Source organism: Euphorbia lathyris, chromosome 10 (genome assembly GCF_963576675.1).
Source record: "Euphorbia lathyris chromosome 10, ddEupLath1.1, whole genome shotgun sequence".
Classification (NCBI taxonomy): domain Eukaryota; kingdom Viridiplantae; phylum Streptophyta; class Magnoliopsida; order Malpighiales; family Euphorbiaceae; genus Euphorbia; species Euphorbia lathyris.
In genome coordinates, this window is record NC_088919.1 from 45411305 (window position 1) to 45483393 (window position 72089).

The 72089-nt window shown below is 34.6% G+C and overlaps 4 protein-coding genes, 1 non-coding gene and 1 pseudogene across 6 annotated transcripts in view; 5 read left to right on the forward strand and 1 right to left on the reverse strand.

The window, feature by feature from the left end:
• The first annotated feature begins 4714 nt into the window (after positions 1-4714).
• Positions 4715-12957, forward strand: LOC136208877 (probable LRR receptor-like serine/threonine-protein kinase At1g67720). The gene is made up of 15 exons (XM_066000159.1): positions 4715-4978; positions 6950-7481; positions 7598-8103; positions 8713-8845; positions 8918-8989; positions 9093-9161; positions 9253-9324; positions 9545-9613; positions 9996-10147; positions 10257-10498; positions 11202-11328; positions 11400-11468; positions 11603-11789; positions 12078-12213; positions 12339-12957. The coding sequence occupies exons 1-15, from the start codon at positions 4906-4908 to the stop codon at positions 12669-12671; spliced, it is 2772 nt and encodes a 923-aa protein (XP_065856231.1). The 5' UTR covers positions 4715-4905; the 3' UTR covers positions 12672-12957.
• An 8415-nt stretch (positions 12958-21372) lies between these two features.
• On the forward strand, positions 21373-24370 carry LOC136209499 (nuclear transcription factor Y subunit B-10-like). The gene is made up of 7 exons (XM_066000971.1): positions 21373-21542; positions 21625-21860; positions 21940-22069; positions 22257-22262; positions 22356-22430; positions 22526-22576; positions 24090-24370. Exons 2-7 carry the CDS (start codon positions 21634-21636, stop codon positions 24126-24128), a joined length of 528 nt encoding a protein of 175 aa, XP_065857043.1. The 5' UTR covers positions 21373-21542; positions 21625-21633; the 3' UTR covers positions 24129-24370.
• A 16283-nt stretch (positions 24371-40653) lies between these two features.
• On the forward strand, positions 40654-49521 carry LOC136208031 (E3 ubiquitin-protein ligase UPL4). Of its 2 annotated transcripts, XR_010676999.1 has the most exons (19): positions 40654-40801; positions 41317-42010; positions 42144-42254; positions 42399-42512; positions 42605-42763; positions 42851-43012; positions 43992-44147; positions 44225-44346; positions 44432-45581; positions 45699-45797; positions 45991-47220; positions 47297-47521; positions 47603-47707; positions 48328-48408; positions 48502-48570; positions 48652-48780; positions 48885-48968; positions 49068-49253; positions 49347-49521. XR_010676999.1 is itself a non-coding variant. In XM_065998881.1 (18 exons), exons 2-18 carry the CDS (start codon positions 41375-41377, stop codon positions 49131-49133), a joined length of 4698 nt encoding a protein of 1565 aa, XP_065854953.1. In that variant the 5' UTR covers positions 40654-40801; positions 41317-41374; the 3' UTR covers positions 49134-49521. The 2 variants fall into 2 exon arrangements, 1 of the variants encoding a protein (XP_065854953.1); XM_065998881.1 differs by having other exon boundaries at positions 49068-49521.
• A 13711-nt stretch (positions 49522-63232) lies between these two features.
• Positions 63233-67867, reverse strand: LOC136208107 (uncharacterized; annotated as a pseudogene).
• LOC136210185 (small nucleolar RNA R71) lies at positions 67395-67501 on the forward strand. The gene has a single exon (XR_010677895.1). It is a non-coding gene; the product is annotated as a small nucleolar RNA R71 (small nucleolar RNA).
• Positions 67868-71687: 3820 nt separating the features above from the next.
• Positions 71688-72089, forward strand: part of LOC136209320 (pentatricopeptide repeat-containing protein At3g09650, chloroplastic) — a 2588-nt gene continuing 2186 nt past the window's right edge. The window contains exon 1 of the mRNA XM_066000759.1: positions 71688-72089. This exon is cut by the window's right edge and continues 2186 nt beyond it. Within this exon, the coding sequence (XP_065856831.1) occupies positions 71817-72089 (273 nt within the window). The 5' untranslated portion in view covers positions 71688-71816.

Here is a 72089-nt window from a genome sequence, read left to right on the forward strand (position 1 = left end):
GGGCGACCCAAATGTACATGCCACAATGAGGGGCTAAAACAACAAAAGTATATAGTGTAGGTGGAGGTTGGGGGTCGGGAGATGGTGGTGGTGATAGGATATAGCTCGCCCTAACTCTCACACCTCATAAGCGACTAGGACCCCTGCGACCAGTAGAATTATAACGAGGTGGAGAAGAAGGAGGAAAATAAAAGGAGCCAACAACCGTGTCTGGGATGGGAGCAACCATCATAGTGGAATTAGAGGAAGTTACAACATTTTTAGCGAGTCCGACTTCCTCCAGAGTGAGGATAGAATGGGCCTAAGGGAACTATGGAAGGGGGTTGCTTTGGTGAAGAAGAGTACCGACACCATTGTACGATTTAATGAGACCGGAAACCATTTGTAACACCAAATGTTCATTAAAAACATGAGCCCCAACATCTTTGAGTTGATCAGAAATTTCTTTGAGGCATTGCCCATATATGGAGGAAGTAGGAAAATCCTCCATGAGAATGTGAGAGAACTCTTGCTCAAGGGCAATGGCACCAGAATTCTTATTATCTTGGAAGACATCACATAGTCTATTCTAAGCTTTCATTGCCTTACCATCTAGTTCAATTATAGTTTTCAACAGATCTGTGGAGATAGTTGCATAAATCCATCCAAGAACAACAACATCGAGAGTCGACCATAGGTATTTTCTTTGTTGGAGGCAGGCGCATGCGCCTTCTATACGGTCAGTGGGATAATATAAGGAAGAACTTTGTGAGAACGAGCGTGAATTTTAAACAACTCCGTCCAAGTAGAATATTGAATATTCTTGAGTAAGGATAATGGGGATTTGATCTTAATATTAGACACAGTAAGAGCATGATGAAATTTGTGTTCAGCCATGGCGACAGGTAGACGGACGAAGAAGAGAGAGAGACAGTGAAGGGCGGAGGTAGGTGGATACGAGGGAGGTAGAATCGATAAGAATCTTATACAATGAAATAAGATAATTTGTTGTCTATCTTCTTGGCCAAATTAGGCTTATATATTGAACGCAATATAGTAATCTTAAGCTATACTTAAGGTAATAGAGTAATTTTAGCCTATACTTAAGGTAACAAATTAATGTTGAATATAAAAGAGTAATATTAGGCTATACTTAAGGTAACAAAGTAATTAATTACAATATTACCTAAATAATATCTACCCTAAACAAATAATATTTACATATATATTCTAACAAGTTTCAAGATAAAAAGATCATGGGAAGAATTTTTACTGTGGGCCGAAATCAGTATGAATTTCTCGACTCAAATGATGTCACGTCAATAATTGGCTGATGCTACATTATTTAAGTGGATTATAGAAATTTTCGACTATGGGTAAATTAAAGTTAAACCAGAATGACTTTTTTTTATTAAAAATTTAAGATTTATGATATTTATGTTTAGAGTCCATTTGTTTTACCTACTGTTTATTGTTGCTGTTTGCTGTTACAGTTTGCTGTTTGCCATAGGAAAAAATTGCTTTTCCAAAAAGCATGTATTCTTTGCTTTTGTAAAATGCTACTTTTCAGGTGTGTAAAAGGTAAACATGAGATCACTAACCAAACACTTAAATCTCTCACTTTTAAAGTGAAAAGGCAAATCGGAACATGAAAATGAGCAACCAAACACCCCTTAGTTTTAATAGTTAATAATACGCACTAATTGCCTGTGTTTATGCAGTAATTATTCGAATAAAGAATGGTCTGAGTTTCAAATTCAGAAATCTGCATAATAATATTAAGAACAAAAATGCAATTAAGAATTAGAGAAACATGGGTTTCCAAGAATGTCTGTAATGTTATTTATTGAAAAACATATATACTAAATTGTGCTTATATTTGTATAATTTTTTTAATTATTACCCACAAAGTCAAATCTGCAATAATGGAATGAGGGTCAAACTTCTTCAGCAACAAAACATAATAAAGGAGTGTTTGGCTTAAAGGGGAAAAGTTAAAAAATAATTTTATCTAAAACAAATTAAAAGAAAATGCACATCACAATCATTTTATTAATGTGAACAATCAGACTAAAATGTCAAATTATTTCTATTTTCTTCATATTAATTATGCACTCAAAGTGCTTAAATGTTTTCATCAATGTGAATTATTAATATCAAGATTAACTTTTTTATTTGTTTTTTTTTATAAATATAAATATTGGTTCTATTAAAAAATACGGTAAACTATACCCATATATTGAACTTTACTCATTTTCACAGTATGGTTATTAAATTTCAAAACGTCATAAAACTCACTCAATTTTATACTTGCTAATATTATGGCACTAAACTTCAATTAATTATGTTAGATCTAAACATACTTATATTCACGTATCTTGAGAATATGATTATTCAATTAAGGTTGAAAGCTTAATACATTAGTGCAATATCATTTGTTGATATTTGCTGTTAATCTATTATGCATATCAGATATAGAAGTAGTTCACTAATGCGTGTGTTGTTATTTTATTATACGGTATAGTATACACATATATCCTATGATAAAAGGAGTAAGTATGAAGTTGTTTTTTAAGCAAAATGAGAGCTAGCTCAATAAATGTAAGTCGTCTTGCATAAATGATGAAATTGGCTCCATTTGAAGCGGAAAATGAATATATGCGTATACTATAGTGTATAGGCATACAAAAGAGTTATATGGTATCATGATCGCAAGTTAACATTAACTTGAGATATCATGTCTTTAAAGTCGGAAGTAGTCTCTATATGTTATAGACTGAAGTTAGATGTTTTAGTACATCTGAAATTAAAACTTCTGTATGGTGTTATTAAGATTGACATGCTCTTCTTTCAAAATGAGAGGAAATAACGTTATAGAACATGATCTTGTATCATGTGTGCTTTGTGACCACAAGATGGAAAAACATTATATATAATGAATCTCAACTTTTCCTAGTGCGAGACTCACATCATAAAACTATGGTTTCTTGAATTTATTTTATCCTCAGGACCCTTAACTTGTTCTAGAATTATGATATGATTTTTCTTATCTTGAAATTCTGAAGGATATAAGATAATTCAGACCATAAAAGAACTCTAGCATTTAAGCAAATTAGATCATGATGGGAGGAACATAATAAGAGGAAAAGATTTCCATTTGATCACATATAAGTGTTTCTATATTTCACCGTCATGACATTTATGTATATGTGTATACTTGTGAAAATAATTGTAATGAGATCAATGTATTACATATGGTTCTGAGATGAAATCTATGATGGGCATATAACCTGTAACGATCCATGTCCAATCAAAAGGCTACATATCTCTAACGAATGTATAGTTATAGATTTGATACATGTCCATCGAGCAGCTGTATATCTCCAACGAGTGTACAACGTTAGAGCTCTCGAGTATATGTTGCTCACACGAACTATTTGCAAGTATGAATGAGAATGAGAAGATATAAGGAATATGTTTCGCTACGTGCAAGTGAGCAAAGTTGGAAATATTTAATATTGGTCAAGTATAATCCGTCCGTAAAGGAAATTGATCAAATATATGTTAAATGGATAATTAGGGTTAAGGCAAACTTGATGGCTATAGATAGATAGCTACACCTAGGGGTGAAAACGAGTCGAACTGAGACCGGACAGGGGGTAGACTCGGCTCGAGCTCAAAGCTCGTCGAGCCTGGAATTTTGGAGCTTGACTCGAGCTCGATATAGGTTCGGCTCAAGTTCGAAGCTCGTCGAGCGGCTCGTTTTTTAAACAGTTTTGAATACACTTAATTATATCTGACTAACATTTTATTATCTAAAATCAGCATTCTAATGAAAGAATACCAAATTTAAAATAAAAAAAAACAAATATAACATATAATTTACAATAAATTTAAACAAAGTAATAAGACTACGTAAATATAGAATCTAATAAATTCAAATTTGACATATAGTTTACAACCATATAGTTTTAAATTGAGTTTTGGACTAAATATTTATGTATAATTTAAAGTTACTAGTTAAAAAAATAAAAAAAAATTACAAAATTAAAATGTATTTAAATTAAAAAATAAAAATCAATAATATATATATAATATTAATTTTTCCGTGAGCAGAACCGTGTTGCAGATCACTTGGCGGCGGCAGGCTATGAGGGGGTGTTAGGTGTTTCTACCCTTACCGTTCCCCTATCGCTCTTTCTCCTCTTCTTTTAGAGGATAGGATTGGAGTTAGCTTTCCCAGGCTAATCCCGGTGTAGTTGCTTGTTTTGCTTTGCTTTCCTTTCCTTTTCTACCAAAAAAAAATATAATATTAATAAAAAAAACTCTCAAGCCTGCTCACAAGTTTTCGAACCGAACCCAATAAAACTTAGACTCAGACTTATTAATGCTCGAATCGAGTCCAATTAGTCTAAATTTTGACCGAACCGAACTCGAACAGTTTGTGATCGTTTGTACCCGTAGCTACACTTATGACCTAACCAAACCATTTTAATTTTTTTTTTCCGAAATGAGATTAATAATAATAATTGAAGGGAAGATGGCATAAATTGTGATGTGATTTTCTCTAAAAGGAAAGGCTGAACAAGTGGGGCCCAAATCAGCTACTAATTGGAGAATCTCGTCCTTTGCTTTTCCAACGTTTGATCTCGTCGCCTCCCCCATAAAAAGCAAATCATCCTCTGGGTCCCACTTTTTCCACTTCCTTCCTTCTTCTTCTCTCCTAAGACTCCATTTTTTACTTAACTCTCCAATACCAATTCCTTCCCTTCTCAACCTCTCCACTCTAGTCTACTCGCAATTACTTCAATTACATACTTAATTTAGCGAAAAAACAATTAAAGTTTCTTCCTTTTCTTCTGGGTGTTTCAGATTCTAATTCTAAATTCCACTTCATTCACTACCTCCTACTTGGCATTTTCAAACATGGAGATTAGGCTTCTCCTGTTCTCTTGTCTTCTTTTTCTCCTGCTTGAATTCGTCTCTGCTCAGATGCCAGGTGACTATCTTTCTTATGATTGATACAATGCGCATTTGGTGTTTGTTTTAATTCCTCTATGAGCCTAATCAATCAATCACCACGCTGTCTTTCCTTTTCTTCTATATCTCAATCTCATTGTTCATTTTACTTGCTCTGACTGTGTCTTTCAGTGGCACCTCTTTTGAGGGTTTAATCCCAGATGGAGAAATAAAGTTATTTCTTTGCTATGTAATGGCGCAGTATGTTTGCTTTCAATGTATTTATACCATTTATATCTGATTTACCTTCCAAAAATTTAAACTAATGTGTTGCTTTGTATTAAGGAAAGGAAACAAGTGTGTATTTGAGTGATCTGAATCGTGGTTCTGTTCTGTTCAAGAGGCATACTCAGGGCGTGCCTTGAGGCGCGCTTAGGCCCAATTTTATAAGACAGACATTTTCTAAGGTTCCAAGTTAAAAAATGGTTGTTTCAATGTAAACCCTTCCCTGTCTATATCATTTACAGTTGAAGATAGTGCTTATGATACTAGAGTAGGAAAAAATATCATGAATTCCTATAGTTCAAGTGCTAGGCCTAGACCAAAGGAGAAGACTAAAGCAAGCACCATCTTCTAGTGTTCGAGAAATGAACTCCTACAGTTCTTAGAGATGAGGAGGAAGTAAAATTTAGCTTTGTAGATGAGTACCTAATGAAGAGGATGAGATTGAGAATCGTGAAGATGAATTTTGTGTTGAAAATGATGATAGGTGGCTATGTTGCACGGACACTTCTAGTTAGTAGCGTTTCGTGTCCGTGTTCGTATCCATTTTCGTTTGTAGGCTATTTTATGAAGGTTATGTTTTAGAAATAGGTGATGACTTTGATAAGTGATGAATATGGACTATGGAGACTCTGGTCTTGTTACAAAGTAGTTATTAGACTATTGGTTGAGAGCTTACCTATGCCTTGGGAGGTCATGGGTTCGAATCACATTCGGGTCTGGTGGGGATTTTTCTTTCTTCTTTAATGTAAGCGCATTGTGCACAAATTTTAAAAAAAAAATTAACTTATGATTTGGTTGAACTTTAGTTTTTAGATAGAGAATCTATTATTTATGATTATGGAAGAGTTAATAGTTACTTTGGAATTTATGATTAAGATTATGGATAATTGGATATGATTTGTTATTTAACTATTTGTTGTATTTTATAAATGTTTATATATTATTTTTCTTTAGTGCGCCCTGTTGCGTTCAGACGTGTGTCGAAGCCTTGTGCCTAGGCAGAGACCCGCTTTGCGCCTTTAATAACTATGATCGGTAGTTAATCTTAACAATAAAGGTGAAGAATAACGGATGAGCAAGTATTAATAAGGATGTTGTACTTCAGCTTTCTTAACAATTTTGTTGCTAGATGCCTAGATCACATTTCTTATTTGAAATTACGGCATGTTTAGTTCATCTGTTGTTGGTTATTTTTTGTTATTGCTGTGGTAGTTGGTAGTAGATGTTAATTGATTTTCCTTTCACGATAGCTATAACTAGTTGTTTCTCAATCCTAACTCTTTTTCTACGTTTTACTCCAAATAGTAGATAAGAATGTTTGTTTAGGATTGAGAAATAACTCCTTATAGCTCTTTCCGAATCAACTGAAATCTACTAACTACCAGCAACAATAAACAACAATAACGGAACCAAACACACCTTTTATATGTAATTGGAGCAAAAAAGAAGAAGAAAGAGTTGCAAAAAGGAGAACCAAATGGATACTACGTAGCCTCAGTGTTTACCTTCTTCTTACGGATATAGATGATTTTGGAGAAAAATATATTTTCTTTATATACATGATATAAGAAACAAAGTAGCTACTTCTCCTGTCAAATCTCCATCTACATGTGCGTTTCTGAGATGCGTTATTTGCAAAATTTCTCAAAGCTATTTGAAATTGAGATTGAAAATCCTAGATTCATCAAAATCAATGATTTAAACATGTCTAAACATTTTGAAACAGGTTTTGTGAGTTTGAACTGTGGAGCCAAAGAAAATTTCACTGATGAACTCGGACTCGTATGGACTACTGATGAAAATTTCATTTACGGAGAACCTGCAACCATATCAGTTGCAAACGAAACAAGGAAGCAATACAATACACTGAGACATTTCCCTGCCGATTCAAGGAAGTACTGCTATACTCTTGCTGTCATAAGTAGGACAAGGTATCTTTTAAGAGCAACATTCTTGTATGGTAATTTCGACAGCAACAATGTTTATCCAAAGTTTGATGTCTCTGTTGGGGCAACTCATTGGTCGACAATTGTTATTTCTGATGCAAACACCATAGAATCTGCAGAGTTGATTTTTCGTGCTTCAAGTCCGAGTGTGAGTGTGTGTTTATCCAATGCTACAACAGGGCAGCCATTCATATCTACGCTTGAACTTCGCCAATTCAATGGTTCAATGTATTATACAGATTACGAAAACCAGTACTATCTTAGTCTTTCCGCGAGAATCAATTTTGGTGCGGAGAGTGAAGATCCAGTTAGGTATGCACAAAAAATATCGGGAAGATGCAATTTGGTTTATCTTGTAGCTCGACATTTATCTGGTGCTATTTGATCAATCATTTTTAAATCTTATGTAAAGTCTTGCTATTATTCAGGTATCCTGATGACCCGTTCGATAGAATATGGGAATCTGATTCTCTGAAGAAAGCAAATTACCTTGTTGATGTTGCTGAGGGTACTGAAAGAGTTTCAACTGACATGCCTATTGATGTCAACACGCACGAAAGGCCTCCAGAGAAAGTGATGCAAACTGCTGTAGTTGGTACGAACGGATCATTAACGTATCGGTTGAACTTAGATGGTTTTCCAGGTTATGGTTGGGCTGCAACATACTTTGCAGAAATCGAAGATCTTCGTCCTTCTGAGTCCAGGAAATTCAGGCTTATTCTCCCTGGTCACTCTGATATGAGCATACCTATTGTTAATATCCAAGAAAATGCTCTAGGGAAATATCGGCTCTATCAACCAGGATATCCAAATGTATCCCTCCCTTTTGTATTGTCTTTTAGATTTGGGAAGACGTCTGATTCATCCATGGGGCCACTTTTGAATGCCTTGGAGGTTAACAAGTATCTAGAGAAAAGTGATGGTTCCATGGATGGTAAGTGGAATTATGGTTCTTTGAGTGCATATTTTTTGGCTGTGAATTTGAGCAATTTGTTTTACAGAACTTGTGAGCCAATTTTGACATCTTTCCATTACCCTTATGCCTGTGGTGCACTTTGTCATGCATTTCATGCTATGTTGCACAAAATTTTGATTTTAAAGCGTTTTACATTTTGGAAACTTGTTCTAAACGTTTCTGGTCATGTTTCCCTAATTTAAAAAAATTAGAAGCTCGTTTCTTAGAATTTAGAAACTTGTTTCCTAGGATGTAATGTGTTTTCAGATGTAAATCACTCTAATCACATGCTCATTATATCCTAATATTTTCTAGATCATCTTCTACAAGCTTGTAAAATGGAAATTTATTTTTTCCCTATATTATGCGACTTGTATTTAACTTTTTTAATGTATATATAAAAACATGAAACATACGTCCTAAATATACCCTTGTATTTTTATTATCTACATGTTTTTCCGTGTTCCGTTTCCTATATTTTCTAGAAATATCATGTCTCGGTATCCATTTCTGTTTCAGTTTGTGTCCATTTCCGTTTTCATGTGCTTAGCTTCAAATCTGAATAGACGGGATGTTAAATTTCTATAGGAGAAGCCATTGCTAGTGTCATTTCTCTCAATACATCAGCAGATTGGGCACAAGAAGGTGGTGATCCATGTTTGCCAGTTCCATGGTCATGGCTGGATTGCACCTCAGATGATCGGCCGAGAATAGCCAAAATGTAATTATTTAATCTTGGATTACTTAAGGTATGTTATTCTTATATGTTTTAATTACTTTTGTGCTTTGGCAGCTCCTTGTCCAGTAAGAATTTGACAGGGGATTTTCCTTCCGGCTTGCCTAAGTTGAATGGTTTAGTTGAATTGTGAGTTCAAATAGCATTCTTCACTTAGCATACTTACTAATCTTAGCTGTAGTAGGAGCACCGTCTTACTTTTCAAGATTTGGTTCTTGCCTTATCGTTACAGATGGCTTGATGGGAATAATCTAACTGGTCCAATACCCGATTTTAGCGGATGTGCAAATCTGGAGATCATGTAAATCAGATGACTTGTCCTTTTCATTTGGCAATTAATGTTGTTTTTATAACAAGCTGTAAAACTAACCAAGATCCCATGTCTTGTGTAGCCATCTTGAGAACAATCAGTTGACCGGTGAGCTGCCTTCCTCTTTAGCGAGCCTACCTAATTTAAGGGAACTGTAAGTCATCAGAACTTGAATATTTCTCATTATTAGTGCTATCGAGAATCTATGGATCATGATTCCAAATAAAAAATTACCCAGTATTGAGAAACAATGTTTGGAAGTGATGATATACTAAATTTTTTACAATCAAATGATTTGTATATGTGCTTGACACAGAGAGCACCATTAACTTGTTCCATTTTACGCAATCTAAGACCACATTGCATAATTGCAGGCATGTGCAAAACAACTTGTTATCTGGAAGCATACCATCGGACCTTCTCGATAAAAACATAGTTCTAAAGTGAGTATCAATTTTTGGCTAGTAGATATAAAATTCATGGAAATCATATTAATGTGCTCAGAGTTACAAAATTTGCATCATTATCTGGAATTGGGCTAATGCTGTTCTCCATTAATTTTTGTCGCACCTATAGTTACAATTTAATGAGGGCGAGCCTTGGCGCAACGGTAAACGTTGTTGTCGTGTGACTGAGAGGTCACGGGTTCGAGTCTTAGGAGCGGTCTCTTGCCAAAAAATTGGTAGGGGAAGGCTTGCCCCCAGTACACCCTTGTGGTGGGACCCCTCCCTGGACCCTCGCTTAAGCGGGGACGCGTAGTGCAGTGGGCCGCCCTTTTATAGTTACAATTTAATCTAAAATATATATATATTTTTTAAATCACAGTTACACTGGGAACCTTAATCTTCGTGAAGGCGATGGAGGGAAGCATGTTGGTATCGTTATTGGTGCATCAGTTGGAGCTGCTGTTCTGCTACTTGCTACAATAGCATCTTGGTTATTCATACGCAGAGGGAGGACGAGAAGTCCGGATCGAGGTGTGTATGTTTGTTTATATTGATTATGTTTTGCTAAAAGTTTGTCTCAATTTAATTGTTTAAGTTTTATTAGCAAATGCATGCTTAATTTTTTGTGATTTTCCTTCAGAACATCTCAGGGGATCCCTAACGGCTCAAAGGCTAGCGTCTACTTTGAATGATTCTCCTGCAGAAACTGCATGTTGCTTCTCATTCGCTGAGATTGAAGACGCTACAAGAAGCTTCGAGAAGAAAATTGGTTCCGGAGGTTTTGGAGTAGTATACTATGGGAAATTGAAAGATGGGAAAGAAATGGCAGTCAAAGTTTTAACCAGTAATTCCTACCAGGGAAAGAGAGAATTTTCAAATGAGGTAATTTTCCACATCGGACTTAATGATCTTTTCTTTCTGTTTGAACTCAAAGGAATCAGTTGCAATTTTAGGGGTGTTCGAAAACCAAACCGGACCAAAATAACCAATAGAACCGATGAAGTTCAGTTTTTCTGTCTGTACAGTTTGGTTTCGGTTCTAAATTTTGTATATTTCGGTTTATTTGACCGAATCCAATAGTTTGGCTATACTAACCGACTCTATATACAAGCATCTTATGTTAGCTAACCTATAATAATTTGAGCCCCTCCAATGCATACTCCTTTTCTATTATTATAGGCAAAAAACATATTTAAGCCCCTCATTTTTTTTCAATTTTTCTTGATTAAGCCTATGAACCTTACATTTTTAAGGATTAAGCCTTTGATCTTTAATTTTCACACACATTAAGCCCTTTACTAATGGTTTAGCTAATGGAGCCATTAGTGAGGAGCTCAATATGTGTGAAAATTAAAGATTTGGGGGGCTTAATCCTTAAAACTGCAAAGTTCAAGGGCTTAATCTAGAAAAATAAATGATTAAGGGCTTAATTCTTAAAACGGTGAAAAATTAAGGACTTAATCATGCGTTTGACCGAAAATTTATGAAGAGAAGTTTGGTCTTTGTTTTCTTAGTAATATATGCTGCAACAGGTGTACATATTCCTAACTGGTACTAAATCGTTCTGCGGCTATATTTGATATAGGTGACACTTCTTTCGAGGATACATCACAGAAACCTGGTACAATTTCTAGGATTTTGCCAAGAAGATGGGAGAAGTATGCTTATTTACGAGTACATGCACAACGGAACACTCAAAGAACATCTTTATGGTAATTTCAGATTGCTTCAAAACGAATCAGTAATAATTTGTGATAAGCACTAACAGAAAATCTCTGGTTAGGTCCATTAACACGAGGAAGAAGTATTAACTGGATTAAACGCCTTGAGATTGCTGAAGACGCTGCCAAAGGTTAGTAAGCTAATGTTTTTCCTTTGCTTGCTGTGTAGTAGTTGTTATTGTATGATGGAATTGTGTCCGATTGTTGTATTTCTAATGATCTTTGTTAATGAATTATCCGGGCGGTCCTCGTGCTTCCTATGCAGGGATTGAATATCTTCACACCGGCTGTATTCCTGCCATTATCCATAGAGATTTAAAGACGAGCAATATTCTTCTCGACAAACACATGAGAGCAAAGGTTTCAGATTTCGGCCTTTCGAAACTTGCAGTCGATGGTGCTTCACACGTCTCGAGTATAGTTCGGGGCACTGTAGGGTATCTGGATCCAGAGTAAGTTCATCTATTGTCCTTTTTTTTTTTTTTTTTTTTTTTTTTTCTGGGATCAAGATTAAGCTCTATGATTAACCACTATAGTTGATTGTCACCGTGTTTAAATAGCTTTTCATTAAGTTTTGTGATAACTCTGTTTATACCTTTTCGTTGTCGCTGCATATATTTTCCCGAAACTCTTAGTTTGTTTGTGAATGGAAGATTTCGGATAAAGGGTTGGCGTTACGTAATGAATGTTTTTCTATGAAATCAGAGCACATTGATGATTTTGCTTCTCATGATACACAGGTATTATATCTCTCAACAGTTAACAGACAAGAGCGATGTTTACAGTTTCGGGGTCATTCTTCTTGAGCTGATGTCCGGTCAAGAAGCCATATCGAACGAAAGCTTCGGAGTTAATTGCCGAAATATAGTACAATGGGTAAGATTCGGAGCCTGTGAACCCCTCATTATATCATCATTGAAAAGCCTATCATTGATAAGTTTGTGAGCCGAAAAAAAGTTACTTTTTTGTTGAATGCTTATGGAGAGTTAAATCTTGAACAGGCGAAGTTACACATCGAGAGCGGGGATATCCAAGGAATTATCGATCCTGTACTAAACAACGATTATGATATACAATCAATGTGGAAGATAGCAGAGAAAGCTTTGATGTGTGTCCAGCCTCACGGGCACATGAGACCGTCGATTTCTGAAGTACTCAAGGAGGTTCAAGATGCTCTCTTGATCGAAAAGGATTCGGTAGTGAGAGAAGGCAACTCAGATGAACTTTCTCGAAACTCTGCTCATTCGTCGCTCAACTTGGGTTCGTTTGAACTGGGGGGAAGTGACAATTACTTAGCCCTTGATGAGTCTGTTGCACGGCCAACGGCTAGATAGTTCGGGCTCTATAATCTGGGTTGTGTTGGTTAACAAGAAAGTTTTGGATTCTCCTAATTATTCTTTGTGTTAGTATCATACTGATCAGTGGAATTTGCTTTGTTTTAGGATGGAGAAGTGAAAGAAAATTTGTACATTTTGTGATGTTGCAACTTGCAAATTAATTATATATATTTGCTCCTTTTTTAGTGTAAGTTTCTGTTATGGTACAGTTGTATTATCAAACGGCACCAACTGCTCGTTTGGTTCTCCTTTTTATTGTTCGTTTTCTGTTTTCTTGATACTATTTTTATTTTATTTTATTTTTTAACTTTAAACAATAGATTTATCGTATTTTATTAAGAGTAACAAACAATTGTTTATAGCTTTCTAACTATCATCTAAAAAAAAGTTGAACCAAAAGATGCTAGGAGCCAGTTTAGTATCGTTGTGTTCAAAAATTTAGATTTTCTCGTAAAATGTGAAAGCTGCTTTTTCTAAGAGTTATAAATTGTACTTTCTTCTAAAAGCAACATTTTCAGTTTTTAAAGAAAACAATTCTCCATTTACCAAACAAACGTTGTTTTTAGTTTTCTCGGCTTTAAGGAAAATAATGTGCATTTGCTAAACATCTTTTAGCTTGAAAAACTGTTTTTTGAATCTCGAAAATTAATGTCAAAACCAAGTTGACCATAAATATGGTGGTTTTGAGGATCAAAACTATTAATGTAGTTGTTATAGATCCAAGTCTAAAATCTAAACCTCTTTAAGTATACCGTCATTTCACTCATAGCATTAAGAAATTGAAATATGATTGTTATTTATTTAACTTTATTTTGTATGTATAGCATGAATTTATTATTTTAGTGTTTTTTAGTCTTAAGCCGTACTGTGGATTTATTTTGGCGTGTTTTAGTTTTAGGCCTATAGTAACTTTAGTTAGCTTTTTGGCAGTTTTGTAGGCAGTTGTATTTTTTTTTATCTAATGAAGTTTGAAGGGACACTAATTAAGTTTTTTTTCACAAAAAATAGAGAGATATGAGGTTCTCTCTAATGATCCTCGTCTATTAGCAACATATACCCCAAAGGCATACAACCAAAGAAGAATAGACCCGATTTAGATTGGTGTCAAGTAAACAATTGACCCATAACTCAATCTCAGACTTCGAGCCATAACAACTTGGTATCAGAGCCTAACTTTATAGATGATCTTCATGAATTACACCAACAGTTGGAGGCTTTCATGGCTGTGTATCAAGAGGATAGGGTTAGGGCGCGTAGAGCAAGAGGCAATAGAGTAAGAATTGACTCCACAAATGCATGATTTAGCATGTGAAATTTCCTCTTCTCGTATAGAAACTCATGACCAAGGTAGAAGAGATCGGGAACTAGGGGTGGATAGGATTCCAGACCGAAATACAGTGGGTCCGCGAGATTCTCGAATCGAATGTCCGAAATTCGATGGCAGTTGTGACCCTCTTCCTTGGTTAAGTCGAGGTGATTATTTTTTTCGTCATCAACATATTCTGGAGGAAGAAAATATATGGTAGATGTTCATCTAGATGGAGATGCGCAACCGTGGTTTTTTAAATTGGATAAAGTTAAGCCTGATCTAACATGGGAGGAGTTTAGAACAGTTTGTCATTCACGATTTGTGCCGGTCTCACATGGCACAAACTTGGGAGAGTTATCTAAATTACGGCAAACTAGTTCAGTTGAACGCAAGTTTGAGGAGTTATCTACCCGTTGCACGAAGTTATCGCATGCATAGGAAATTGGAATTTTTCTCAGTGGATTATAAGTCTATATTGCAGTTGAGGTAGAATTGCATAATACCCTTACTTCAGTAATGAATATTGCTCGATTGTATGAATAGAGGAAATATTGGCAGTCTCGGGTTGAAGTGTCGGGTTCTGATTCTCGGTTGGAGAAATCTGTTGTTAAGCGTGGCTTTCCTAAATAACAATTCATCAGGAAACTTTTTAGGGTAGAGATAGAGGAGCATTGGGCTAAGAACTTGCGGTTTAATTTTGACGAACAATCCTCTACGGGACATAGTTGTAAAAAGGTATATTGGATTGAAGATGGCAATTTCTGACACGAAAACACGATTACAGAGCCAACCCGACTGACACGACACGATTGACACGAAAATCATTTTTGTAGCATTTATAACATATAAAACCATATGAAACATAAATATGAGATAATACGATTTTGACACGAAACGCGATAATTGCCAGGTGAATACAAGAGTATGATGATTTAGATATAGAGCAAACGCGGATTGAGAGTATTCATCCTAGGGTTTCCATCCATGCAATTATTGACAATCCTAATTATCAAACTATGCAATGTACGAGTTCTAATCCTTTGAGAAGGTCTTTCTCCAACTGATGCTTCTTGAGCAGGGGCGGAGACAGGGGTGGCCCGGGGCCCTCCGGCCGCCGGAACCACCATGGTCACGAGTAGTTTCGGCCCCCGAATATTAGTATATATAGACTATATGTAGCAATATTTCATTGTTTAAAGGTAGATGAGATGGTTAAAAACACTTGTTTCTTTTTAAAAGGTCCTAGGGTCAATTTCCCCCAACCTCAATTCATTTTAGAAAGTTTTTATTTATTTAAATTTTATTTTTCAATAATTATAAAACTATGTTACCATTATTTATTTATTTTCATAACACTTTTGAACTCATGTTTATTATGTCTTTTCCAATAAAAAAATTAAATATATCCCAAAATTCAAAATTTCAATATTTTGGACCTATTAGGTACTCTCTAAATCCAAATTTCTAATTTTTTTAGGCTTGTTAGGTCTCTCTAAATCCAAATTTCTACTTTTGTTAACATGTTAGGCCTTTATAAATCCAAATTTCTAATTTTTTTGCCTGTTAGGCCTCCTTAAATCCAAATTATTAAAACAATTTTTGGCCTGGTAGGCTATCTGAAATCAAAATTTTTAAATTTTTTACATGTTCAGTCCTCGCTAAATCCATTTTTTTTACATGTTAGGACTATTAAACGAAATCTAGCTTAATTTTGAGAAGTAGTACATTAATACTTAAAATTGGTTCTTGACCATTCAAATTATAACACGCATATACAAAAAAAATTAAGCAAGTTCAATTTAGCAAATTTTTTTTTTTTTTCTGAACGCACATGTAAAATCGATCCCCCAACAAAGTAATCCTGTATTCGCCACTAGGAACAATAGCCTTCATTTTCGCTTGCCGATAAGCTCCATATCCAGGAGGGGAGTAATGTTATAAACCCAAGCCTAAAACCTAAACCTCTTCAAGTATACAACTGTTTCACTCATAGTAGCAATAAAGTGAAATAATGTTGTTATTTATTTCTTTAATTTGTGTGTGTGGCGTGGATCTATTTCGGTGTGTTTTAATGTGTGGATTTATTTTGGTGCATTTTAGTTTTAAGCACTACTATGGATTTATTTTGGTATGTTTTAATTTTAAGCCGTAATGTAACTTTAGTTAGTTATTTGACAGTTTCTTTTGACATACAATTGTATTTTATTTCTTTTATCTAATGAAGTTTGAAACGATATCAATTAATTCCTTTTCATAAAAAATTACTGAGATCAAAGTTTTCTCTTAATGATCCTCATCTATTAGTAATATAGGTTTCAAAGACAGAAAACAAAAGAAAAATAGATCCAATTTAAATTGGAGTCTAGTAAACAATCGACCCGTGGCTCAATTTTAGACTCAGTTTGTTTGCTGAAAAATATATGGAAGAAAATATTTTCGTAATTTTTCAGTAATTGTTTGGTTAGAAAAATAAGTATAGTCAACAGAAAAGTATATGAAGAACGCGAGGAAAATATTCTCGTTTTCTGAATATTGTAGTCTAACACTAAAAAATATTTTATTTTCTAATAAAAAAAATTTCTTACCCAATATTTTTCGATAAACAGTAATGAAATGTCTATGTTTATAAATGGAGTAAGTTTTAGACTCCTGTTTATAAACGTTTAAACCACATGAACGTCTTTGCGAATGTGCAAAATCACAAGATTTATTTTTACATTTTGTCTAATTTTTTTAAAAAAAACCAAATATTTTATCGAGTTTAAAGGTAGTATGTCTCTAAACTTGTTATGAAATTACAAAAGAAACAATTCTTAGAATTCTTACTTTCTAAACTAATGGATATGTAACTTGTGCAAAACACATATTGAATTTTTTTTCCTTATAATATGAAATTGTCTTGTTTACTAATATTAAGCTTTTGGTTGTACCATTTATGATATTGGTTGTAGATTTGATTATCGACTACTTTATTCAAAGTTCAACTTATGCTATATTTACATTGGGCTCAAGCTTAACTAAACTAGGTTAACCAATTATATGTTTATATTAAAAAAGAAATCAAATTATGATTACGACTAGAAAAATACAACAAATTAGAAATAAATAAATAAAACTCAATGTATATTATCTTAAATAAAAAAATTAACGAAAATAAAAATAAAAAATCATATATATATATATATATATAATGAAATGATTAAAAGTTGGAGGTTCAATCAGGTTTTAATAATAATTCAAATGAGATTTTAAAAATCCTATAAAAATGATAGTATTTTTTAACAATAGTATAATTTTAATTTTAGTACCAGTTTATATTATTTTAATAAATTAAATTAATAAATTCAACATAATAAATTAAAAATATAATAAATATTAATACATAAGATTTAAAATATAAAAATATGAGTTAAAAAAATAAAAATATAACATTTTAACTAAATAATTATTATTAAGTTATAAATAAACTATAATAATGGTGAAAGTCTAAACCTAGTTGTTGAGAGTCTCCTAATGACCTAGAATTCATATGTTCGAATCACATGAGGTCTGATTTTTTTCTTTCTTATTTAATGTAAGCGTAATTCTGTAAAAAATGTATTAATTTATTAAAATTTTGAAATTTATTTCGTGTATATTTAAAGGTTAAAAACTAATTAATATTAAAAATAAACTAAAAATATATTTTATAATATTTATTAAAATAAAAGAAATATAAAATTAATATTGAATAACATTTTAAATAGTTAATTTATATTATAAAAAGTGTATATTTATATTAGTGATAACAAATTAATAAATAAAAGTTGGTCTTTGAGCTGGCTCTAGAGGGAGTTGGTCTAGGCGGCTGTCTAGGACCTCCAATTTAAAGGGCCCTCCAGAATATATTACCGTTAGGACATTCGATTTAAAGGATCTCCAATTCTAAATATAATTCAATTATAATAATTATTTAGATCTCAATGGTAATCAAATATAAAAAAACTAGATTATAGTTAACTAAAATGGAATAAAAAATATAATTCAATTCTAAAAATTTTGCTTAAAAAAATTGAAAATAAAATCGAAAAGAATAGCACAAATTGTCATTTTTCAATCACCATCTCTCAACAAGAATAGTACAACAGGAGCCTTCCAAAATTTATTCCACAGCTTTTCTCTTAACACCAAGACTAAAATATATTAAGAAAGCATGGTTTGTTCGATTTGCAAACACAATCCCCAAGTTAAAAACTTACAAGGATTATGGTTTGTGAAGTTTGCAGTTAAATGACCTCTGAATATTTTGGTAAAAACAAATACTTGTGGTTTAGTTAATTTGTAAAATCGGATCTTATATATAGGGTGATTTACAAATTTGAACTTTTTAATTTCTCTAAATCGCTCCATTTTGGATAAATAGACACGATAATAAATTTTGATGAAATATCTGAGTTTGCAATTGTTTTTGGAATTACATTTGCAATTGTGTTTTTTGTATTTTACTTTAACAAAAATACAACTCTTAAGTGTTTCGTTCTTTACAAATTGTCCTAAATGTTTGATCTGTTACGTAAAAAATTAAGTAAATTTTATTTGTTAAATTTAAGAGTATAAAAATTAGGGTCTAAGAACCTCTAAAATGCTAGAGCCGCTCGTGGTTGGTCTAGTGTTCAATTTGTAAGCTATACAAAAGTTTATTTTTTCCTAATTAGACTAAACCGTTCAACTAGGATTGGGTCAACTGGTTCACGGTTAATCCGATTTGTTGGAGGGATTCTAGACGTATTTCAAATGTAAAAAATTTATGACTTCAACCGGAATAATGACTAGTTATGGTTGAACCGCATTAATCCAGTTGGATCGGTCTGACTCTGACAACTATGTATATATAGAAAACTTTATTTTTTTTTCTAATTAAATGTTGGTAAATCAGATGTCCAATAGGAATTGGGTCAATATGTTCGCAGTTAATTACCAGTTCGAGTGGTTCTGATTGGTTTTCAAAGATATAAAATTATGGTTTCAACTGGACCGTAATAATGACAATCCGGTTGAACTGAATTAATCCAACTGGATCAGTCCGATTCTAACAATTATGTATATATAGAAAGGTTAGCATTAGATTATTTGGACTTATAAGACAAATTGAAATCAAATCCATTTTCATATAAAATGTAACCGAGTCAAATGTCCAGTATAAATATCCAAATTAAATCCATCAATGGTGGATTTAGCGAACATAAACAAATCTAGTTTTTTTTAAGAAACAATCTTTTTATTAACTCAAATCAGATTCGCTAAGAAACAGATGTGGATAGGTCCACTATCCGCGAATAGACACAAAACTAACAGTTCGAGCTAAAGCATGACCCGTCGAATTTGCTGAACGCTTAACAAAAGAAATAAGAACATTATTTAAATCCTTTTTAATGGCTACACACTCTGAAATAATATTATCCATATAAGAAAGATGATGAGAATGCTGCAGAATTGCCAGAACTACAGAGAAACAATCTGAGAGAATTGTGACATTACTGCGGTTCACATCTTTTAACCATGAAAGAGCTTCCCGAACTGTAATTGCTTCGGCTAAAACATGCTAAAAACAACCTCCAATCGCTATATAAAAAGCCTAAATGCACTAACCCTCATGATCCCATAACAGGAAGCCCACTAAACAGACCTCCATCCTAGGAAACACCCATGCATCCACATTACAATAGAAATGATTCTCTGGAGGACACTGCGAGTTGGAAAAGCATTCCTCGTGCTTGATAAACGCAATTTTAAGAGCAACTTAAAGGGTCCAAATACGAGACCAATTGACCAAAATTAGCATCAACCTCTATGAGCTTGATAAACGCTTTGTACCTACTACGAACCGTGTAAATCCCATTCTTATCAAGCATCTAGTACCACCCATCTACCTGACTCAAATTTCTATAGGGAATTGCAAAAATGAGCATCTGATCCATTTCATTAAAAACCTTTGTCACTAACTACTGATTCCAGACCCCATGAGCATCTAACAGATCCTGTAATTTTCTAGAAGGTAGCAACACATTAAACTGGGTCGTAGGATATGGATTAACCGAATATGGTAACCCAGGAATATTCCAAATATCACTATTCACTCCACATAATCTTACAACAATCCTTTATCGAAAAGATCACGACTAGCCAAAAAGCTTCTCCAAATATACGACGAGTTATATCCAAGTTTCGCCAACAGAAAATTAGAGGGGGGTACTTTACCTAGAGCACCTTATCAACCAACGAGTTCTTATTTTGGAGCAATCGCCAACCTTGCTTAGCTAGTAGTGTTAAATAGAAATTACGAATGTCACGAAGCCCATACCTCTTTGAGCCTTAAGAACACATAATTTATCCAAACTTTGCCAATAAATACCAGCTCCTGAGCCCCTTAACGATATCCACTAGAACGTGTTAAGCATTTTATGTACATCGTCACATGATTGTCGAGACATTAAGAAGACACTCATGATATATGTCAGAATCGATTGTAACACATATTTGATTAACACCTCATTTTCTGCTTTAGATAGAAACTTCTCCTTCCAATTCTTTATTCTATTCCATATCTGATCCTTAAGAAGCTAAAAGTATACATCTTGCTTTTACCCATCGACACCGGAGCTCCCAAATATCCATATCCGCCACTTTCTCTACCCCCAAAGTTGAGCTCACTATATCTCTGTCCGTGCTCACCCTATTTTTGCTAAAGAAAATGATGATTTCTGGAAATTAATACTCTAACATGAAGCTCGCTCATAAGTCTGCAGACAATGTTGAACAATATCAACCGAACTATTAGGTCAAAAAGACAAGTAACTATCATCATCGAAAAATATATGAGAATTTTTTTGGGCTAATCTTGCTACTTAACAGTCGTGGATTAAGCCAGCCATTTCCTTGACTTGTAACAACAACGAGAGACCTTCAACGCATACTAGAAATAAGAATGGAAAGAGTGGATCACTCTGACCTTTGGATAGTAGAATTGGACCGAACTTCCTATTTCATTGGATACCGTCGAGACACACATTGTCATCCATGAAATCTATTGAGAAGGAAACCCAACTACATAAACATGTTGAAGCATACTCAAAAAGTCTCATTCAACTCTATGATAGGCTTTCAAAAAGATAGATAAAACTATTGATGATGTTGAAATGGTTATTAGTTTTAGTACCTTATCTCTTTATGCTAGTGCTCGACACGAAATCAAATCACAAATGGAAAAACAATAGGTAGCTTGTCATAAACCGTCGCCGTATTAGGTGGCTTAAACACGAAAACTTGAAGAACCACGTGGTCAAATAGGATCAACGAAACCCAAAGAAGAACAGCAAAATTAAAGAAATAAAATAAAAATAAAAATAAAATACATAAATCATGAAATAAAAAAATAATTCCCAGATTGAAAAACGAACGGTGTTGATAATCCTTATTCTCTCATCTGAGTCGTCTCCTATCTCCTTTCTTCTCCAGCGTCCGATCGATCCCTTCTCTTTCCTCTCCATCCAATCCCTATTTTTTAACAAATCTCTTTGAAGGTTCACTTTCCCTCCTCTTTTCCCTCTCATTCTCTCTCTCTTTCTGATTTTTTCAAGATGACAATCTGTTGTTTTCTCCTAGGGTTTTACGATGGCAGCCGAGGCACCACCGGCCAGTCCTGGCGGAGGCAGCCACGACAGCGGTGATCTGAGCCCCCGCTCTCACTCTAATGTCCGTGAACAAGATAGGTTCCTTCCTATTGCTAACATTAGCCGCATCATGAAGAAGGCTCTTCCTGCTAATGGTAAGATCGCTAAGGATGCTAAGGAGACTGTCCAGGAATGTGTCTCTGAGTTCATCAGCTTCATCACCAGCGAGTATGATTTCTCACGATTGTTGATTTTTTGTTAATTATTATTTGGGGTTTTGACTGTTAGGTGGTTGATTGTGTTGTAGGGCGAGTGATAAGTGCCAGAGAGAAAAGAGGAAGACGATTAATGGTGATGATTTGTTGTGGGCCATGGCAACGTTAGGATTTGAGGATTACATTGATCCACTTAAGATTTACTTGACACGATACAGAGAGGTTAATTTTAGTATAATTTTACTTGTTTCAGCAGAGATTCGTCTTCCTGCGTGTTATTAATTTTGAAGTTATGCTTTATTTTATAATTTCTAATGCTTTGTGTTGTAAAAAACGAGATTATGATAGAGGATCTTGAATACTAATTGATCTATTTCTGCTGGTGTCTTACTACTGGGGGATAATGCAGATGGAGGTATTTTGCTACTCATTTCCCACAAATATTTTCTGTTTGGATTGAGTTTTAAAAATATGGTGACTGGTATATGTTAACGATGGTGTTCTACAGGGTGATACCAAGGGATCAGGAAAGGGAGGAGAAGCGTCTGTTAGAAAAGATGTTCAACAGAGTCCAAATGTCCAGGTGATTCTTCCTTCATCGTCTCTCTCAGTACTGATATCTTGTTTGTATGCATTCTTGCGGTCTTATTTGGTGATATTTGGCGAATGAACCTGCAGATTTCTTACCAAGGCTCCTTCTCACAAGGAGTGAATCATTCTAATTCTCAAGTAATCTCTTTCTTCCCTCATACACATTGTCACATGCGCATAAAGTGCTAACTCACAGCATAATTGCCATTCTTGCAGCATTGAATTACATTTGTAGTGAAGTCTAGCTTTGCTGGTACTAGTAACAATTATGCATGAAATGTGGTCTTATGGTCTTTCTAAACTAACATCTTGATATCAGAAGATAATATATAAGTGTTTATGTTATCTGGTGCTTTTTTTTTTCTTTTGCATAGATGGTTGAAGTAAGTCAACATGTTATATGTGTTCATTTGCACCTTTTGGTTTGCTGGATAGGAAGGGATCATGAGAGAAGAAAATATGCATTTATTGTGCAACAATTAAGTGTTTTTATTATAGTTAATTGGCTGGATTGGATCAGTCTTTTATCATGGGACTGATGCTGTAATCTTGTTTCTTTTGTATTCTTCTTCAATTAAACAATCACCATTAGCAGTTACCACTGGACTGTAACTACCAGGCACCAACATTGTGTTGTTTATGACTGTTGCTATGAACAACTTTTCTCATACTTAGCTAATGACATGAACCATAGATGCCGTGGTTTTCCTGCTTCCATCAAATTAAGGCAATCCAAACAAGAGAGAAATGGTTTCTTCGAGTGTATTAATCAGTTGCGTTCATGTTTCTTGTATCCGGTAGCATAATGTTACCCATTTTGCTTTGAGGTTGTGGATTATTCATATATGATTAGTTTTCTCTTGTTTTGTAAACTAAAGGCAGAATGTACATGTTGGAGCCTAGGGTGCAACTGTATATGTACAGTGAGTAGTAACCAAAAAATGCAAAATTTTCAACTATGCATACTTAAAAGTTTCATTGGAAAGTCATATGAGATTCCATAGTATTTGTATAACCATTAATCAACAGATGTCTGTTCCTAAACTTGAGTAAAATTGCATACTTTTAGCTGAAGTAGTATTGTGGCACCAGACAGAATGTTGTTGTCATGATGTAGTTATTCAGAAACTGGTTCTCAAAACCATTGAAGATTTGTGGAGGAACAGCACTAAATCATGAGATATTCAGAATATACTACTTTAAAGCTTGTTATGAAATTATTGACAGAATTACGACAATTTCTATAACTGTACGCCACATCAGTTACAAATCTTCTGCATTAGTTTGCACCCATTACTTTTTTCAGAACTGTACTGCATTGAGCAGAACATGTATATAGCTGTGCAAAACTATTTAAGCAGCTTGGCAAGCAGGAAGAACTAACTAGTAACTAGCATCCATTCCAAGGATTGTGAAGTTCGATTCTGAGTTGGCATGCAGCCGAGTCAATAACTCTAGTGTCAGAGCTTAGGATTAGGCTTCCTTACCTTACTAGCTTCTCATCATGCTTTCTTACTTTTGATTGCTTACCTGTTTTCTTTCCTACTATATCCATGCTTCAATTGAATTCGCCTCGTAAACATCGAAACATACTCATCACTTCTTAGGGTTAATATTGCCATGTATTTAATTAAAATCTGTGTAATTGCAGGTCCAGCATATGATGGTTCCCATGCAAGGTACGGAGTAAACATTTGCTTTGCTCCCCTTCAATAAATACTTAATATGTTGTTCCACTCCAAACAATTATGCATTATGGATTGTTCTGGTTCAATTGTTTGTCTAGAGTTGTATTCTTGTAATGTCTGTATAATCAGGGTATGTTTCGAAGTAGAATTACAGTTTACATTGTATATCATTGGAAGATCCAACTGAAAAGGATCTTTTATCCCATGATGAATTGGAGAATGAATGCAGATATAGCTTATTGTACTCCAATATCTTGAAGCTTGCCCTTAACCTGCGGGCAAAGGAAGTTTGATTAGGGGCTTGTTCCAAAAGAAATCACGACATGCTAGAGTAGTGGAATAAATTCGGCAATACATCCCTAGCTCCTCAAACCTGTCTAGAAAATGACTAATTAGTCTCATAAAGTTGCTTAAATGATATGATTAATCTCTTAAGTCTTGCGTGGCATAGCAAGTGGAGGAGTCCATAGGTCATTTTAAGAAAGTTTATGGATCAATAAGTAACTTTAAGTAAACTCAAGGGCTCAATCAGTTGTTTTCAAGAATTTTTATGACAACTTGGAGGTGTTGTGTATGTATAGGAAAATAAATTCATTTTAGCCTTTTGAACACTTCTTCTGGAACATTTAGTTGTTACTAGTCCTTTGTAGCCCTTAAATTTGTCAGGTATTAATTGATAGGTGAGATGTTATGGCCTGAAGTCTGAGATTGAGTTATGGGTCTATTATCTACTAGACTCCAATCTAAACCAGGTCTCTTTTTCCTCGGTTTTCTGCCTTCGGAATCTATGTTGCTAATGGACGAGGATCATTAGAGAGAATCTCTGATCTCTGTAATTTTTATGTAAAAAGGAACTCAACTTATTGTCCCTTAAAATTTTATTATATAAAGAAATAAAAATACAACTGTCTGCTTGCCAAAAGAAATTATCAAATAACTAATTATACCAGTGCTTAAAATTAACACACACCAAAATAAATCCATCGCCCCACAAATTAAAGACTAATAGCCTTTCAATACACCAAAATAAATCCATGCCCCACACAAATTAAAGACTAACAGCCTTTCAATTTCTTGGGTCTGTAACAGATGTAATATTTTCAGTTTCTGCCAAGTTAATTAACAAAAAACAAAGGATGAGAAATATACTAGATTATTTGAAAAATGAGTGAAGAAACTAGTCAAGGTCTAATCGAAATTTAAGAGTTTATTAAAGAAATTTAAACAAGGTGGGAGGACAGATTATGGTTTTTGGGCGTTCTACATGCGTTGTTTAAGCGTGAATTAGTGAATTAGGATAGATTGACGAATTTGATGATGTGGAAGGGCTAAATAAGCAAAGATGAATAGACAGTAGTTTTTGTGTTCTTGAGCTTGGGGATGAGTTTCGTGGGTATCTGATACTATTCAGTTATAATGGCATTATTTGAATTCTATGTAGAAAAGTTCGAGATAGGAATGAAGATTTGTAAAATTACTCCGATGAGTACAGATTTAAGTCTCACTTTTGGATGCAGATATAGCTGTTAATATGGGTTATCGTGTTCAAATTTACGAATTAGAATTGAAGAGTTAACAAGGCCGGATCGTAAGTGGATCGATATATTAAACCATATATTAAATGGGTCAGGTCATGGGTTGATTTGCACATTAATTGTAACCTGTACAATCTTAGACGAGTTGATAGGTCGTGTCAACCCGACCCATGAACCCATTTACCACCTGTAAATACTATATGATGTCTAGCTTTTAGTTTTACCAGAAGTCCAAAACATAATACTGTTGCCGACTTGGATTATCTTTTCCGGCGAACTGATCTCTCTTATCTCTTTGCCATTTTCCGGCTGTGGATGCTTAAATAATCATCACCTGAAGCAGAAGTAATAGAAAATGGGTATTGGATGCTATTCAACCAAAAAAGAAAAAGCTATTTTTTGTCTAAATAATAATTAATTTAATTAATAAGTGAACAGTCTTGATCACATGCATCTTGCTCATTCACCGTTAGATCTGGGCTTATTAGAATCCTAAGGTGGAGATTCAAAGCACCCACTGCTACCCGAATTTTAAAGATAAAACAAAAATTAACTTTGTCTTTTTGTTTAATTAAAATATTGAATATGTACAAATTTTTATACATGTAGATTAATTGAAGGTATACTTTTTTTTCTCAAAACTTTGTTTATTTATTTTGTATTTATAATATTTTAATTATTTATTATTTTAGGCGTGGAAGAAGAAGATATGGAGATTGAAGAACTTGAAAAAGAGATAATGGAATTGTACTTAGATCCAATGAATTGAAGATTAAGCAAGATGTTAATTTTGTTGTACGTACTAAGTTAAATTGAATGTTGTATTTTATTTGTTAACTTGAATTTCATGTTTTTGCTGTTGACTTTGTTTGTTGTTTTAGAGGTACTATTTTTGTTTGGATTAGTAATCTCCTTATACTCATTTATTATTTTGGAGAAATTTAAATGGATTATCTTTTAGTTGATTTTGATATATAATAGATTAATGGGTTGATTTTTTCAAAATTTTTTTTTTAATGGGTTGATGGAGTATATAATTTATTTAGCTCGTTTTGGTATATAGCAAGTTAAAATGGATTAAATGTGTTAGTTTTTTTTTTTTTTACTTATATTTGATTCATTTAAGTAAATGGGTTAATCTATGTCAACCTCTTTATTAAATGAGTTGTATTGTGTTTGTCTGGTTATTAAACAAATTGTATCATAGTTGAATTTTAACGAGTTATTAGAGTAAATCAACATGATCCGTTTACAACACGGCTAGGGAAATTTGAAACTGGAGTTGAATTATTTATTTGGCAGTGTTTTACTTTCTATAAAAATATGGATAATAGTACAGGTTGGTGCATTAAGGTCGTGTTATGATATTTATTTATTCTACATTATTATTGATAATAAAAAAAAATCCACAAAAGATAACAATTGTGTTGAATAATTCATATCAGTCAGGTCATTCAAAAAAGAGAAGTTTAAATTTATCTTTTTTGTTTTTTGAAAATGCAAATTTATTCCTAACTTATGAAATGGTATAAAGAAGTTTTATTGATAAACTAAATCAATTTTGTACATTTTAGTAGGTTATTTGTAAATGTATAAATATTAATAATTTTAAATAATTTGTTGTGATTAACTTATACGTGATGGCCTTAGTTGTTAATAGTTTGTTAAGTTATTTGCAATTGTTTTAGTATAACAATAAATATTTTATATATAATTAATATTTAGAAAATCTGATTTGCGTAAATAATAAGTTACATAACCATTAATTAATATGTTTAAATTATTCGTGAGGTAGAAATAAAATTTTACTATTTCACACTATAAGAGTAAATCTATATTTTTTTTAAATAATAGGATAAATTTGTAACTCACTCCTTTAAATAAATTGCATTATTATATTTGAAATTTATATTTGTTGAATATTCATTATTGTTTGAGTCACTTTTTTTTCAATCAATTCACCAATAACTTTCTTTTATTTCCCATTTGCCATATGATTTATTGCTTTCATTTGATGTCACATTATGCAAATGTCTACCTTAAGATATATCAAATTTATGGAATTTAAGACCCACCTACAACACTTTTTTATATTGAACCACTTCCTATTAATTAATGTGCTTGCCATATATCAACCTAGATAGTTTTAGCATTTGTAGGAGTAATTCCCAAATATGTCAACAACTTTCTCAATAGTACAACATGGTTAGCAACATAGATGTATACTTTTCATTCGCAAACTATCAAAGATATTCTGAAACTAAATTTGAAAAGGCCGTGAAACATCTAAAATTCACAAGCTACACTTGTAGGAATTAAAAATCACCCTAACATTTTTCAAAGAGAAATTTTGTATTTGATTTGATAAAAAATTATATTCTTATAAGAAAAAGATGAATTTATTTATTTTCTAACTTAAAGGAGAAAATTACGTAGAAGGCTACTAAACATAACTAACTAAATGAAAGGTTAAAGGATATGATAACATTGAGATATTATCCTAAGGACCAAAAAGGATATTCACCTAAAGAACGCCGCGTATTAATCCCCAAAGGAGATCCGGATGGCGGATCTCCACGATCCCACTCAAAGAGATCTGCTGGCGAACCTATATGGCGGATCTCCTCATCTACATGATTCGTCACTGTAACGGCTAAGGCCGACTCGGCCATAAAGGCCATTAATGAGCTATCAATTAGCTAAACCGCCAGTTTAAGGATAACTTGTAACCGCCATTAATGGAGCATTAATGGCGACTTTCTAGTTACTGAAGGTTACGACTTTCTAGCTATATATAGCCTACATCCTTAGGCTATCAAGGTACATTCTCACACCCTTTGTTAATTCAGTTTGTTCCCTTGATCTATCTTACTGACTTTGGCATCGGAGCTTCCCCCCGTCGAACCCAACGACGCCCCCAGAGGGACGGAAGCAGATCAGAAATTCTCCGCTAGACATCAGGATAAAATGGGATAAGGGTAAAAGGTGACAAGCTTGTAAATAAGCAGATGGTAGAAGTTGTAATTAATGGGTGGTAATGTTGTAATTAGGAGGAAGCTGGAGAAGAGGCATAAATGATTCGCAAGGGTGTTTTAAAAAGTCCACATGGCGTGTGGGCTTTATTTTAGAAATAGAATTGGTGACTTTTAAAGTCCACACTACGTGTGAGAATATCCACACGGTGTGTGAATTAAAAATGAAGAAGCAGAAACTTTCCTTTGGATCCATATGGCGTGTGGGTTTTCCACATGGCGTATGGGCTCTATTTTTCACACAGATTGTCGTCTCTTCGCCTTGGTATGTCGCCTCTTTGACCTGACTTCTCCATACTACCCGTTTTCACATATTCGGTCAACTTGATGCCCTCATCACACACTCCCTCTTGAAAAGAATTTGACCTTAAGTTGCTTGTTAAGTGATATCGGAATATACTTGATTTCTTGACAACGAACTTCTGATCACCTGAGAAGGGAGAAAACAGCCAGACAGGGGCTGGGGGACCGGCGAACCCTCTCCGATGCCTAAGTTAGTATTGAGAATACGTAACTTGAGAACAATTTAGTGAAGTAGTAGTTATAAGAATTGTGTCACCTCCTTATTGGTTCGGAACCTATATTTCCACAATATAGTCAGTTGAGCGTGATATTTGGAGTTCGAAACTCCCTCTTTATGCCTAATTTTGGAAAGACCCTTTGTAGCTGTTTGGGCTGGCCAGATATATGAAATAGTGGGCATGGGCTTGTATGTCTAAGCCCATTCCACTATTTCGTATCATATTAGGAGCCCCCCTTAGGTCTTTGGTAACATCATTTAAGGCTTTTTCGAATATTGGAATGCCATCATTACTTCTGACAGTAATGATGTCACTCAAGTCCCTTCAATTGATGCACCATTTTTATTTTCTAGAGCATTTATTATCTTTTGATAATAAGTGTTCTAAACAAATTCAAGAAACTCTTCACTCATCCTTTCTTCTATAAATTGTCGGTGATTTCTGCTTCTTTCCTTTCTACGATTTTCTGGCAACAAACCTGTAAGTTCCTTCCACTCTTTACTTCTTCACATTCATCTTCAACTTTTCCTTTCCTTATGGCTCCTAAAGCCACCACCAAGAATCCGCCTTTAGAGGATGAAGAGTTGGTTAGGAAACCTAGGAAGGTAAATCCTAGAAACCATCTTCCCTGACCGAAGAAGACCTTACAGAACTTAAAGAACAATATAAATGGTTGGAGACGATGACAGTCTCCTGTCCCCAACCAAACAAGAGAGCCCATAACCCCCCCCCCCCCCCTCAGAGCTTAAATTATGTATTTTTCACCCAATACCTGGAGTGGGAAATGAGCTTTTCGCTCCAGGACGGCGTTGTTTTGGTGCTTCAAGAGTTCAATATATGTCCTTGTCAGATTACTCCCAACACCTGGTTAGAACTACTGAGCTTCAACGAAGTGTGCACCGACCTTCATATTGATCTAACAGGTCCCTTGTTTCGGCGATACTGGCGGCCTTTGAAAAAAAGATGACGAGGATATGATTTACTGGACCAATAATAATAAACGAAAGCCCTTCATAAAAGACAAAATCCAAAGTCATAAGGATTTTAAACCGAAATGGTTTTGGATTGAACCGAACAGTGTCAATCCAAACAATCCCTATGCCTTAGAAGGCTTCCCTTTTCCTATTAAGTAGAACGCATACCCAAAATTATCCGAAACCTGAAAGCCAGAAAGAGCCCTGGCCCTGATTGAAGAAGCTGCCATGACCAAAATTGAAGCATATCATTACAAATGGTTATACAAGAACATGCTTCACGTTCTTTATATTTTTTTCTTTTCTTTTGGGATTTGAATTTTTTTTGTTCACTTCTCAAGTGAAAATTTATAACCAACTCCGATAAACACATTTTAAGAACAATCACTATATTATTGAATATCTTAGTTTGAGGAACTTTTTATCCCTTAGTGATATTTACCTCCATTGTTGAATCTCTATTAGTTTTTAAGTATCTATCAAACAATAGATAAATTTCATCAATGGTGTACAACCTTTGTCCCGTTTCACACTTTGGTGTACAACCTTCAATTTGTCTCAGTAATATGTACGACCTTATAGGTGACCTCTCACTTTGGTGTATAGACAGTAAAAATGACCGGTCAACGCCTGGTCAACGTGCCACCTCAGCATTTTTAATCTACCCATTTAAAAAAGTGAGACCCACTTTTATATAGTTACTAAAATACCCTTCTCCCTTATGCAAATACTAAAATACCATTGTCCCCTCTCTTGCAGTCTATCTGTCTATCTTTCCCTTTCTCTCTAGGTCTTCTCTCTCTAAGTTCTCTCTCTAAAAAACTTTAATTTAATTTACACAGGGAAATTGAAATTGCTAAACTTGGTTCTATCTTGAGTCAATTTGCTAAACTCACCAAACTAGAATTGCTCGACATTTCAAGCTACGAAATTTCAGGAAACATAAGAGCAATTTCACCTCTCCATTCATTGAAGTATCTGGATGTATCAAACAACACAATGAATGGTATTATCCCTACTGATTTTCCTCCTTTAGATACCTTCAATTTCCTGAATATTTCGTTGAATAACTTCACCAGAGTTCTCCCATCGGAGGTAAATCGGCTTTCTTTCATGGCGGTAGTTTCAACTCCACCGCCGTCAAAACCCCACCAAAATCATCACCGCCTAAACTCCCAAAACACCCATCAATCCAAAAACACAACATGAAAACCCAAATCAAAGAACAAAACTTTAATCTTTCATATCTCATCAATATCAGGATTTGTTGTTTTATCAATTAGTGGAGTTTGCTTAGTGTGCATACAGAGAAGAAGAAGAAGAAGAAAGAAAGAGTAGAAACAAATGGGAAATATCAAGACCAATCCAATTCAGGACCGTTCAGCTTCGAAATAGTGTCATTAAGTCCTCTTTTAATTTACACAGGGAAATTAAATTAAAGGTTTTTTTCAGAGAGAGTACTTAGAGAGAGAAAAGGAAAGATAGAGAGAGAGATGTTGCAAGGGGAGGATAAGACTATTTTAGTAATTGCATAAGAAATAAGGGTATTTTAGTAACTATATAAAAGTGGGTCCCACTTTTTTTAATGAGTAGATTAAAAATGATGAGGTGGCGCGTTGACCAGACGTTGACCGGTCATTTTTACCTGCTATACACTAAAGTGAGAGGTCACCTATAAGGTCGTACATATTAGTGAGACAAATTGAAGGTTGTACACCAAAGTGTGAAATGGGATAAAAGTTGTACACCATTGATGAAATTTACCCATCAAACAACAGATGAATGTTGAAGAAGATACATTTTGTGATTTTAATTTTTTCTTTTTTAGAACTATGAAACAACGTTGTTGTTATTTAAGTTAAGTTGATAAAAAAAATCGTTGGTGATGTTCCTTTTGATTATTTTCTGTAATTGATATATTAAATCTTTGTTTAATGAAATTGATATATTAACATCCTTTTTTAATGTATTTTAAACTTAACTAAAAGAAACCACCAGACCCTAGTACTATTAATAAATGAAAAGAATATTTTTAAAACCTTTATTGGAGATGCTTTAAGTTTCGTATATCAATTATTGTTTAAAATCCCCATATATTATTTTCATAATTCAACATGTTATCTTTAATAAAGATAATAAAATTACACACCACTTGTAAATACAATACAAACTCAATACAAATTTTGTATTAATATAAGTTTTGAGTTTTAGTTGAACTGGTAATGACATAATTTTTTTTGTGAATTATATTTTAATTGATTAATTAAAGGATACTTATTTTTGGCGCAATATTGCGTAAAAAACAATGGCATTTTCATAAAATATAAAGCACAATTAGATCATTCTGTCCATGCAATCCTTTTGAGTTTGAATAAGTAGCTTAGTAAAACTGCCTATGTTGCATCAAATTCTTTACGTCAATGTTTCTATAGAGATTATTATAATTAATTAAATACTAATCCAATATCTAATTAAGGTTGATTTGAGTAGTTGAAGGTCTTAAGTCACTTAAGTTATAAATCTCATGTTTGAGTTCTCTATTACTTAATATTTTTTATGATGTTACAGAGTTATAGGCTAAATGTGGTTAATTTTGTTATGAAGTATGACTTTCTTAGGTGACGGTAGGTTGAGATTGCAAGCTTGCTATTGAAGCGGTCTCAGAGACTAGGGGTGTGAATTATTTTGATGTTGTTGTTCAAACCATTCAAAATGTGAATTATACTAATTAGTTTTGCCTTCGAGTGTAGACTCCATAATATGATTGCACATTTGAAGATTTTTTTTTTCATTTTATGTTGTATTCTTTTAGAAACTTCTGACATATGATTCTCTTAAAAAAAGATAATTTTGAAAAAAAAAAAAGAAATTAGATGAATAATCAATCAAACCCACATTAATTCAAAAGATTTTGTATTACTTATTTTTATTTTTATTATTTTTTAGTATGTGTATACCATATGATAAGAATTCAGACAAAATAGGAATTACATAGTGGCATATGTGTATATATGTCTTTAATTGATGAGGTAACGATTTCTGACAAATAACAAAATCTATAGTGATAACTCGGTTGCTACTATCTGTTTGACTTTATTATTTATATATATATATATATAACACAAACTCTAATTTCACCTTTATTTCATATGTTATTGATTAACATATCACAAAAGTGGAATAAAATAACGATATTAGTTACTAAGGAGAAAGTTTTGTTGACAATGTTTACAACCGGTCAAATTTATAATCATAATACTTTAATTGTAACATTTATTGTTGGTTTGGTTCTATTTATCAACTAGTTTTTGGCCCGTGCGATGCACGGATTCATCTTAATATATAAATATTAAATATAATCTAATAATTACAATTAATGATATAAAAGTGCTGTATAAATTAAATATTTTTATTTTATTTTCACATTTACTTTAAATAATCTTTTTATAGATAAATATAATAATAGAATTAAAATTAATATATTATATATTATATTATATTTTTTATCAGTAAAAAAGGAGGAAGTGACACCTCAGTTCCATCGTTACTGTTTTATATTATCTATAGATATGTAGAGAATTAGAGAGATTTTAGGGATTAATTTAAATTTTGTAGAACTTTTAGATACAGTACGGATAAAATAATCTTTTTATAGCTAAATATAATAATACTATTAAAATTAATATATTAAATTTTTTATCACTAAAAAAGGAGGAAGTGATACCTCAGTTCCATCGTTACTGTTTTATATTATATATAGATAGATATGTAGAGAATTAGAGACATTTTAGGGATTAATTTAAATTCTGTAGAACTTTTAGATATAGTACGTAGAAAATAATCTTTTTATAGATAAATATAATAATAGAATTAAAATTAATAGATTATATATTATATTATATTTTCTATCAGTAAAAAAGGAGGAAGTGACACCTCAGTTCCATAGTTACTGTCTTATATTATATATAGACATGTAGAGAATTAGAGAGATTTTAGGGATTAATTTAAATTCTGTAGAACTTTTAGATATAGTACGGATAAAATAATCTTTTTATAGATAAATATTAATAATACAATTAAAATTAATATATTAAATTTTTTATCACTAAAAAAGAAGAAAGTTACACCTCAGTTCCATCGTTACTGTTTTATATTATATATAGATAGATATGTAGAGAATTAGAGAGGTTTTAGGGATTAATTTAAATTTTGTAGAACTCTTAGATATAATACGGATAAAATAATCTTTTTATAGATAAATATAATAATAGAATTAAAATTAATATATTATATATTATATTATATTTTTTATCAGTAAAAAATGAGGAAGTGACACCTCAGTTCCATCGTTACAGTTTTATATTATCTATAGATATGTAGAGAATTAGAGAGATTTTAGGGATTAATTTAAATTCTGTAGAAATTTTAGATATAGTACGGATAAAATAATATTTTTATAGCTAAATATAATAATACAATTAAAATTAATATATTAAATTTTTTATCACTACAAAAGGAGGAAGTGACACCTCAGTTCCATCGTTACTGTTTTATATTATATATAGATTAACTATTTATCAGCAATTTGTTGTAACCTAAAATATACTCTATAGATAGTAATATCGGTACAAGTGGATATCCGAATTGATCAAGAGTAACATCAACATCAGCCTCGGTAAAAAATACACCTTCGCCGGTGCATTCGACTGTAAGTTTGCCTGTAGAACCTTCTCTAATCCTGCCAGCAAATGGAAGTAAAAAACAAGTGTTTGAGCAATAGCAGTCCTAATCAACTTAGCAGGATCAACCCCATTCATGGAGGGATTGTGGGGATAAAACATGAAACCATAAACCTGGTTTCTAAACCAATCTAAGTTTGATAATGGCTTGAATTCATAAGGGTAGGCTTGGCTGGGGTTACTAGTTTAGGTTCACCCCTTTGAACTGTGAATACAATGGAAGTTAGAGACACAACCTGTGCCATGGTTGAACACTTAGGAAATTATTGTAATTGTTGTTTGAATTGGTATCTACATGTATATGCAGGATAAATTCATACAAGTTGACTTTCACATTTTAGTAGAAAACTTGCGCAAATTTTGCAGAAATAAAAAATTAGGGACATCACATTAGTTTTTGGTCAACTTCTTGGACAAAGAGAGATAATATTATATAAGATTACATCACATTTCATTTCATTTTAGAGAGTTAATCAAGATATATGCTACAACAAATTCTGAGGAGCCGTGCACGAGGTAGAAGATTTGAGCGAGAAATTGATCTAAAAGATGGCAATGAGGGTAGGAAGAAGTGATTCCTACATTAGAAATAGAGAGAACCTGATTGAACTATGTAAGTAAAGTATGTTTCTAATATACGTAGATGCTTTTTACAGTTACGAGATTAAAAAAAAGAAATAGGACTTCAACTAAAATAGATAATACCTATATAGTATTGGATAAGACTGTTATAATTGGGACTTTCTAAGTATGATGTGTTGGTTTGGGATGAACCATGTCAAAGTTGTTGGACTTGTAATGATTCGGTCAAGACGCTGTGGAGTAAAAGGTATGAGCATAGAGTTACCTTAAAAGAATGACGATGAAGGTAAGAATGAAACGAACCTCACATTTTTAACGCCTAAAAAATGATGGTGATTGAGGTAGCAATTAACTCAATCTCATTTCAGAAATGATACATTGAAGCATGCATGTCCACTTTCAGATTTTAGCATAGAATTTGCGCAACTTGCTGTTAGGGATTATAGCCAGTTAATCAACTGTAGCGCAGCGGAATTGCGGTTTAAAATTTATTTCTAATCCCTTATAGCTTGATCTTTGTCCGTTAACCATTGACTGAATAAAACCTTTTGATCTGTTTAAGGATATAAACATACCCGGACTGTCTCTTCTAGAGACGGCTGAAGAATCCACAAGGTAGTAAGATCTCCGTAGTCAGGTGCACGAACAGCTATTGAGCCAGAACCGGTGCTAGCCGAAGAACGAAGAACAACTGGAGAGATTTTGTAAAAATCCAAGAAAATCCCACTATCTCAAACTCATATTTTTGTTTCTGCCGAAATTCTTCTTCCAAGAATATAGTGGCCGAATATGAATTAGGTTAATTAGTTTTAGAGTGTTTTAATTTATATATGTAGTGTATTCCTAAACCTAATTGTTTTAGGGTTAATTGGTTAATTACAATACTAATCCAATCTTAATCTAATTACATAAATAAATACCAATAATATTTATTCTATGCAATTAATTATAATTAGATTAAATTTAATTACCCCAATTAAATGAATAACACTAATTAATAAATTAACGTATTGATCTAATTAATTATTCACCGAATGCAATTTCATTAATTTACAAATTAACTAATTACATCGCGCAAACTAATTAATCAATTAAATACTCAACACTTAAGACCATTAATTAATTACCTTGATATATAGTATCAATTAATCAATTAATTAACCACCAATTGATTACCTTGACATTTTACTGTCAATCCATTAATTAATTCTATCTCTCCAATGTACCGTTCTATAAGTTCTAACTCAGATGTTCGATGTGCACGATCCTATGGGACTGTCCTTAGCTAGCAGTGGGCTCATGGCTCACAGACAGTAAGTGGGTTCTAGCAAACCATTACTGCCCCTAACTAAGACAGAGTTTCAGCAGTCTAAAGATGTAGAGACCCTGTAGTTATCTCTTAACGTCTTTTACCATTTGATATCGATATTATAAACTAGAGGCATGGCGGCTGTCATCCTCTCTGATGTTTATGATATTTCTTAATCTTAAGTAGATTAATGAATCAGATAAGTAAACTACTTATCTGGGTGTGGCCACACACTTATCAATCTCACTTATCAAGTGGCCTATGATATCATCTCAGTATTATGTGAGTGGTAATTCCATCACTTCACTATCAATACCAATGCGGTCACCTGTTCACCCAATCATACCCGTATTTGGCATCCTGTTACAGACCTGTTAGGCGTATGTCAAAGTGAACCGGATCCCACATCGATATTATAATGAAATCTGGTCTGAAGACAGTTAGAGACCTACTTAAGAAAACTAATGACACAACCACCATGTAGTTTTCTCGAGCGGATCGATCCAGTCACATGTATACAACATGTACCCATATTCACAACTGACTTATCAAGTGCTATGGCTAGTATCAATTACTACCATACAGTCATCGAATATACAAGTCTATGGTCCTAATCATTCTCATGATAGAATAAACTTGGGATATGGTTTTACGATTATCAATCAATGGATTCTCTATTCATATTATAGCACAAGATATAAATGAACTAGATTAATGTCTTTATTAATGTGACACAAATACATTTTATAAGAACCAATGCCTATGAACTAGGGCACACCAACACTTGCATCATTAGAAAAATTAGGGACAACACAGTACTTTGTCAACTTAATTATTATATAACATCACATCAGATTTCATTTATATTTAAGATATAGAAATGACAATCACAATACTAGCAGCAAACTTTATATATATATATATATATATAACTCAATAATAGAATAATAATAATAGAACTAATGAGTATAAAATATACTGATTAAAATTGGTTTGAATGGTAAGAATCTCAAGTTGTTTAAGTTGAAAATTTTGAGTTCGATTTCTAATAATTGGAAACTGAGACACCAAAAAAGTGTCTCATAGATATATATCACAAACTTATTATTATTCTCATCTTACCTTAATATCATCTTGATAAAAATGCTCTTATTTAAGTTAGTGTTGGTTTCAAAGGAAACTTTGTGGTTACATTGTTTTGCAGATGGAAGACTGTGGTTTTTTTATCAAAAAAATTATTGTAGTTATCACCATTAGCAAATCAAAGACTTTGACCTGATAATGTAAGAAATGATGTGGCAAATGAAAAATATAAATTATAGCCAGTGTTGTGAATGTTAGACAAACGATTACGCATGTCTTAAAAATGTAGGATGTGATTAACTAAAAAATAAAACGAACACAGAAAAACACATGAACAATAAAATTAGAAATTAAAAGAAAAGAGAGAGACAAATCTGAGGCATGTATTAGCAGTTTCCTTAAGACGATGTCGTCGCTATTGACGATCGTCTCTCAGGATACAACAGATTACGCAAGCGAACTCAAACCGTGTGTAGCCTAGTTATCACCGGAGTAGGAAAACAAGACATTATGAACAGACTGATAAGTAGGAAAAATTCCAGAGAATTTGTTTTCTAACCGTTTTTTTTAATTTGACAATTCATTCTATATAAATAGAACTTGAAAGGATATGTCTTTTCACGAACGAACATGACTGTACACGAACAGACACGACTGTTCACGTACAAACACGACTGTACACAACGGACATGACTGTTCATGAAAGGAGGTATTTGCTGGTATATAAATTAATATAATAATTTTATTCAAAATTTTCCAACAATGAATCCATATACTAATATCATTCAAAGATCATTAAAAAGCTTTATGTACATCCTAAAAACCTTGTATGACATGTAGGCTTGCATAAATTATGTTCTCATTCAGGAAAGTTTGTTTACCCAATTTGGTAACTTATCTACGTATAATGGCTTTTAATAATTATATGTATGTTTATTAAAAAAAAATTGATCATACCTAGATCATCTACAATTACCCGAGCCCCTGTGTCATTTTGATATCAAATGACAGGATAGTCTTGGAATGAATAATTTTTTTATAAAGTTCCATGCTTATGTGCCTTATACATGCATTTTGTTCTAATTCAATGACAAAGGCATATTACACTTGTCATGCATAGAAATGTGATGTATATTGTGTCCGAAGATTTAATGAAGATTCATCTTAATGGTTGATTTAACCTTCATAATTTATTAGACACGTCTTAATAATATATATGACATTCATAGCATTTCACAATGGTAGTGAACTTCCAATTTATTCGATTAAAATGAAGCAAGAAAGGAGAATAAACTTATATTGTTTGTCATAATCAATTTCAGATCAATGTAGGTAACCTTTTTCCCACCAATATACAGAGATCCATATCTTTGGATAGATTCATTTGTGCTGATAGAGCCAATGTTTGAGGTCAGAGTTTTTACTTTGTCGCCTCCGTTGTTTTGTCCATTGTGAAACTCGATACATCTTTTATTTGTTAGAGTTCATGCTCATCGCACCAATTGATAAATGATAAAAAAATCTTGATCGTGATCCCCTCCTTGTGAGGTGCCGGTGGGAACGGTGGGGGACACTTCGATGCCAAAGTCAGTATAGTATTTGAGAATAATAAAAATAATCACAAGAGTATGCAGGAAGCGGTAAGTGTATCTTTGATCCCAGGAAGCTGGGGTATTTGTATAGATTTCTATAACCTTTATCATTGATGAAGAAGCAGATGAAGAGTCATGTTGTTAATTACTTCTTGATGGTTATTAACCGTTATGTAACAGTTCTCATAATTACGAACACTAATGCCATTTTGTCCTTTGGCATCTTTGTAACAGCCCTGAAGATTCGTCGGCGGGTCCTTATCCATAAGAGTATGGATAGCAAATTTTTGGATGACTAATCCTTCTTTGGCGCGTATCTTTATTAACGGCGTATCTTGTTATAATCCACATGGCGCGGTATAATGCTAGGGACTCATTCACTTCCTATGTTTTTACACATTTACCCCAAGGATAGATCTGAACGTTTATCAATCTTAATTGTCATTAATTCTCCATTAATTCCACATTGATCATGTATTAATTATCATTAATCTTGTATTAATTATCACTAATCTTGCATTAATCCTATATTAATTATCATTAATCATTCTTTTAGGGGAATAACGCTTTGTCATTAATTGGAAATTTATTATCTAATATTTATCGTAAATAATAAATAATAAATAACCAAACAATCCCTTATAATGTTAGAGCAAATTGCTTGTAACTAAACCCTTATTTGGAAGAGGGTTAATGGAAGTAAATGAGAGTAATGGAAGGTTAAATATCAAATTAACCTTGTTTGGAAGTTGTTTTTTTAGAGTAAACAAAGGTTGATGGAAGTTAAATGTTTACTTTCTTTAACCTCCAAACTCTAACCTCCAAATTGGGAGTTAATGAGAGTAACGTAAAGTTTTTTAATTTTTTTTATCTCCGCAGATTAAATTTAACTTTCTTTCCTCTCCATATTTAAACTCTCAAACGAAATTAAACATTTAACCTCGTTTACATTCTATAAACTCTAAAACAAAGGCTAAAAAAAAGATAGAGATATTCTTTTTTGTATATGATCTTAATCGTATTGAAGTAGAAGCTTAATTACAATTAACTTAGTATTCTAATTGGATTTACACTCTTCTTCATTATATAATAATATATATATATATATATATATATATATATATATATATATATATAGAATAAATAAATAAATTCACGCCTCCCTTTCTCATCCTCTGTTTCCATCATCATCATCAACATCAACATCAGCCAAAATAATCAGAAACAATCCTTGCAGCGAAATCCCTAAATTTCTTTTGGATACTCAGGTCTTCGATTCATCGAAGGCCGCTATACAACAATTTCTAGGTACTTAATTATGTATTATCATATAACTACTGATTATCATTCTCTCTTAATCCACATATTTTTTTCTACTTTGAATTTTGCTATCTTGTCCTTTGTTTCTGCCATTGGTATCACTTGTATTGTATCTGTTCATGTGTAAATTCAAGTTACGGATTATTATTATTTTTGGTGTGGAAGCGTAAATATTTTTATTTTATTTTATGAATCTATTATTGTTTAATACGCTCTTTTTTTAGTAACAAAGATTATTTTCTGTTCTATCAGTGTGTTTGAGCTATAAGTTATTTTGTTGTTGGTTTATGGATTCATCAGCAATGTTAATGCTTAATCAAATAGAAGTTTTGACTGTGAAAAGTAAAAAAAAAATCATTGATTCTGTTTGGGTAATTCTCCAGTAAGGTTTTTGTGATATGCTTGATTTGATCTTTTAGGGACTTATTGTTGTGAACTTTTGAGAATCAGAGTGCTGTTTGTATGTACACTGGTTTAACTGATGGAAAGTGGTTTTTCTGTAGGTTTGAATTTCTATGTTGAAAAAGGGTTTTTCATTGGATTAAGAACTAGAAGAAAACAATGGGGAACCGTGGGCATAAGAGGGCAGAGATAATTGATAATTTTCCAGCAGATAAGAGAGCTTGTAGTTCATTGGAGTTTAGACCAAGTTCGTCTAACTCATCAATTCAAACCAATATAAATTCCACAAGTTCAACGCCTGAAACTCATGAAGCTGACATGGAGACTTCATCCTCTGGTTCAGCTTCTAGCCATTCAGAGGAAGATGAGCATGAAAGAGAGTCAGCTTATGGCTCATGTGACTCTGATGATGCAGTACCAAGACACAGTACTTTGCGTAGTTTGCAGAGGCATAGATCATTTGGTGATCACGCAAAATTGAGGTGTGCTTTGTCAAATTTAACGGATGGGATTGAACCTTCTGGGCAATTAGCTGCTCTTACTGAGTTGTGTGAAGTGCTGTCATTTTCTACTGAGGATTCTCTTTCAAGTATGATGGCAGACTCATTAGCCCCAGTTCTTGTTCAGTTTGCTAGACATGACAGCAATCCAGATATAATGTTGTTGGCTATAAGGGCTTTAACTTATCTCTGTGATGTCTTTCCTCGAGCTTCAACTTATCTTGTTAAACATGATGCAGTCGCTGTTCTTTGTCAGCAGCTAATGGCCATTGAGTACTTAGATGTTGCTGAACAGGTTTGTATTTTATTTTTTCTGTGAATAGTCTTCAATGCACAGTTTTTAATATTTTATTTTCAGTTTTAACTATTATTACTTTTACGGAAAAGACCTTTCGGTAATGATGATTGAAAATAATTTGTTGCTGCAGTGTTTGCAAGCTTTGGAAAAAATATCTCGGGAGCAACCACTGGTGTGTCTACAGGGTGGGGCAATCATGGCTGTTCTAAGTTTTATCGACTTCTTCTCGACAAGTGTACAAGTAAGTAGAAATGGAAAATTATTGGTTGCAGTATTTGGTTATACTTCTTATTTTCATCATTTACTATCTTTGACTCTATCTTTAATTGCTTTGGCATGGCGGATTTGATTCTTGATCTTTATTTCCTTTTGTGTCTTTTTTTAGAGAGTTGCACTTTCAACAGTGGTCAACGTATGTAAGAAACTACCAACAGAATGTCCTTCTTGTATGGAGGCTGTTCCGATTTTATGCAATCTTCTGCAGTATGAGGATCAACAGGTAAGGACTATTTGGGATGGTTTCAAGTGATTATTTGTTTGTTAAATGTTCCATTTTATCTTACAAAAGCATATTTTTGTGTCAATTTTCAGCTTGTTGAGAATGTGGTTATTTGCTTGATGAAAATAGCGGAGCGTGTTAGTAAGTCATCTGAGATGCTGGATGAACTTTGTAAGCATGGACTAATTAATCAAGCTATGCATCTAATAGACTTGAATAGCCGAACAACTCTATCCCAAACAATATACAATGTATGGTGTCTGTACGAATCAAGTTTGACATTATATTATCACATTTTTAATTGTCTCTCAAGGTCTGTGTTTCCATTTTGTTGGCAGGGTCTGATTGAGCTTCTTGTCAAACTTTCTTCTGGTTCAATTGTGGCTTTCAGGACCCTTCACGAGCTTAACGTAAGCAGAATTTTGAAGGACATACTGGCTACGTATGACGTCTCTCACGGAATGTCTTCACTCCATGCAGTAGATGGGCATGGAAACCAGGTTTCATCAAGAACTAAATGAAGTTTTTTGTTTTAGTTTCTCTCTTTTGGCAAAGTAATTTAGTTATTTAACTTTTAGGGATCACAACACCACTAATGCTACTGTGTTCTTTTAACGGATAATTAAATATGTGAAAATAGAGCTTAGTAGAAACTTAATGGATATATTTGGTGAAATTTCTGAAATTATTAAGATTTTAAAGCAAAGAAGAGATAATTGGTCGTTTTGATGAATAAAATCACAGTAATTAGGAAAATAGTTACTCAGGCTGCAGGTTTGAATATTTTGTATGTGGGGATTCCAGTAGATTTGTAGTCAAGACAGTTAATTTTTTTTTTTTAAATCAAGGGATTAAATCCATATTTGGCTCGTGTGCTATCCAAAATTTTGTCATTTGCCCTTTGTGGTATCATTTGGTAACATTTGCCCCTTGAATTATTCCCGTAGGTGACCCATGTTGGGTGGAAAATTAACCGATTTATTAAACTTTTCCACATGACACAATTTTTGACACGTGACAATTGAATTCATTTTTTTTCCATATAGATTTAATATGTAGATAAACAAGGAATTAATATTATTTCTTTTTATCCACATAATAAGTGTATATAGAAAAAAAAATCAAAAAATTGTTATATTTACATGTCACGTGTCAAAAAATTGTGTCATGTGGCAAAAAATTTAACAAATCCGCTAGTTTTCCATTCAAAATAGGTTAAATGTCACCTATGGGAATACTCTAGGGGACAAATGTTATCAAATTAAACCACAAGGGCCAATTGACAAAATTTTGGATACCACAGGGGCCAAATAGGGTTTTTTTTTTAGTTGGGGCTAAATAGGGGTTTAATTCTTAAATTAACTATCAATGTCACCTTGAGCATTGGTCCTTATGGATTGTGTTTTTATATGGATTTTGATTAAATTGTATACTATACTATTGTTATTAAAGTGGAGATTGTCAATGTTATTCCCTTAGGTACATGAAGTGCTGAAGTTGCTAAATGAGCTTTTGCCTCATGTAGCAAAGAATCAAGACGTTCCGCAAGAGATGACAGAGAAAGAATCATTCTTAGTTGATCACCCTGATATGATGCATCAATTTAGTTCTGACATACTGCCCATGTTGGTCCAGGTTGTTATCTGATACTTCGCACTTACTTCACAGATTCCATATCATTTTTTCTGATTTTTCCTTCTCTCTGAAAACAGGTGGTTAATTCTGGAGCAAATTTATATGTCTGCTATGGCTGTCTATCTGTCATGAAAAAGTTGGTTTATTACAGTAAATCGGACATGCTTGTTGAGTCACTTAAGAATGCAAACATTTCAAGGTAAACGTGTAATTTTTCATATTTAATTAGGATGTGTTCGAATGTATATAATGAACTTGACAAAATTCATCTTGTGATCTGTCAGTTTCTTGGCTGGAGTTTGTTCACGGAAGGATCATCACGTGTTGATATTAGCTCTGCAAATTGCTGAGATAATTCTGCAAAAACTTTCAGATGTTTTTTTGAACTCTTTCGTTAAGGAAGGTGTCTTTTTTGCAATTGATGCCTTAATGATGCCAGAAAAATGTTCGGTATCAAATTTCCCGGTGTTTGATAGCATTCACCTTTCTTCTGATTCTAGTCAGAAGTCAGTTTCAAAGGTTGTCCTCAGATGCTTATGTTATGCATTTGATACTGGTCAGTCCCCTATATCCTCAGAAACAGCTACCTGCAACCTGGACAAGGATAGCGTTCAAAGTCTTGCGAAGCATATAAAAACTACTTATTTTGTTCCAGAATTATGCGACTCTGAAAACGGATTGACAGATATTCTTCAAAAGCTTAAATCTCTATCTGCTTCATTGAGTGACCTGAAGAATTTTCATGTCAATGCTGGTGCTTCTCTTCAAGATGAAGAGAATTTTTATTGTTTATTGCATCAAATAATGGGAAAGCTTAATGGAAAAGAACCTGTTTCCACTTTTGAATTTATTGAAAGTGGAATAGTGAAGTCTCTGGTAGATTACATATCTAATGGTCAGTATCTGAGAGAAAAGGTGAAATTTGACGGTAGATGTGACCAGTTTTATGTTGTAGAGAAAAGATTTGAAGTGTTTGCAAGGCTTTTTTCATCTTATTCCACCCTTGCTGAAGAATTGCCCATATCAATTTTTGTACGGAAATTGCAAAGCGCACTATCTTCTTTGGAGAATTTCCCTGTAATTTTAAGTCATTCATCCAAACAAAGAAACTGGTTTGCTACTGTTCCTAATGGACATTGCACTACTCACCCATGCCTGAGGGTTCGATTCTTGAGGGGAGAAGGGGAAACATGTCTCTCCGACTACTCTGATAATGCTGTCACCGTTGACCCTTTTTCTTCTTTGGATGCTATCGAAGGATTTTTGTTGCCTAAGGTTAGATTAGAAAGAACCAAACAAATGGAAACAGCTGCTCAAGATGTCCAGCCAATGGAAAGCATTCAGCTTTCAACTCCAAATGTGAACTCTAGTGAAGGTGAAACTTCAGGTCCTATGCAGCCTGACAGTGCACCTAACGATATGGTTGAGATGCAGGTATTTTTTTTGGACTAATGAGATAAATGAATCTTTTAACTTACCCTTTTACCCTCTTGTTCAGTTCTTCATTTCCTAGTTGAAACTTTAGGGAGTCTTGTTGCTTACTTTTTGCAGGAGGACAGGCCTAACTTGTTACAGTCTTCACCAGAACAAGGAGTAAATTTACATGAGACAATTCCTGGTGAAACCACATCTTCAAATGATACCCACGTTGTAAGCAGATTGCCCTTAACAGCTGTTTATATTCTAAATTCATCTCAAATTTGCATAACTAGAAACTTGATGTTATAATTATGTCTCCTCGACTTGTGAACGGCTTGCTTGTTCTACTGTAATGGTTATTTCTTTATTATCATAAACACTAGTTAGGTAGCTGTTAAATTGCTGGTGACTTTGTATATTCCAGGCCTCTGTAGAGCGCATAGTAGAATCTCCTGGAGAAGATATTAGTAGAAAAAGTCCGTGTCCTACCCTCTCTGGCAAGGAAGATGGTTTGCCAAAACTGGCATTTTACCTAGAAGGAAGAGAATTGGACCGGACATTGACATTGTATCAAGCAATTCTCCAACAGAAAATGATAGCTGATCATGAAATCACTTTGGGCGCAAAGTTATGGAGTCATGTATACACCCTGACATATAGAATTTCTGTGGAACCTAAAGATGTTAGCCCTCAAGATTTTGACAGTTCAACTCAAAATTCCTCTACGTTGGATAACATTGAGGCTTATATGCGCTGTAAATCATTTCTCACCAGAATTTTTAATTATGAACTCCCTTCTGAATTTGATAAGTCAAATCCTACTTATGATGTACTCTTTCTACTCAAAAGTTTGGAAGGCTTGAACAGATTTGCGTTTCATCTAATGTCTTGTGAAAGAGCACGTGCATTTTCAGAAGGACTAATCGATAATTTGGATAATCTTAAAGTAGTGGTTCATTCAGTGTCACAGAATGAGTTCGTGAGCAGTAAGTTGACAGAAAAACTGGAACAGCAGATGCGTGATTCTTTGGCTGTGTCTGTAGGTGGTATGCCATTGTGGTGTAGTCAGCTTATGGCTTCATGCCCCTTTTTATTTAGCTTTGAGGTAAGATGTAAATATTTCCGGTTGTCAGCATTTGGACCTCAGCAAGTTCAACCACAGGCCACATCACATAATAGTTCAGGAGTTTCAAGAGAACGCAGGTCAAATTCTGGCAGTGTGCCCCGTAAGAAATTTGTTGTTTCACGTGACCAGATTCTGGAGTCTGCTGCCCAAATGATGGACCTTTATGCTCATGCTAAAGTGCCAATTGAAGTGGTGTATAAGGAAGAAGTTGGTAGTGGTCTTGGTCCAACATTGGAATTTTATACCCTGGTCAGTCAAGAGTTCCAGAAGTCTGGTCTTGGCATGTGGAGGGAGGATCGCAGTTCGTTTGCAGCGACGGCGGAGGATTCGGAAATCCTGGTGTCTTCTTTTGGTCTCTTTCCTTGTCCATGGCCATCTACAGTGGATACTTCTAATGATGGAAAACAGTTTTCTGAAGTTATTGAGAAGTTTTTCCTCTTGGGTAAAGTTGTAGCAAAAGCTCTTCAAGATGGAAGGGTCTTGGATCTTTCATTCTCCAATGCCTTTTTCAAGCTCATCATTCAGCAGGTGCTCTTCCAATTACATTTAACTTCTGGTTAACAGTTGATTTTGGATATCCTTTACTGACTTTTTCCCTCCGTAGGAACTTAATTTGTACGACATTCAGTCATTTGATCCTGAGCTGGGCAGGACACTACTAGAGTTCCAGGCTATAGTTAATAGGGAAAAGCGCAGGGGATCAGTTTTTGGAGAAAGCCTGTGTTCTAAAGATGACGCAATCTTTCGAGATGCCAGAATTGAAGATCTCTGTCTTGACTTCACTCTTCCTGGGTCTCCTGACTACTGTCTTCACCCAGATCACAAGATGGTAGACTCATCCTTGAATATGAGCTTTTATGAAATGATTAACTTGACTGTGCATGTTATAGCTTTTCATTGTGTTATGTAGGTAAATATGGATAACTTGGAGGAATATGTTTCCCTCGTTGTGGATGCTACGCTACATGCTGGAATTTCCAGACAAGTTGAAGCTTTCATGTCTGGCTTTAATCTGGTATGTTCCATCCACATTAATTTTAAATAGGATTAAACCCATATTTGGCCCATGTGGTATCCAAAATTTTGGATACCACAAGGGCCAAATATTGGGTTTAATCCTCTTAATATTCTTGTATATAAGTGAGGAAGATGATCTCAGATAAGAATGGAGGTTGTATGTCTCTATCCCTTTCACGAATGTATCTTCATATCATAATTAGAAGGGTTTATCTTAGGTTTTTCCTTCGAGTTTTAAAGGACTTAATTTGCGGATAGATTGTTGTCTATTCTTTTAAGTTCTCCTGTTCCTTCAGACAATCAGTTTTCCTGCTTAGTTGTCATCATCTATGTTGCACGAAGACTTTGATTTTTGTTATAGAGTAAGTCAATGTAATAAATGTAAGCATGCCGAAGTCAACTAAACCATTGTTTTTGGCTGCTGGGGGCCTACAATGTCTCCTTGATTGAAGGAGAACCTTGTATATATATGTGTATTGTTCTTAAGTAAAATATATCAATGTAGCATCTTACTCTACATGGTATCTCATGTATTCCTAGTGTATTACATGGTTTTTTACAGTTGTTATCTTTTACTAAAGAATTAATTCATATTCCTGCTATATTTTAACTTTTCAGGTTTTTCCAGTTAAGCATCTCAAGATTTTCACTGAGGAAGAACTAGAGCGATTACTGTGCGGAGAACGTGATTTTTTGGCTGTATGTATATCATTAATTTGATTGCATCATGCTAAACTCCTGAGTATGCTTTTGAAGTTTTGTTAACTGTTTTGTTTGTCTACGTTGATGCAGTTTAACGAGCTTTTGGATCATGTCAAGTTTGATCATGGATACACTGTTAGCAGTCCTCCTATCACTAATGTCAGTTCTCCTGCATTTTTTTTTTCGCTTTTCATATAATACATTCTAGAAAACTCTTGTAATTTGGTATTCGAATTGCAGTTACTGGAAATTATGCAAGAGTTCAATCAAGAACAGAGGCGAGCCTTTCTGCAGTTTGTAACTGGTGCACCTCGGCTTCCACCAGGGGGTTTGGCATCTTTGAATCCGAAATTGACAATTGTCCGGAAGGTATGTGGGTCGCAAATCCTTCTGCCTCCCATCCATCTGTTTCCTTGGAGATTTTGTATTGGTCGATGTTTAATAATCTTGTTCACCTCGATTTTCTCTTACAGCATTGTAGTAACTGTCCAGATGCAGACCTACCGAGCGTGATGACTTGTGCTAATTACTTGAAATTGCCTCCTTACTCGTCGAAAGTAACCATGCCTGCCTACATTAACATGCATTTCTAATTCTCCTTGCTACTTAATCATTCACATTGAACCATCTTAATCGGCTAATCTATGTATGTGCAGGAGAGGATGAAAGAGAAGCTTTTGTTTGCTATAACAGAAGGACAAGGCTCTTTCCACCTTTCGTAGCCTCGCTCGCCGCCTTGTAGATTGTGAATTTGTAATCATTAGAGTAGGCGCCTTTCTTTGTACAGGGTGGAGACGAAAGAAGAGTGCTCGATGAACGTCTGACTCTGGTGGAATCAACAGGTAGGAAAACGGAGCTGATTGTTGTGGAACGAGAGGAAGCTCCTCGCCTTTTGTGCTAACTACATTCTGATGGAATGTGTACATAAAGTGCAGATACAGGTAGATGATGATTTACAGAAAAGAAGTTGTACAGAAAGAGGGTAAAATGGGGATTTCAATTGAATGGATAGAACTTTCCAACATTTCCTTGTACAAATTTAGTGTACAGATATGCTTACCATAGAATAGTTGGTTGTTTTCTATTGCAATGAAGAATAGAAGCTTTGGATATTTAGTATTTACCTTAAAAAATAACTTCTGGTTCCTAGTTTTTAGTAGAAGTGTCGGGTTAGGATTACCGTGTTATAATCATGTGATATGATTTATATATTTTACATAATTATATATGATATAAATGTTAAACGGGTCGTGTCAAGTGGGTCTCTGTAAAATGTGTTGTAAAAAATCTAATTTTTAGTTTAGAACATGGTGCTAATGTTATTGACAAAATTGCTCATGAAAACCATGGCATCTTCTTAGTTATTTACTGCTTTTTTTTCTGCGGTTATGTACCCAAAGTTGTTTGCTGAATTGAGAAAGAGAAATTTGGATGAAAGACATGAAGAATTATATAAATTTTGTTGATAACAGAACTATAAAAGATACACAAAGAATAAGTTACCAAAAAAAACTTTTAATTGTTGATGACAGTGAAGAGCAATTTTATTTTTAACATCATAAAAGGACACAAATTATACTCCTAATGTTTGCAAATTAGCTAATTCCATCCCTAAAGTTTGAAAGTTGTGTCAATTTTTAGGTCATTATTAATGTAGTGTTTTACGCACTTATGAAATTTGTTATCTCTATTTCAAATATGTATCATATATCATTCATTAGTAACAGATTAACGACACTTGTACACGTGAAAATGAAATTTAAAAAGTTAAAAAAAAAAATTATCTCGTGTTTTGCATCATTATCAATAATGTATGTACACACAATATTCTTTTTTTTTTAACTTTAATTAATTATAAGATAACTAGGAAAGTCAAATTGTAATTATGTATGTATATTAAACTTGTAATAATAAGAAAAGTCAACTTTGAATGTAAAATTTGTGTAATTTATCGTTATTCATTTCATCTATTTTCAAATTTGTATTTTAACATTTTAAAAATAGATATTTTTTAGGTTTAATATATTCATAAAAAAAAAAGCTGTAAATACTTTGTATCGAATGATAAAAAAAAAATATAATTTTAAATGTAGATAAAATGGACGCTCTTTTCATTGAATTAGATAATCACAACTAACTATTTTAGTAAGTAGGACTTAATGTGTGCAATCAATTATTGGTGCCTCAATTTGTTAAAATAAAAGATCATGAGCTTAAAATGTTTTTTTCTTGGACAAAAGTGTTGGTCCCTTATAACGTGACAAGTTAGTTCCAAGGGGGGGATAGGAACTATTTAAAAAAATTTGTCCGTTAAGGCTGACTTCTTTTCTTATGAAAAGGTTTGCACAGCGTGACTAAGCAATTTGAAGACACAAGCTTAGTCAACTTGTGACTAAGTCTGTTTCTTTCCTTGAGTCAGGAAATAGCACTTAGAGTCTATTCCTGAACTCAGCTTCTTAGTATACTTAACTCAGTGTGAGCTCGTTACTTAGTCAGTTTTATAGCAAGCAATATGTAAAAGAGTTTAAGGGTTAGAAATATATTACTCAGCAGACTTATCCTAGTTCGGCCTCTCTGTCTACGTCCAGTCCCCGGAACTCGTTCCGAGCTTTTCGAATTCTCTACTGAGCTCTTTAAAGGTAGAGCACGAAACCTTTTACAATAGAAGCTGAGTATACAAGAGTACATTCCTCTATACCTCTACTCACTCCTATATCTACCGCTGAGTACTATAACCGAGTACTCAGCCACTCCTTTCTATTCTTCTAGAAATGATAAATGGAAATTGGTGTAAGGTTTTTGCTTTGCTTTTCTCACAGAACTTCGTGTAGAAATTTGGTCAGCGTTTTGACTAGTTGAAGATCTGCATCGAATGAAGCAAATGAGAGGCCTATTTATAGTGACACTTGAGGCACCGGTTATATCGAATTTCGAAATAACCGTTGGAGGGAAACGGCTTCCTGTCGTTGTCACTCAGTACGCGCTCAGTGTCGTTGGCCAATGAGATTCATGCATCTTCTGTCCACGGCAGTGCTCGGCAGCTTTTCGTCTAGCAAACAGAATGTTTCGACATTTTTGGCAAAGTCTTCCAGACAGCTTCCTGCGCCTTCTGAACTTTACCCAAAGTAGAAATACTTTGTCTACAAGTTGATTCTTGTCTGCCGCTGTCCTGACTGCTTGTCACTTAACTCAGCAGCTTCCTCTTGAAGCTTTTGCTAGAAGGCTTCTCGATCCTTCTTCATGCTGAGTCGTCGTTTTGCTTAATACGACTTCGTTTCATCTTCTTGGGCCGTGAGGTCTTGATTATGTTGACTTGGGCTTGACTTCCACTCATGGGCTTTTAGACTTTATATCTTAATGTCTTATAGATAAATAAACTCAACATTGAACAAACACATTAGTATAAATAAATCAAAGCATTTAAATTTAATGTGTTAGACTGTGGAAAGGTGGTTTGACTTACAATTCTCATCAGCGCAGAGGACAGTGTCAGTGCCCATTGGGGTAGATATTGACTTATAATTCTCAAGTTCATACTTCTTCAATATCTCCTTAGCATACTTAGTCTGACTGATGAAGATGCCATTTTTCCCTTGTTTGATTTGAAGTCCAAGGAAGAAATTGAGTTCTCCCATCATTGACATTTCAAACTCAGTCTGCATCTGCTTACTAAATTCCTTGCACATTGACTCGTTAGTGGCACCAAAAATAATGTCATCAACATATATTTGAGCCAGCAGGGTATCTTTACCCTTCCTCTTAATGAATAAGGTTGTATCAGCTTTACCTCTGACATAATTTCTAGTCAGTAGGAAGCTGGTCAGCCTCTCATACCAAGCACGTGGTGCTTGCTTGAGACCATACAAAGCCTTTTTGAGCTTATAAACGTGGTTTGGGAATTTAGGATCCTCAAACCCTGGAGGCTGATTAACATAAACTTCCTCGTTTATAACTCCATTAAGGAATGCACTCTTAACATCCATTTGAAACAATTTAAAGTTCATATAACTTGCATATGCACACAAAATTCTAATAGCCTATAGCCTTGCCACTGGGGCAAAGGTCTCACCGTAGTCAATACCTTCTTGCTGACTGTAGCCCTGAGCTACAAGTCTTGCTTTGTTTCTGACCACGTTCCCTTGCTCATCTAGCTTGTTGCGAAAGACCCATCTTGTTCCTATGGTCTTCTGGCTTCTTGGTTTTGGCACTAAGTCCCATACTTCATTTCTTCTGAACTGATCAAGTTCTTCTTGCATTACATTCATCCAGAATTCATCATACTCAGCTTCAGCGAAATTCTTTGGTTCCTGGATTGAGACGAATGTTACGTTGCTGAGGTATCTCCTGAGTTGATTCCTCATCATCAGGGTGTTCTTAGCAGCATCAAGAATGGCACTCTCTGAGTGTCCTCTTGGTATTCTGATCTCTTTTGGTAGATTGATGTCTTGTGCTGGCTGTGTTTCAACAATCTCTGCAGGTGTAGTTTGGTCAGTGAAAATATTTTGAGTTTCACTTTTACCTTTGGTCAGCCCTTGAGGCAATGACTCAGCGGTTGTTTCTTGGTCAGCGGGAGCTGAGTGTGGATCATCCTCAGTCAGCTGCATGTCTCTTCCTGCAGGGTTAGTTTCATCGAACTCAACGTGTACTGACTCTTCTAAGACCTGAGTTCGTTTATTGAAAACTCTGTACGCTTTGCTGTTTGTTGAGTAGCCTAAAAAGATAGCTTCATCAGCTTTTGAGTCAAACTTAGCTAGGCTGTCTTTGGTATTTAAGATAAAACATTTACAACCAAAGGCACGAAAGTATCCAATGTTGGGCTTTCGTCCTTTTCAAAGTTCGTAGGGGGTTTTCTTTAATATAGGTCTAACTAGAGCCGTATTAAGTATGTAGCACGCTGTGTTAACAGCTTCTCCCCAAAAGTACTTTGGAAGCCTATGCTCACTCAGCATTGTCCTGGCTATTTCAACCAAGGTTCTATTTTTCCTTTCAACAACCCCATTTTGTTGAGGCGTTCTAGGAGCAGAAAAATTATGGTCAATGTCGTTGGCTTCACAGAATTCAACAAACTGTTGGTTCTTGAATTCTCCACCATTATCACTACGGATGTGAGCTAACTTAAGGTCTTTATCATTTTCAAGTTTTCTTACTAAATTTGAAAACGTCTCAAAGGTTTCATCCTTGCTACTCAGCAAGATGATCCAAGTGTACCGAGAAAAGTCATCTACAATGACCAAGGAAAATCTTCTTCCACCCAAGCTCAGCGGCTGGACTAGACCGAAGAGATCCAAGTGTAATAACTCTAATGGACGCTTAGTTGAGACAATGTTTTTACTATGAAAAGATGGTTTGGTTTGTTTTCCAGCTTGACAAGCGTGGCATAATTGATCTTTTTCAAACTTAAGTTCTGGCAGTCCAGCATACAGTTTTTGAAAACTTCTTTTCTAAGTTCAGCATAAAGACATTATCAATACGAGGGGCAGTTAAAATTAACTCATTTGTTTTACCCTCGAATATTTTACATCCAGTGTCATCAAATATAACTTTTCTCCCATTGTCACATAGCTGAGCTACGCTGAGTAAGTTATATTTGAGTCCGCTGACTAGGGAGACTGACTCAATAGTAGGATTACCACCAACGGTTCCTGACCCTACTATCTTACCCTTTTTGTTGTCTCCAAAACTTACACTTCCTCCTCGTTTACGCACAAATGTGATGAACTGAGTTTCATCACCAGTCATATGCCTCGAGCATGCGCTGTCAATGTACCACATATTTGACTTCGCAGCACACCTCAGGCTTACCTGCAATATAGCTAGTTGCTTTTAGGTACCCAATTCTTTTTGGGTCCTTGTTTGTTAGGTTCAACAGATAAAGCATCATATTTCATTTTATGACGACATACTTGGACAGTATGTCCATTCTTTCCACAGAAGTCACAGCTGACATTCCGTTTAGGATATCTCACTGACTGGTCAGCACCCCAGTGCTGAGCGTGCCAGCACACCTTTGTGGTGTTTCCACAAAAGTCACACTGGACATTCCGTTGAGGATTCCATCTCTGCTGACTAGTACTTCGGTACTGAGTGTTCAGATGAATATTTCTTTTATTCGGAACCTTAAGTTGGTTCTGAATAGATGTGACATCCTTTTTCAGTTTCTTAGAATCTGATTGGACCTCAGAGACAAACTTTTGCATAATTTCTACATTACTATGCAAAGTTGAGTTTTCCTGGAGAAGATATCGAAGGTCACTCAGCTTGACCTCTTCAATCTCGTCACATCGCCTGCTGAGTGCTCTAACCTTTTTGTTACACTTTTTGACAAGTGTGTAGAGGTCACTCAGGGCATTTACCATTTCATTTCTGAGCAAGGGTAGTGATATTACCTCAATTGAGTGGATCTCATCGTCAGATGCGATGGAGGGGTCAGCATGCTCAGAAATACATGGCTCAGCAAGTTTGTCAGCCATGAAACAAATCTTTGCTGACTCAGTGGCATCAGCTTCTGATGATAAAGACTCATCACTGTCGCTCCAAGTTGCCACCATTGCCTTCTTGCTGTTCTTTCTTTCTTTCCTCAGCGTGGGACAGCTTGACTTGATATGGCCAGTTTGATGACATTCAAAGCATGTAATGGGCTTTGAGTTGTCCTTCTTGTACTTGTTGTCGCTGGACTTAGCTTTGTACTTATCAAACTTCTTGTAAGGCTTCTTAGAATATTTGTCATTCTTTCTGAACAGCCTTTTCATCTTTCTAGTGAACATAGCCATTTCTTCATCGTCTGTTGAGCTCCCATCAGTGGAGTCAGCTTTCATGACAAGAGACTTTTGCTTCTTGTCTTCAGACTTTTCCTTCACCTCAAAGTTCTTCATTGATATCTCGTGGGTCAGCAACGAGCCAATGAGTTCATCATACTTATAGGTGGTTAAGTCTTGAGCTTCCTCAACATCAGTTTTCTTTGCTTGCCAGCTTTTAGGAAGACTCCTAAGAATCTTCTTGACTTGCTCTTCCTCAGTGAAGATCTTTCCAAGTCTCTTGAGCTCGTTGATTATGTTTGTGAACCTTGCGTTCATGTCAGAGATTCCTTCATCATCATTCATTTCAAACAGCTCGTACAACCTCATCTGCTGGTTGACCTTGGATTCCTTCACCTTGTTGGTTCCTTCATAGGTGACCTCTAGCTTCTTCCAGATCTCATGTGCTGACTCACAACCTGAAATCTTGTTGTATTCTGCAGCATCTAACGCACAGTGAAGAATGTTTATAGCCGAAGCATGATTTTGTAGCTTCTTGAGATCATCTTCTGTCCATTTAGTCTCAGCTTTAACAACCGTTTGGCCGTCAATAGTTTCAACAGGAACAAATGGGCCTTGGACTATAGATAGCCATGCACTCATATTTGTTGCCTGAATGAAATTTTTCATTCTATTCTTCCAAAAGGTATAGTTAGACCCGAAGAATAGAGGAGGCCGAGTAATGGACAGCCCCTCAGGTAAAATCTGAGTTGTCTGATTTCCTGGGAGGAACCGAGTGCTATTCTCAGCCATAGTGGGGATCAGCTCAAGATAGTTATATCTTGCACAATGAGTTATTAAGCTCTGATACCACTTGTTGGTCCCTTATAACGTGACAAGTTAGTTCCAAAGGGGGGGGATAGGAACTATTTAAAAAAATTTGTCCGTTAAGGCTGACTTCTTTTCTTATGAAAAGGTTTACACAGCATGACTAAGCAATTTGAAGACACAAGCTTAGTCAACTTGTGACTAAGTCTGTTTCTTTCCTTGAGTCAGGAAATAGCACTTAGAGTCTATTCCTGAACTCAGCTTCTTAGTATACTTAACTCAGCGTGAGCTCGTTACTTAGTCAGTTTTATAGCAAGCAATATGTAAAGGAGTTTAAGGGTTAGAAAGATATTACTCAGCAGACTTATCCTGGTTCGGCCTCTCCACCTACGTCCAGTCCCTAGAACTCGTTCCGAGCTTTTCGAATTCTCTACTGAGCTCTTTAAAGGTAGAGCACGAAACCTTTTACAATAGAAGCTGAGTATACAAGAGTACCTTCCTCTATACCTCTACTCACTCCTATATCTATCGCTGAGTACTATAACCGAGTACTCAGCCTCTCCTTTCTATTCTTCTAGAAATGATAAAGTGTTTGTCCTAAACAACAATTGCTAAGACACTTTAGATGATTGAAAATCACTCTAGACTTTTACACAATAATATGGAAATTGGTGTAAGGTTTTTGCTTTGCTTTTCTCACAGAACTTCGTGTAGAAATTTGGTCAGCGTTTTGACTAGTTGAAGATCTGCATCGAATGAAGCAAATGAGAGGCCTATTTATAGTGACACTTGAGGCACCAGTTATTTCGAATTTTGAAATAACCGTTGGAGGGAAACGGCTTCCTATCGTTGTCACTCAGTACGCGCTCAGTGTCGTTGGCCAATGAGATTCATGCATCTTCTGTCCACGGCAGTGCTCGGCAGCTTTTTGTCTGGCAAACAGAATGTTTCGACATTTTTGGCAAAGTCTTCCAGACAGCTTCCTGCGCCTTCTGAACTTTACTCAAAGTAGAAATACTTTGTCTACAAGTTGATTCTTGTCTGCCGCTATCCTGACTGCTTGTCGCTTAACTCAGCAGCTTCCTCTTGAAGCTTTTGCTAGAAGGCTTCTCGATCCTTCTTCATGTTGAGTCGTCGTTTTGCTTAATACGACTTCGTTTCATCTTCTTGGGCCGTGAGGTCTTGATTATGTTGACTTGGGCTTGACTTCCACTCATGGGCTTTTAGACTTTATATCTTAATGTCTTATAGATAAATAAACTCAACATTGAACAAACACATTAGTATAAATAAATCAAAGCATTTAAATTTAATGTGTTAGAATATTTTTTATCAATTACTTAAATAATTTTGTCAAATCAAAATCATGTGGAAAGGTGTTTCAACAAAAAGTATCTCGACTAGGGTTGACAACTCAATAATCTACGTTGAACTGGCTACGAGTTATCAAGATAAACTGCTTAAGCTCATGTTAAAATCTGATGTAAGGGATTCGGAAGCGAGCTTGCTAGATCCACAAAGTGTCTAAGATAAGACAAAAAAATGGTTAAAAAGGGATCAAGAATCGGCGACTCCGCTCTGATGCCTAAGTTAGTAATTATGATCGGTCAATGCGAAGTCAATGTGCCACGTCAGCAATGTGACCTCCATAAAAGTCAAAATTGCTAGCATGGCACGTTGACCAGTCAACTTTTGACTTTTAAGGAGGTCAAATTGCTGATGTGGTGCATTGATTTAACGTTGACCGGACACATTACCGGTTGTAAACTTTGGTGGGAGGTCACCAAGAGGTTGTACACTTTTGTATGTAAAATTGAAAGTTGTATACCAAAGTGTGAAATAGGACAAAAGTTGTACACCACGTATGTAATTTATTCTACCAGGTAATTCAAATCCTATGTAGTCTTGCTTTCAGAGATAGACGTGATGAAGTGTTCAAAAAAACTCATTTGCCATTTGATTGAATGTTGACGGGTTTGTCGAAGCCCGACAAAATAGATTTATAATTTTTTACTGATTTCCCTATTGGACTACAATTTGATTTGTAGTAATAGTAAGACCAGATCGAATCCCAAGAGAACAATTAACCTCTTAATTCAAATGAGCAAATAAAATAAAAAGAGGGGTTTGATTTTTGATGGATTGATTAAATCAAATTAAACAAGTAAAGTAAATTGGAATTCAATAATGAGAAAAACCTGATTCAAGAGATTGGGTTCATTGGGTGTTCGTTGATCCTTGGTTTAAATGATAAACAAATGAAAATTCAAAATCTTTGATTAAAGAGTATAAGGATTACCTAATTCACTCTTTCACTTTCTCTTAATTTATTAATTTAAATGAAGCATCTAAATCAACCTAGTTATTAAGAAAAGGGAATGAAGCATATCCAATTTCTCAATAACCGCATTGAGATTAAGAAAGTTTATCAAATCAATTCCTATTGAGAGGAACGTCGACAAACAATAGCAATTGGCTGAATTTTCTTCCCAATCAATCTCAAGCAAAAACTCAATTACTCAAGATCGATTTTTGCTACTTGTTGTAATTCATTCAAGACAATTACGGATCAAGAATAAATACTTAGCAATAGAAGATCGAATACGATTCAATAATCATAAAAAGAATTGAAGAAGAAAATCAGAACTTGAATTAATACTTGAAGAAATTAATACATGAAACCTCACAACTTTCAACCTAATGAAATCCCTCTTGAATCAGAAGATGAAACTTAGCTACTCATAATGAAAACAATTCAACAATACAATTGAAAATCTGTAAAACCTAGTTCTCCCCTCTAAGGAATGTTAAGCCTTCTATTTATAGGGGAAAACCCTAAGAAGAAAGACTAAAATATCCTTAAGAGATAAGGAAAGAAACTAAATCTCTAATTAATTAATGATTAAATAGAGATAATAAGAAATATTCAAATCCTAACTAAAATAGAATACAATTAAATAAGATAATATCTCAAAATCAAATCTGAAAATATCTTCTTATTTCTTCCAAATTCGTCCAGCCACGTGCCCACGCCTTAACTGAAGTTGGCTGCTGTTTCTCAATTACAGCTGAGACAGGACGTGCCCACGCCTTAACTGAAATTGGCCTCTGATTTGCAAATACTCCAAAATGCTCCAAAAGGCCATTAATTTCCAGATTTTTCACCAAACATCTAAACTTTCTCCCAAAACAAAATATGAAACAAAAACATCAATTAAACACCAAATGTTTCCAAATTACATAGAATAAGATAGAAAGTAACAAGACTAAAATGGTCTTGTCAAACTTCCCCACACTTAAACTATGCTTGTCCTCAAGCATATAGAACATCCAAAACTCAATTAAGAACTATCTACATGATCTCACTAGTGAGTATGCATCAAGAATTTCCATTAAGAAGAATGAGTCATAGGCAAGTAATATAAGCATTTGGTTTTAATAGAGAAAACAAGCATTTAACTTCTCTCAACACTTTCCTTAGAATCAAAGCACACAATTTAACTCTCTCACAAGGGGAATTCACTCTATTCACTCAAAGTGTTTAGGGTAATCAATAAGCACTCGAATCAAAACATAAACATGTCATTACCATAAGTTTGCTCAAAGATCAAATCGCCACCACTTGGAATGAAAGTATGCAATCAATCAACGGGTCTTTGTTCAAGGTTGTAACGGGGCTTAGGTAAGGGTGTGAAGAGAAAGGAAATTTTGGGCGAAAATAAGAATAGTAAGCCAAAGTAAATAACGCGGGTCTGCAATTAACGAAAATGACAATTCAATCCCTTTTTTTTCTTTTTTTTAAAGGTAACAAGACACAACTAAAATAAGGAGATAGCTTTAAGAAAGCTACTGATAATAAGTGTTCAAGCATAATGAGGATATTGGAATGACGTTTGAATGCTTGACACTTCATATAGGAAGAGTAAAATGAAACAAGTTCTTGTAGGATGAACTTTATTTATTTATTTGTTTTTTTTTTAACATAACATTAAAAGAAGGGGGTGGTGAAAAGTTTACCCCACCTATGCTAATAGTTGACTGAAAATATTGATAATTGCAGAGAAATGACTCGACTTACTAATTCTTAAAAAAAAATGGGGTAATTTAGAAGGATAAAAGTGAAAGGGAAAAGGGATGAAATGAGGTGTGTTAATGAAAGAAAAAGGCTAGAGGCTCAAAAGGGCTAACTAATGGAAAAGAGTAGGGTAGGCTATTTAAGAATTCAAAATTGGCTATACCTAAATGCCCAAATCATTTTGAAAGCATACAATCATCTATGTGGTCTTGAAATGCATCAAAGAGCAAATTCTAGAATGAACAAGTTATGTTTGATTAAATACACAACAAGAAATATGGAGCAATAAGTGATGAATTGCTCAAAATGCTCAAAAGCTCACATATGTTAAATAGAGTTAAATGTTGCACTTTTTCATCCAATTCCAATGTCAAAATTAGCAAAAATGCCCAAATTTTTGAAGAAAATCTACTTTGATACTTGCCTTCATCATTCATCAAAACTTAAATTTGAAGAATGCATATCACGTTAAAAATCAATGCAAAACAGTTGTATAAAAGAGAAATGGGGTTCCAAAACTTGTTTTGACTTTTTTTTTTTTTTTGGAAACATTTAGGCAATTGATGCAGATGTTGGTTACAATCAATGATTTCCCTCCCCACACTTAAAATCTACATTGTCCCCAATGTATGCATAAGCAAACGGCTCAGAAAGATAAAGATAGAGATATAGAAAACGTCCCTTAACTGAGCCGATGCAGATAACAGATCAAAGAGTTGGTGGAGGAGGTGGAGCGAAACCCAAAAAACTACAAAGCCCTTCCACAATGTGAGTTAGTTTCCTGACTTCATCCTTCAGTTCTTGATTTTGAGTCAATAATTTCTGAATATCCGAACTCGAAGACGAAGAAGGCTCGCCATCCTCAAAAACATTGTCACTTTCATCCATTCGCTTCCGCTTGGCGATTTTCTTGGGTTCCCCATAATCTCCAGATGGGAAGAAAGCAGAAGGTTCCTGCGCAGAAGAAACTAAACCCATCCTGTACAGACAATCAATATTAAGAGGTTCCATATCACACGCTATATGTAAATCATTTTTCTCAAGACTGAACAACTTTAAATTGACGGCCAAGTGAGTGATAATTGAACCAATGATTAAATTGCGAGAATTAGTTATAGCCGACTGAAATTGGTTAGCTAGCCAACATCCCAAATTAACCTTAATACCTTTTACCATACACCAAATAAAATACAGTTCAGTTTTAGAACATAAGCTTGAACTATCCTTACGACCTGAAAAATTAAACGCTAACAAGCGATGAACATATCTCCACACAGGTTCAATAAAGTAAGAATCCTTGTTTGTACTTGCCCTATACAAACTCTTATCCGAAGACAATTCTTTCCAAGCATTAACAGGTTCAAAATTTCCAAAATCAACAACCGACTGCTTATAAATTTCAGTTTTAGCAAATGCTTTGTCAATGAAACCCAAGGCTAAATTGAATTCAGTAACTGAATATTTAAATTCATGTCCCAATAATCTAAATTGAATAACCCTAGGACTATCCAAATCAAAATTAGCAGGTTTGTCAAACTGAAATGTAGTGTAAAATTCTCTTGTTAACTCGATATAAGCAGGACAATTAATTGACAAGTAAATTTTCCAACAATTATCAGCAACCAAATCTTCAAAAGACTCAACCAAGCTAAAATGTTTAAGGGTAGCATAATCCACATACTTGCAAGGAAGTATAGTTTTAGACTGAATCAAAGCATATCGATTTCTCCTAGCCTGAGTTGAGAAAGAAATGTTACCTTTAAGAGCTTTTTCGGAAGGGGGAAGAATCGCCTTACCTTTTTGCATTTTTGATCTGCTAGTAGGAGGAATTTTAGAACCTTTTGGTTTGGTTTTCTGCTTGTGACTGGAAGGAGGAACTGCTCCGATCACGTCCTCTGATGGGTCCTCCGGCGTTGCTGATTTTTGTGGCGAAGAGGTGAACGGAACATCGATTTTCATTGTTCTAGCGGCGCGCTTCCTTCCCATGACTGTAAGGAGGGTACAGAGGGAAAAAAAGGAGAAAGAAAAACGACAGCAAGACCCCTATACTCTGGTGATCGGGATGAAACGAGGACGGCGAAAATAAGAAAAGAAAATCTGTTAATCGCCGATATTGCTGCTGCGCAAAAAGAAAAAAACGAAGGAGAAGAAACAATTTAGGTTAGTTCAAGTCTTTTGTTTTATTAGAATTAAAATAAAATAATAATAAAAAAAATGGTTTTTAATAATTTGGATACAACAGATCCAAACCATTACACATCGTCACGATTTATTCACTTCTTTTTTTTTCAACTTTTTTATAATTATGATATAAATTAATTGATTAAAGAAAACTATTAATAATAAATAAATAAATAAAACTAATAAAATAATAAAAAAAATAAAAAAATTGGTAGTGAAAGAAACAAAAGGAACAGAGACCAATTTTACTTAAGTCGTGGGTACGTCAATTGTCAACGCACTTATACACTAAGAGCTGTAACCAATTTTTCATAAGCCGTGGGCACGGTTAAAGTAAAATTGGTTTCTGCTTTTATTTGACCAAAATATTATAATTTGACACGTGGTCACGGCTTAAACGAAATTAGCCCCTGGAATTCAAAACTAAAAATTAACAATACTAAAAAAAAAGTTATTTAATGGGTTGCGTCCCAAGAGCGCAATTATTTAACGTCGCTATGCTCGACGAACTCCCTTTTTTAATTTTTCTCATAATGTGGGATTCCCACACTCATCTCTGACTCTCGTTCCTCTTTGAAACCTTCATGGAACACCTTCAAGCGATGTCCATTTACCTTGAAAACTTTATTCGTCTCGAGACTCTTGATCTCAACTGTACCATAAGGAAAAATGTTAATCACAACAAAAGGACCAATCCAACGAGAACGTAACTTACCGGGCATGAGTTTTAATCGAGAACTATATAATAAAACTTTTTGTCCGATTTGAAATTGTTTTCTCAAGATCATACTATCATGAAACAACTTCGTCTTCTCCTTATAAATTCTCGAATTCTCATAAGCTTCCAAACGTAGCTCCTCAAGTTCTTGCATTTGCAATTTTCGATTTACACCGGCTAGCTCCATATCCAAGTTACATCTTCGTATTGCCCAGAATGCTTTGTGCTCAATTTCCACTGGTAAATGGCAAGGTTTCCCGAACACTAACCTGTAGGGAGACATCCCTATTGGTGTTTTGTATGCGGTCCGATAAGCCCAAAGTGCATCTTCGAGACGCAAACTCCAATCTTTTCGTCCCGGATTGACGTTTTCTCTAAGATAGATTTGACCTCTCGATTTGATACTTCAGCTTGCCCATTTGTTTGGGGATGATAGGCAGTGGATGTTCTGTGATTTACCCCATACCTTTTCAACAAGACCTCAACTGAGCGATTGCAAAAGTGACTCCCTTGATCGCTTATGATGGCTTTCGGAACTCCAAATCTACTGAAAATGTTAGACTTGATAAAACCTATAACAGCTTTAGAATCATCAGTTTTGGTGGCTTTAGCTTCCACCCACTTTGATACATAATCGACAGCTAAAAGTATATAAACATACCCACAAGATGACGGAAAAGGACCCATGAAATCAACGCCCCATACATCAAAAATATCACAAACAAGTATAGGTGTTTGAGGCATTTCATTACGATTAGAAATATTTCCGGTCATTTGGCATCGTTCACAACTTTTGCAAAACATGTATGCATCTCTAAACAATGTTTCCCAATACAAACCACAATCCAAAACTTTCCTAGCTGTTCTTTTGGGTCCAAAATGACCACCACATGCAAGATAATGACAGAAATTTAAAATTGATGCATGTTCATTTTCAGGTACACAACGTCTAATTACTTGATCCGGACAAAATTTCCACAAATATAGTTCATCCCACACATAATATCTTGCCTCTCTTTTAATTTTTTCTTTCCTAGAACGACTCATATCAGTTGGAAACTGTCTAATAACCAAGTAATTAACTATATCAGCATACCATGGAAGCAAACCTTGCACTTCGAATAATTGTTCATCAGGAAAGTGCTCAGAGAGAGGGAGAGGTTCTTCTACTTGGATAATTCTACTCAAATGATCAGCTACTGAATTTTCAGATCCCTTCCGATCCTTAATCTCCAAATTGAACTCTTGAAGTAGGAGAATCCATCTTATCAACCTTGGTTTAGACTCCTTCTTTGCCAAAAGATATTTCAATGCTGCATGATCAGAAAACACAATTACTTTAGAACCCAACACATATGATCTAAATTTATCTAAAGCAAAAACAATAGCCAAAAGCTCTTTTTCTGTTGTAGAGTAATTTCGTTGTGCATCGTTCAAAGTCCTTGAGGCATAATAGATGACATGGTTCTTCTTATCAATTCGTTGTCCCAAAACAGCTCCGACTACATAGTTGCTTGCATCACACATGATTTCGAATGGTTCATCCCACTTTGGTGGTTGAATGATGGGAGCAGTTGTTAGCAATGACTTCAACTTATCAAAGGCTTCCTTGCACTCTTCTCCAAACTCAAACTTCACATCTTGCTTCATCAAGTTAGACAAAGGTTGGGCTATCTTCGAAAAGTCTTTTATAAACCTTCGATAAAAACTTGCATGTCCAAGGAAAGAACGTACTTCCCTAACATTTGTAGGGAAAGGTAAGCTAACAATTAAATCGATTTTAGCTTTGTCAACTTCAATTCCCTTAGACGAAATCACATGCCCTAAAACGATTCCTTGATTGACCATAAAATGACATTTCTCATAATTAAGCACTAAATTAGATTCAATGCATCGTTTCAGTATTTTAGTCAAATGGTTTAAACAACTATCAAAAGAATCACCATAAACAGTAAAATCATCCATGAACACTTCGATGCATTTTTCAATATATTCAGAAAATATACTCATCATACAACGTTGAAATGTTCCCGGAGCATTGCAAAGTCCAAATGGCATCCTTCGATAGGCAAATGTTCCAAATGGGCATGTAAACGTCGTCTTCTCTTGGTCTTCTTTGGCAATAACGATTTGGTAATAACCTGAAAAACCATCAAGAAAACAAAAGAATAAGTTTCCAGCCAACCTTTCCAACATTTGATCAATAAAAGGAAGAGGAAAATGGTCCTTTCTAGTAGCCGCATTTAGCCTTCGAAAATCAATACACATTCTCCATCCGTTTTGCACTCTTGTAGGCACCAACTCATTATTTTGATTTCTTACCACTGTGATTCCCATTTTCTTTGGCACAACATGAACGGGGCTCGCCCATTTGCTATCTGAGATGGCATAGATTATCCCTTCATCCAAAAGCTTGATGACCTCTTTCAACACTACCTCTTTCAATACCGGATTGAGTTTTCTTTGTGGCTCCCTCACTGGTTTTGTATCTTCTTCTAAGAAAATTCGATGCATGCAAACAGATGGGCTAATGCCTTTAATGTCGGCTAAAGTCCACCCAATTGCCTTTTTATACTCTTGAAGAACTTTGATCAAACTTTCTTCTTACTCCGTGCTTAGACCTTTTGCAATTATCACCGAAAGTGTCTCCTCTTCTCCCAAATAGACATACTTCAAATGATCTGGTAAATCTTTCAATTCAAGCCTTGGAGCCTGCAAAATTGAAGGTAGCATTTTCTTGTAAGTATGAGGTATTTCAATATCAGATTTTTCTATACCTTTTTGCACCTCCTTCAATGAATTATCACTTCTTTGTTCATCTTCTTCCAACTCACTTAGACTATTTTTTGCTTGAAAATTTTCCTGCACAAGTGAGTCAATTACATCAACATGATAAACAGCATCTGAATTTTCTGGGTACTTTATGGCATCAAAAATATTAAATTTAACAATCTCTCCGTCAAATTCTACGGAGAGAGTACCCTCATGAACATCAATCTTTGTTCTTACTATTTTCATAAATGGCCTTCCAAGTAACAAAGGTGCTGAATTTCTAGATGTATCATTCTCCATCTTCAAAATATATAAATCCACCGGAAAAATCAATTCATTCACCTGCACCAAAACATCTTCCACAACTCCTTCCGGATAAGAGTTAGAACGATCAGCTAATTGAATCACTACCCTAGTTTCTTTCAAAGGTCCCAAATTAAGAGCATTATAAATAGAATAAGGCATTACATTTATTGATGCTCCTAAGTCTAGCATGGCATGTTCAATTCGTTTATTCCCAATAACACAAGGCATTGTAAACATGCCTGGGTCCTTACATTTAGTAGGTAGACTCTTTTTAATCACAGCTGAAACATTTTCCCCCACTCTTACTCTTTCATCAATTTTCAATTTTCTCTTATTTGTGCACAATTCCTTCAAAAATTTAGCATACTTTGGAATTTGCTTGATAGCATCAAGGAGTGGAATGTTTACCTCTACCTTTCGAAAGGTTTCCAATACCTCTCTCTCATATTCTTCCTTTTTTTATTTCACCAATCTTGAAGGAAAAGGGGCCAATTTAGATGGAATTAATGGAATAGGAGCAGATTTTACCTTAGGATCTTCCTTGGGTACAATTGGTGGCTCCTCTTGTTTCTCTTCTCTTTTTGGAGGTGAAGTTGATTGAACTTCCTTCCCACTTCGCAATGTGATTAGAGAAGCATTTTCCTTTGGGTTCTCCATAGTTTGGGAAGGCAATTTTCCAGAATTTTGTGCCTCCAATTTATGAACTGAGGTAGCTAATTGAGTCATTTGACTTCCCAAATTCTGAATTTCTGTCTCCATTTTCTGTTGAAATTTAAAAGTACTTTCAGCTAGGCTTTTAACAATGTCTTCTAAAGGCATACCTGAGTTAGAAGTTGAAGGTCTGGATGGTCCTTGCACTTGAGGTGGTCGATTATATGACTGGTTTTGCAACCTTGGCTGTCCTCCTTGATTTCCATAATTAAAATTTGGATGATCCCTCCATCCCGAATTGTAAGTGTTGGAATAAGGGTCATATTTGCATTGTGGTTGTCCTGGAAATCCTCCAATAGCATTTGCTTGTTGGAAATCTTCTTGTAATGATGGGCACTCATCAGTATGATGTCCCACATTTGAACATACTCCACATACCTTTTCGGGTTGCACTTTATCTGCAGCAATTTGACGAACCAAAGAAACTAATTCAGTAAACTTATTTTCAATGTTAGAATTACTTACCTCATTAACTTGTTGGGTCATTTTGATTGATCTTGTTCCGAATTGTTGGGAGTTTTCAGCCATAGTGGAGATTAATTGTCTTGCCTCATCGGGTGTCTTATTCACTAACGCTCCTCCACTAGCTGCATCAATCATGCTTCTATCAATTGGAGCCAATCCTTCATAAAAATATTGGATTAGGAGTTGTTCAGGTATTTGATGATGTTGGCAACTAATGCAAAGTTGCTTGAACCTCTCCCAATATTCATATAAGGTCTCTCCAGAAGCTTGTCTAATTCCACATATCTCCTTTCTAATATTCGCTGCACGTGAAGATGGAAAGAATTTCTCAAGAAATAACCTTTGCATTTCTGTCCATGTCGTGATAGATCCCGATGGAAGATAGTACAACCAATCCTTAGCCTTATCTTTTAAAGAAAAAGGAAAGGCTTGTAGTTTAACTTGCTCTTCGGTTACTCGTTCGGGTTTCAAACCGGAACAAACGATATGAAATTCCTTCAAATGTTTATGAGGATCTTCACCTGTAAGACCATGAAAAGAAGGGAGTAAGTGAATTAATCCAGATTTAAGTTCAAAAGGTACCTCTGGATTTGGAAACTCAATGCAAAATGATTGGCGATTTAAATTGGGTGCTGCAAAGTCCCTTAATGTTCTATTTCCAGCCATCGTCTCTTCCTCACTTTGAAAAATAAAATTTTCTAAAGACGATGAACAAACACTCCTTTGTTTTGTTTCTTTTCTTAACCTCCGTATTTCTTTTTCTATTTCAGAAATAAATATTCGTTCACTTCCACGGGAGGTGCGGGTCATAAAAAGTATCAAAAACAAAGGAAAATGAATCAAGAAACTAAATTGTTCCCCGGCAACGGCGCCAAATTTTGACGGGTTTGTCGAAGCCCGACAAAATAGATTTATAATTTTTTACTGATTTCCCTATTGGACTACAATTTGATTTGTAGTAATAGTAAGACCAGATCGAATCCCAAGAGAACAATTAACCTCTTAATTCAAATGAGCAAATAAAATAAAAAGGGGGGTTTTGATTTTTGATGGATTGATTAAATCAAATTAAACAAGTAAAGTAAATTGGAATTCAATAATGAGAAAAATCTGATTCAAGAGATTGGGTTCATTGGGTGTTCGTTGATCCTTAGTTTAAATGATAAACAAATGAAAATTCAAATCTTTGATTAAAGAGTATAAGGATTACCTAATTCACTCTTTCACTTTCTCTTAATTTATTAATTTAAATGAAGCATCTAAATCAACCTAGTTATTAAGAAAAGGGAATGAAGCATATCCAATTTCTCAATAACCGCATTGAGATTAAGAAAGTTTATCAAATCAATTCCTATTGAGAGGAACGTCGACAAACAATAGCAATTGGCTGAATTTTCTTCCCAATCAATCTCAAGCAAAAACTCAATTACTCAAGATCGATTTTTGCTACTTGTTGTAATTCATTCAAGACAATTACGGATCAAGAATAAATACTTAGCAATAGAAGATCGAATACGATTCAATAATCATAAAAAGAATTGAAGAAGAAAATCAGAACTTGAATTAATACTTGAAGAAATTAATACATGAAACCTCACAACTTTCAACCTAATGAAATCCCTCTTGAATCAGAAGATGAAACTTAGCTACTCATAATGAAAACAATTCAACAATACAATTGAAAATCTGTAAAACCTAGTTCTCCCCTCTAAGGAATGTTAAGCCTTCTATTTATAGGGGAAAACCCTAAGAAGAAAGACTAAAATATCCTTAAGAGATAAGGAAAGAAACTAAATCTCTAATTAATTAATGATTAAATAGAGATAATAAGAAATATTCAAATCCTAACTAAAATAGAATACAATTAAATAAGATAATATCCCAAAATCAAATCTGAAAATATCTTCTTATTTCTTCCAAATTCGTCCAGCCACGTGCCCACGCCTTAACTGAAGTTGGCTGCTGTTTCTCAATTACAGCTGAGACAGGACGTGCCCACGCCTTAACTGAAACTGGCCTCTGATTTGCAAATACTCCAAAATGCTCCAAAAGGCCATTAATTTCCAGATTTTTCACCAAACATCTAAACTTTCTCCCAAAACAAAATATGAAACAAAAACATCAATTAAACACCAAATGTTTCCAAATTACATAGAATAAGATAGAAAGTAACAAGACTAAAATGGTCTTGTCAAATGTCCATATGGATCTCGGAAGGGGTTGATCATACCAGTAGGTTGCATACTCTTTGAGTGTGGTGGGAAAGAGTCAGCATATGAGTGCGTCCGTGGTGGTGGTGGTTTCTAAGACTCGACGAAAGTTCTTTACATGTGTCGTTGGGTTAGTCGTCACATTATATTTTTTCAACGTTGGATATTGGAACCCCTGAGGCATGTGTTCGTCCATAATTTCCACACATAGTGGTGTGCTAACATTCGTTCTTTGATTAGGTTTGGGATATCATCAATTGTCAAATCTTGATCATGTAGCATTGATTCAGTTTTCCTTATACTGTCGAAGATGAGATTCAGCCAAACTTTGGCGAATAATCTTCTTCTTTTGGGGACATCTAAATTCGTCAAAATGATGGCAGTGTTGAGAGTGGTGATACCTTCGGTGTGTGGGGTTGGATTCTTTCTGCTTAGATCGCCTTCGAAATATGTTCTGCTGGGAATCCACAGATAGGTTTCTTTTCCTAAGGTAAGTGCGGACGACGTGGTATCCGGTAGAACAGACAATAGAATCGTGTCTATCTGTTTGCTTATTGGCTTCTCTCTTCTCCTTCAACTCTGCCCTTACAATCTCCATCTGTGTCGCATGTTCGACCCTAAGGACGTTCATTAATTCTTGAACCGAGCCTATGTTGTAGAAGAGCTTTTTTATTCCATCCATGAACCTCCACTGATCAAGGTCTAGAGCCTATGCCGGCTTCTATTTGATGGTCTAGTGCTAGGGTGATCTGTATTGGCTTTATCAGGTTGTTGCTTGCATCCACCAGGCCTCGATTCCTAGTTGGTGGAGCTAAAGAAGGAGGAAAGTTGGAGGTTGGCCAGATTATGAAGCTATTTAGTTGAGTCATGGCGCATATCTACTCCATCCACGCTCACCCCACCAATTGATGTAATGCATTCCGAAGCTAGCTTGTTGGGTCTATTGAGTGCCTGAGAGAATACAGAAAAATGATCAAAGAGGGGCCGACGACGATCCCCTCGGATGCCTAAGTTAGTGATAAAAATGATATTGATGAGTATGTAAACTTAGGTGAGCAAATAGAATGAATATAATATTTTTTCAATATTGTGTACTTTGTATTATAGGAGATTTAGGTTGTGTGTCCTAAATATAATCAGATAATTATGTGGCAGTCACTTAAGGGGAGGTTAATAACGGTTTTGTCAATGGTATCTGTAATCTTATTAATCTCGACATGGGATGTGGGTCAGGATGTGCGTGAAGTTTAAAACAATATTTTACTGGGTAATGTATTTCTGGCGGTTACATTTGAGGGAGAATGTGTTTCATTTTTTCTTAAACGAATGTATTTAATTGGTTAATTGGTCGGCAATCAGACCCGCACTGTTATATGGTACGGAGTGTTGGGCAGTTAAACACTGTCACATCCATAAGATGTCGGTGGCGAGATGCGTATGTTGAGATGGATGTGTGGTCATACGAGAAAGGATCGGGTGAGTAATGAAATAATTAGGACAAAAGTAGGGGTTACATCTATTAAGAATAAAATGAGGGAAAACCGACTAAGGTGGTTTGACCATGTAAAACGAAGAGCGCTTGATGCGCCGGTTAGGAAGACTGGAGAGTGGCAAAGGGATGTAGTGGTGAAGGGTAGGGGAAGACCTAAGCAAACTTGGAGGAGGGTGATCGAGAGTGATATGAGTTTATTGGCGATTGAGGAAAATATGGTAGTAGATAGAACATAGTGGAGGGGGAGAATTTGTGTCGCTGATCCGACTTGATTTCACGGTTTTATATGATGGTTCATGTTAGCCGACCCCGAATCATTTCGAGACTAAGGCTTTGTTGTTGTTGTTGAATGTATTTAATTGGTCCACATGAATAATAATGGTGTGATATCAGCATAAATACATAAGCATCACTGCATAATTGATTATTTGGAAAGATTTTAATGATAAAATTTAGATTGTTTATGAAAATATTAGTACAATTCAAATTCAATTTCAAATTTATTTATTTATTTTGTTAAAAAAAATTATGTTTATTTTGAAGGATTTTAATGATAAAATTTGAATTATTTAAGAGTTCATTCAATTTCAAATTTATTTATTGTTAACTTGTCTTTTTATATATTTATTTTTTCTCTTTCTAAATGTTTTTCCTTTATGGATATATAATTTCAATTTATCAATAAAAAATCGAAAAAATCTGGAAATTCAAAATGTTTATTTTCTAAAAAATAATATTAAGAAAAGATTAAGGACCAAATATGATGAACGTATTACATCTCAGTTCCATGCAAATACTGCAATTATGAATTATCCAAACAAAGCTTTAATATAACCTCTCTGTTCTCCACCATTTCTTTTCTTTTCTTCTTCTTCTTCTTAATTACTTCTCTAATGGAACTTTATCTTCAGCTATGAACCCACCTCTCTCCTCCTCATATTCTTCATCTCCAATTCCTAATCTATCCCCATTAATCTCCTGCTCTCTCTCTCTCCCTTGGTCCTCGCCGCCTTCCGCCGCCGTAGCAACTTCCAGAACTTCCTTCCTATTCCGCAACCACGCCGCCGCTGCCGGAAACCAAGCTAATTCTACAACACCTGACCTCTCTCTTACTGCTTCTACTGATGACCAGAAACTATTGTTTCTCCTCCGCCAAAGAAAAACCGGCGACGCCTGGACCTTATAT

Coding starts and splice junctions, on each gene's coding strand:
- LOC136208031 (XM_065998881.1), top strand. CDS start 41,375: ATGGGGAACCGTGGGCATAAGAGGGCAGAGATAATTGATAATTTTCCA. Junction 42,011..42,143: donor ACTTAGATGTTGCTGAACAG/GTTTGTATTTTA, acceptor TTGTTGCTGCAG/TGTTTGCAAGCTTTGGAAAA. Junction 43,013..43,991: donor TAGATGGGCATGGAAACCAG/GTTTCATCAAGA, acceptor TTATTCCCTTAG/GTACATGAAGTGCTGAAGTT.
- LOC136209499 (XM_066000971.1), top strand. CDS start 21,634: ATGGCAGCCGAGGCACCACCGGCCAGTCCTGGCGGAGGCAGCCACGAC. Junction 21,861..21,939: donor ATCAGCTTCATCACCAGCGA/GTATGATTTCTC, acceptor ATTGTGTTGTAG/GGCGAGTGATAAGTGCCAGA. Junction 22,577..24,089: donor TGAATCATTCTAATTCTCAA/GTAATCTCTTTC, acceptor GTGTAATTGCAG/GTCCAGCATATGATGGTTCC.
- LOC136208877 (XM_066000159.1), top strand. CDS start 4,906: ATGGAGATTAGGCTTCTCCTGTTCTCTTGTCTTCTTTTTCTCCTGCTT. Junction 9,162..9,252: donor TGTGCAAATCTGGAGATCAT/GTAAATCAGATG, acceptor TGTCTTGTGTAG/CCATCTTGAGAACAATCAGT. Junction 11,469..11,602: donor TGCTGAAGACGCTGCCAAAG/GTTAGTAAGCTA, acceptor CTTCCTATGCAG/GGATTGAATATCTTCACACC.